The 62,533-nt window shown below is 45.7% G+C and overlaps 1 long non-coding RNA gene across 1 annotated transcript; it reads right to left on the reverse strand.

Moving 5' to 3' along the window:
- Positions 1–23,438: 23,438 nt before the first annotated feature.
- On the reverse strand, positions 23,439–56,684 carry LOC146857168 (uncharacterized). The gene is made up of 3 exons (XR_014979860.1): positions 56,634–56,684; positions 44,229–44,338; positions 23,439–23,576 (listed from the first exon to the last, which is right to left on the reverse strand). It is a non-coding gene; the product is annotated as an uncharacterized LOC146857168 (long non-coding RNA).
- Between the last annotated feature and the right edge of the window lie 5,849 nt (positions 56,685–62,533).

Genomic DNA, 62,533 nt, shown 5'->3' on the forward strand with positions numbered 1-62,533 from the left:
GGGAAAAAGACAGTGGTGAGTTTAGGGACAATTGGCAGAGAAGGAGGTCCTTTCACAAGAATGCAGATTGATTTCATTGAAATGCCCCAAGTGAACAGACTGAGGTATGTCCTAGTGGTAGTCTGTTTGTTTTCAAGGTGGGTGGAAGCTTACCCGACAAGGAGGAATGATGGATTAACAGTGGCAAAATTACTGTTGAGGGAGTTGATTCCTAGGTTTGGGTTTCCAGTTACAGTTGAATCTGACAGAGGTAGACACTTTCAAAATGAACTCATTAGTTTGATTTGTGAAGCATTAAAAATACAGCAGAAGCTACATTGTGCATACCGACCAGAGGCTTCTGGTGTGGTTGAGCAGATTAATGGCACAATCAAAAACAGAATTGGAAAAATGTGCTTAGCCACTGGCATGAAATGGCCAGATGTTCTGCCTCTAGTCTTGATGACTATGAGATCTACTCCAGACAGAACTACAGGATTGAGTCCGCATGAAATCATTATGGGACGTGCAATGCGCCATGCATTCGTGCCTGTGAATAAATTGATGACAATAACTGATGACATGATTTTGGATTACTGCAAAGGCCTGGCTGACGCAGTTCATTCTGTGTTTCACCAGGTTGGAGAAGAAGCTACCACACTTGAGAAGAAGCAAGCCCATGATCTAAGTCCAGGAGACTGGGTGAGGATTAAGGTCCACAGAAGAAGAAATTGCTTGATTCCAAGGTGGGGAAGGCCGAGACAAGTTATTCTGACTACAACGACTGCAGTAAAGTGTGCTGGAGTAAGACACTGGGTACATGCAAGTCATACTCTGAGAATTCCAAGTCCGAGAGAGGGAACTGGTAAAGAGTATTATGAAGAGTCAGATTCCAGTGATGGTGAAGATCCTGAAGATACGGAATCAGTGAGAAAAGGAGCAGAGAGAGCTTCAAGAGATTCACTGCGAGTATCAGAAGGAAGATCAGATTCTGATTCTGTGAAAGAGCCTGAAGTTTCGAGTAGCAGTGGAGGAAAAAGAAAAGAAAAGAGAAAACACACAGAGACTACTCCTGAATCGGAAGAGGAGGAAATTGAAGAACCACTTGAGATTATTCTTGAAGAAACAGGGTCAGAAGAAGATAGAGAGGGACAGATTGCGGAAGACCCCCGAGGAGGTGTAGGGAACATTGATGAGGAGCTAGGTAAAGGGACAAATAGACAGCAAGAAGATTGCGTGTTGGAGACCCGAGGAGGGACAGAAGTAGGGAAGTCTCAAATAGTGGTGAAAGAATCTGTGAAAGAAAAGAAAACTGCTAAGAAACGAAAGCAAAGGGCAATTGAAACAGAATCGGATGATGAGAATGAACAAACAGAAGGTCGAGTTCTGAGAAAGAAAACTTCGATTGGAGAAAGGAATGTTAAGGAAAAGCCAAAAAAGGTTGTGAAAGGAGATCGTTGGCCTAACAACAGAGTGAAAAGACTGAGATACAGGATAATAAGAGCAAATACATCGGGAGCTGAACAAGTGAATGAGGTATCCAGTCAAACTTCAAAGGCTGAAGAAGAAGAATCAAGAAGAACAAAAGAACCAGTAGAAATAAAAAGAGTTAAAAGACCCAACCAAAAGTACAGATCACCGGAATGGTCTTATGTGACACTGTCTGAAGAAGGAAAAGAAGAAACAGTGACTCAAGATAATCCGGAAGTGGTCTTGAGAGAAGTGGTTGAGGAAAATACTGGTGAAATTCTGAAAGTACTCTTGACTGACATCAGAGAAGAGTCAGATACTGAGGATTCGAGTGTTGGAGATCTGATACAATTTGATGTTGAAAAAATTGGAGTGAAAAACGATGAGTATCCAAACTGAGTAAAAGAAGGATTCACTTGGACTGAGTGAACAGAAAGATCTTTGAAGAAGCTGAAGAGTTTGGAATAAACGTTGGAGATTTGAAGAGTTCTAATTTCAGTAGTGGAGTAGTAGAAGTTAAAGCAGAATGGCTAACATAGAGGATAATCAAAATAGATGTGCCTTCTTAAAAAGGTGGTGCAAGATGTGCTGGTGTTGTACTGGAATATTAATGCTTCTATGGGGTGTTTTAGTTTTATTAGTTACTTTTAAGGTTGAATTTGGGATGGACACAGAAAATATGACTAATATAGAGAAGAATTCACAAAAAGAAATTCCAATTAGAAATAGTTACTTACACAAAGATAGGTCAATTAACAATTTTTCTAGTAATGTTTTTTCTAGACTGTTATATGAATATGTGAAGACAATGGAAGTGAGGGATTGCTATGTCTGCATGCAGTTACCTGCATCCGTTTCAGAGGGTGTTACTTATCACCATTTACCAGCTACATATGGTATTTCTTGTAGTATTTTAAGTAGTGTTTTTTATTTGTTAGGGAAAATAGATTATAAGATGTCTAACAGAGATAGTATTTTTGGGCATTTGCCAATGAACAAAGAACTGAATCCAGCTAAAGAAGCTAACACTTTTGGTGAGATTTTTATTGAAGAAAAAGGACTAACATTAGATTACATTTTTAAGAATAATTTAACTTGCAGTTTGAAAGAAGAAGAGAAAGCTTTCCTGGATATGGTAGAGGAAAGGAGAGTGAACATGCATGAGAAAGCAGGGAAATATGAAGTGAGTGAGACAATTTGGGACATTGAAATGGGAAAAGAGTTGAGAAATGGGGCTAGTCCAACTTTGGCTCTAGATGCACCGCAGAAGGGTAAACTATGCATTACCAGAAGGAAATCCCAATATGATACATATTTTGTGGGGACTAGTGAGTGCCATGATACATACTTCGTTGCGACTGGTTGGGGTTTCAGAGGTGGAGAAGATACAATTTTTCCAGGAGTGTACTATGTGTGTGGGAACAAGGCTTATTACAAGTTGCCTGACCATTGGTATGGCACATGTTATGTGGGTTTGGTTTTTCCTAAGATTTTTCATACAGATAAAATAAGTGATGTAGAAGATATTAACCTATTAAAACGTTTTAAAAGAGAGACTTGGTCTGAAATTGTGGGTGATATTTTTGGGGTTTTGATTCCAGCAGTGGGAATTTCGTTAAATGCTTATGGAATTCGGAAATTGTCCACAGTGGTTGATCGTTTATCGACAAATACCGCAGGAGGATTTCTTTTGGTAAATACGGAGTTAAGTGCCGTACGTGCCATGTCTATGCAAAATCGACTTGCCCTTGATATTCTTTTGGCTAAGGAGGGTGGAGTTTGTGGAATTTTGAAAGTTCAACATTGTTGCACTTACATTCCTGATGAAAGTAAAGACCTAAAGGTCTATATCAAAAATATTACTGATTTGCATGAAGATTTAGTACCACTTGAAACTGGGAGTTTATGGACTAAACTAGCTAATAAAATGATAGCTGTTAAGGATTTTATTGCAAAAATAGGTAGTACTATTATAGGTAGAATATTGTTTCCCTTGTCTTGTATAATTGTTGCTTTGCTGATACTGAGATTAGTGTGTGTGTGTTGTAAAAACAGGAGAGGGAAATTAGAGAAATTGAAAAATGAAAAGAAAAGTAAGAATTCGAAAAATTCGAAAAGAGAACCAGAAGAGATTGAATTAGAAGAATTGAGGGAGAGTGTTTATTTAGAGACTAAGAGAGATGATGAAATAGTGACTGGTGTTTAATGTTGTGTAAGGGGAAAAGACATTTCTGATTTCTCCTAAAATGGGACTAAATTTTCACTAATTTTTTTTTTGGGTTTATTTGGTGATAAAATCACCAAAGGGGGGATTGCTGGAGCAGAGTTTTCTGTTAGAAAATTCTGGGGCTTTTGAAGCTCTGGCATGTCTATGCGTTTTATTATTTTATTAATAATTAACAACTAATTATTTGTCTTGTGCAAGTGTGTTTCACTAATCAACCTGTTTGTCCTAACACAAGAGAAGGTTACACGAGGGTTAGCATGCGTGTGCTGTTTATGTATTCACAATAACGTGCAAGTTTTCATGTTTAAACGTTGCTGTGTGCTATTTATTTTAAGCACAAAACGCTGTCTGAATTAATGCTCTATATGTCGCAAAGCTAGATAAATGCATACACATAAGGGTGTTAGTGGGGTTAACACTGTTTAATCATTATGATGTAGTAATCTTTATTTTGTCTCTTTAATTAAAGATGGTCTATTGTGGCCTATGGAGGCCTTCATGAAAATAACTGAGAATAATTTGAAGCCTGGCTGAGCTCTGGTACAGGCGAAATCTGTGATGTGACAAGGGAGACCCCTGCTGGAATTCGGTTACAGACAACTGACCGTAGTCCTTATATGGAAATTTCCGGGAGGACATCAGCAAGTTTGGAGGATCTCCAAGAGAAATGATTTGTCCTTGGTAAACAAAGAGCCTCAGAAAGAACTCTGTGCTAAAGCCGGTTTGCCGAGGGAAATGAACTTTAATAGTTTCAAATCTTTGGTTCCTGTTCCGAAGTTTGCGTATTATGACTTTTCCTGAGCGGAGATTTCAAGATGTTGCAAAGTTACATCCCTTCCTTCTCGTTCCGCTCAGTGCTACAATTTTACTTGTTGAATTCATGTGGGTTTTCATTGTATTTTGCATTATAAAATGTTAGCTTAGGGAGGGCTCTCCCCACTCTTTTCCGTCGCCTTTGCCACGTGAACTTGCGTTGCTGAGGACTGATGCTGAGGACCTTATCCTGAAAAGACTTTTGAGAGACTGGTCCTGACCCGTTCTGACACTAGTTAGAATAGGTAACTATGAGAAATGATTTATTCTGATCTACTTTGACTAATTTCAGATAAAGCAATATAACTTTTAAACATGGTGTTGAATATTTCTTTTCTTGTCAATTATTGAGTATTTCTGATCATTGTTTATAGATTGTTTATATTATGTTAGATAACCACTAAACTGGTCCTATCGCCTAGATATAGATGCAGGGTGTTTTAGAAGTTTTCTTCCCACAGGTTTGCTGCTGGTAGAGTATTTGAGTGTATGTTAGTGAAATGGGCCCTAGCGTATGATGAATATATGTGCGTGTAACTGTGTGATTACTCTATCCGTGGTAGTGGGCATATTTTAGGTACCCTGATCTGTATCACTAGCAATGCCTCAAAGAGCCTGCAACGAGCCTCGCTGCCCCCGTTATCCTGCAGCTAATGTACAACCCCCTCGCATCCTCCGTATCACCACAGAGGGTCTAATCCGCCAGCAAGACTCTCGGGTCAGGTAAGCAAAATTGCTCAGCCCGCGCCGCTGCCAAAGAGCGCTGAGCCGGGTCCGTCACCACTTCTGCATGCTGCCCTGAGAGGGTTTGGGGTGTTGGGGATCATCTCCCGGCTGCGTTCCTTCTTCGGCAGCGAGCAGGAGCAAAGAGGCATGCTCGCCGCTGTGCTGCAGCTTATATTGGGGCAGGGCTGACCTTGCGGGACCCCATAAGCGCTTTAGTCCTTCCAGGTTAGCAACCGACCTGGGCCATTTCATGCCCCGGCTCAAACCCAGCCCCAGGGTGACAAAAGCCCCATTCCTGCTGCTGGCCCTTGACTCCTCACCATGTTAATGGCTCTCCCAAGTGGGAGAGCCTCTGGAATAGCCAGTGTTAACTGATGGTGCTTTTGGGCACAAGTTGCAGAATGAAATCACTGAAGATAATGTTGTATTTAGATATACAAAGAGTGTCCAGTTGAGAGATGGGAAGCCTGAGGCTGTATGGTGGTATGCCAGGTATGGCCTTCTGAGGAATCTCTCCTGACGAAAGAGGGGCAGTGGCAAGTTTTGTTATGAACAGCGGAGCCAGGGTTGGTAGGGCTCTCTCCCTCCTCCATGCCACCAGCCAGCAGTATCCTCAGCTCTATCCCTGGGTACAGAAGGATACAATTGAGAAAGATCATTGTGCATATATGTGACCCACTCCCCTCAGAGATGTCCTAAACAGATTGCTAGTGCTATTCTTTGAACCAAAAGACACACAGATGATGGATGGAATGCTGACCAAATCAAACATTTATGCCCTGAAACCGGTCCCAGGATGCATGCTTCTGGTCTAGGGAGGACCTGGCTTGGTAGTTCGAGCTGGACTGTTCCCATGAGGCACAGGGTCAAGACTGATTTGCATATGGCTGGGTCTAAACTGGGGTGGCATGGTGAGCAAAAAAAGATGGATTTAACCCAGATCTCTTGACTGGGGGTGAATGTTTGATTTGCTCTGCATTCCGTCCATCATCTGTGTGTCTTATTCTTTGAACCAAAGCGTGTGGTCTGGCACACAGTGCTAACTCAGCATTTTCCCAATATTCAGGTGCTGTGATGCTGATTTTTTTATCCTACACAGAAGGGTTTAGCCAAAGCCAGGGTTGCAATTGGTAAATTGGTACGCAAGTACAGAATTTACTTAATAAGAAATCTTTAAAAAGAATATTCCTAGAATACAACATGGCCGAGTCCAGCGTTAAGAAAATTCTCACAGGGGGGCGTGTCCAATATGACGACGGAGTAGGACGTGTTTTCTGTCCCTCCGCCGCCGTGACTGCTTAGCCTTGTCCAGCACCTTCCCTGGACCCTGCCGGCCGACCCAGAGTTAGCGCCGTCCCTCCGGCTGCCCTAGAGGAGATCCGGTCTCGTTGACGGACCCGGTGGCGGAGCGGTGGCCTCGCGTTGAGACGCGGCTAGGGGCGGTGCCATCTGCAGCGCCGCGGTGACGGAGCCGCTGGATGCGGACCGGAGAACAGCCCCCGCGGAGAGAGACCCGGCACTCCCGCTGGTGGGGAGTGCTTTGTTGGGCCTGCAGAAGTGCGCACAGTAGGAAAGGAGCCTGGAAGCGGCAGACGGATGGCCAGCTGCACCGCATTGAAAGCCAGAGGCTTGGGCCTAAGTCGGGACCGCGGCCTTTACGGAGCGGTGCCCGGGGGGCTGCTGGCCGGGTCGGCGACGTGGACATTGTGGTGTGCCTGCCTCTGCCCCAGCGGCGGACAGTGTGGAGACTATATTAAGCCTTCCCCCTGTTCTGGAGTGGAGTGACCCGGAGGCCTGAGGCAGACGGGCTGCGCAGGGGCGAAGAGCAGCGGAGTTGCGTCGACCGGACCGGGGACTGAGACCGGAGGTGCAGCGCCCTTGGTCCGGCCGGGTCCACGGGGAGCTGTCGCTGGTGGCCTGTTGGGAGCTCCCCCTGCGCTCTGCCCCTGTATTCATTGTCCTCCTCCGGGCGGCTGGTGACGTGGGGGGTGTCCTTAGGACAGATGGCCTGGTCTGGTCCCGAGCTCCGTAGCTGGAAGGAGGTGGTGGCTGGAGACGAGCGGAGGGGGTGAAGGCGCCCTGGACAGTAGTTGCGCACGCCTGGGGCCACCCGTGGAGTGCACCAACGTTCTTGTGGAGTGCCAGGCCGAGTGGTGGTGGACTCCGGGGGATCGTGCCCAGTGGCGGGACCTGCGGGCATTCTCTGCACCCGATCTGGGACAGTGTGGCCTAGTGGAGAGGCCTTGGAGCTTGTGGCGGCCTGGAGTGGCAAAGCGGGGGCGCTGCAAAGGTGGATACCTGAGTGGACACTCCCGTCCCTGGTTAGAGGGCGGACGTGAGCGTCCGAGGAGGAGGATCTGAGGTGCGGTGAGCAGTGCAGCCACTGGACCGGGGCTCTTGGCTCGCAACTGCGCCGGTGGAGGTGTAGAGGAAGGCCAACTCAGCGCGAAGGCATCAGGCCGAGAGTGGTGCTAGCTGCCTGCGGTCTTACACGGACTATAGCCGCCGTACCGGACACGATGTCTAACAAGCCCCGCAAGGGAAAGTCGGGCAGGGAGGGGCCTCCGAGGGGTGCGCGAATGACGACGCCGCCGGGTGCCAGCGCTTCCCCCCGGCAGCGGGATGATAAGGTGCCAGCCACCAAGGCCTTTATGTTGGAGCTCTTCTCTGCCATCAAGGAGGACATCTCGGAGCTCCGCTCCCAGCTCACCTCGGATCTCAGGGAAGTGAGAAGAGAGGTAGATGACATCGGCGAGCAGGTGGCGACGCTGGAGGAGCATGATCTGGGTCTAGCGGGCGACGTGCATCAGCTCCAACAGGATGTACTTAGATTGACAGAGCAGAACCTGGATCTCGAGGCCCATGCGGAGGACCTAGAAAACCGGTCTCGCCGGAACAACATCCGCATTTGCGCGGTGCCCTGGGATGGAGAGGCGGGAGACCTGCGTGGCTATGTGGAAGCTCTCTTTCTGCAGATCCTTGGCGACGACGATCTCCACGAAGTCAGGATGGACAGGGTCCATAGAGTGGGTCTGCCGAGGGGTACGGGGGCTCCTCCTCCGGACATCCTGGTCTGCGTACAGGACTTTCAGCTCAAGGAGCGTATACTTCGGAAGGCGAGGGGTATCACCGATTTGCTATTCAGAGAGCATCATCCCCAACTTTTTCAGGACCTGGCGGCATCTACGCTCCAGAAGAGGCGCGCCTTTAAGCCAGTGACGACCTTCCTGCGCGACCATAATGTGGTGTACTCCTGGGGCCATCCCTTTCGCCTCATCTTCAGATGGCAGAATAGACTGGTCCAACTTAGATCCCTGCAGACTGCTAAGGACCTCCTTGGGTTGGACGACGCGGCCCCTTCTCCGAGGGATGGTCGCTCACCATCGCGGCGACGAAGGCGCTCCTCCTCCTGGCAAAGAGTGAGGCGACCCGCGGCGCAGAATAGGCCCGATCCCACGGTCAGCCAGCAAGAAAGAAGTGGGGCAGTGGCCTCCGTGGTTAGTGTGACGGTGGCGCTGCCACAGGACAGCTCGTCGGCTGCTTGAGTGAAGAGGGAAGGCTGTTGGGCGTCGGAGGGACACCCCCCATCCATTCAGGTACCATGGGTGACGATGTACTTTTGGGGAAGATGCCCCGGACCGGAGAGCGAATGGGACACTGACTGTTACCTGGGATCCCGCTCTCAGAGGGACTCAACACTGGCCCTCTCTGTGGAACTGTTGGTTCTATTGTTGTTTTTTCTTTGGGGTTTGTTTGTTCTCATACCCTTTGCGTTTGGTCCCGCTTTGGGTCCTTGTTGGGGCGGTATTGGGAGAGGGACGGGGGGGAGGGGGGGTTGGGGAGGGGCAGGGTGGGGAGGGGTCAGTGGTGGTAGCCAGATGTTGCCTGGGGGTGTTGTGTGTGAGTCGCGACTTGCGGGGGGTTTGAGGGGGGGGCTGGGGAGGGAGGATGTGGGCTGTCTAGTGACGCGGGGGGATTCGTGCCCTGCTCGGAGGGGGCTTCAGTTCTGGGCGATGCGGAGGGGTGAGGGGCTGCTGCTGGGTGGCGACACGACTGCTGTACTTTGTATGGGGGGGCCTGGAGGAGATGGGGGACGTGATGTGTGAATCATGCCTGTTACCCTAGGAACTTGGAATGTGCAGGGGCTGAACTCTCCCCAGAAACGCCAAAAGGTATGGAAGTACATCCTGGATCACCACCTTGATGTGGTTGGCCTTCAGGAGACCCACCTAGCCTGGAAGGATGAGTCCCGATTGAAACATAAGCAATTCCCCCTTATTTACAGGTCCTCAGCGGCTTCCAAGCATAGGGGAGTGGCCCTTTTGATCCGCTCGACGCTTCACTTTCAGCCTCTGGGGGTCCGGAGCGACAGGGAGGGTAGGTGGCTTATTGTCAAGGGTGTGCTACTCGGTAAGACGTGCTCGTTCCTTGTGTTATATGCTCCCAATGTGTGGCAAAATAGGTTCCTCCTGGAGCTGTTACGCACCGTGGAGGACTTTTTGGAGGGGGCACTCTTCATGATGGGAGACTTCAACTTGGTATGGGATAAGGACTTAGACAGCTCTCACCAGCAGAGAGCTGAGGCCGGTCTCTTCTCCGATGAGACGCGCCGGAGGTTTGACGAACTGGGCTTGTTAGATGGATGGCGCTCTCTGCACCCCCTATCCCGGGATTACACTTTCTTCTCTCATGTACATCACTCTTATTCCCGATTGGATCATATTTTTTATAGTCAATCCCTCCGGGGGTCCCTGAGAGAGGCCAAAATCTTTCCTCTTTCTGTCTCTGACCATAGCCTCTTCGCGCTGGGCCTGCAGTGGGCGCCAGAGGGGACTGCCCCGCGCAAGTGGTACTTTCCGGCTTCCCTGGTGAGAGACGAGTCCTCATGCAAAGAACTCTGTAAGGCGATTCGGGACTTCTTCGAGCTCAACCCTGTGCAGGACACCTCGGTTTTCAATACCTGGGACGCCTTCAAGGCGTCAGTGAGGGGTAGCTGCTTGGCCCTTAAGGCGGCTCTCAATAGATTGAGGAGGACGGAGCGAGAGGCGTTGGAGAAGGAACTCTCTGCGCTGGAGCAAGCCCATAAGGCCAAGCCTTCCAGACAAACGTTAAGGCCGCTGACTGCCCTTAGGGGCAAACTCCGGGCTCACTACAACAACAGGGCGGAGTTCACTCTCTTGAAGCTCCGCCATCTCTCCTACTCTCAGGGGAACAAGGTGGGGAGGCACTTGGCCCGCCAACTTCGCCATAAGCGGGAGAGGGATTACATAGGGGGAGTGCGCAATGCGACCGGCTCGTTGCGGCACTGTGATGCTGCCAAGGCTGAGCTCTTCGGGGAGTACTATGCGAAGTTGTACTCGGGAGATACCCTGGACCCCGTCGCCCAAAAGGACTATCTGAGCGCGCTCCCGCTCCCTCGTGTCTCTAGGGAATGGAATGAACTGCTCTCCGCCCCTATTTCTAGGGAGAAGGTGCTAGGTGCCATCAGGTCCCTGAAACCCCATAAGGCGCCTGGGGCGGACGGGTTCACGGCCCTCTTCTACCAATCCTTTGCCGCTGACATTAGTGGCTTCTTGGTTCAGCTGTTCAATACTATGGCCGACTCGGGGGCCTCCTCGGTCTCCATGGTGGAGGCGGTCATTTCGATCATCCCCAAGCCTGGTAAGGACCCCTCTGCGTGCTCGTTGTATAGGCCGATAGCCCTGCTTAACATCGACGCCAAACTTTACTCTTCCATTCTTGCGACTCGTTTGCAGGATCTGATGCCGGCTCTTATCCACCCTGATCAATCGGGTTTTATCAAGGGGCGTCAAACCCATGATAACACTAGGAGGGTGAGCCACCTTATCGAGAAGGCCAATCGCTTTAACATCCCGGCAGTATTGATCGATCTAGACGCCGAGAAGGCGTTCGATCGGGTGGACTGGCAATTTCTATTCCGAACCTTGGAAGCATTTGGATTTTCAGACAGATTCTTGACCATGCTTAAGGCCAATTATAGCGACCCCCGCTCTCGAGTCACGGTTAACGGATATTTATCATCTTTCTTTTCGCACACGCGGGGCACGCGGCAGGGGTGTCCCCTCTCCCCCTTGCTATTTGCTTTGAGTATTGAACCCCCCGGCGTTGGCGATCCGAGAGCACCCGGACATACGAGGTTTGCCCTTCACGGGCGAACAACACAAGATCTCCCTGTTTGCGGATGACGTCTTGCTCTCTCTCACAGACCCTGCGCACTCCCTCCCCCATGTCCAGGTGGCTCTGGCGTGTTTAGAGGCGGTGGCGGGTTTCAAGGTGAACTACGACAAGTCTTATATTCGTAACCTCACGCTTTCTGCGGCGGAGGTGGACCGCCTCCGACCGCTTTCGCCCCTGCCATGGACCCATTCCTCATTACTTTATCTGGGGGTCCGCTTGACCCCCACGGTGGGGAAACTGTAATCGGCCAATTTCCCCCCTCTACTATCTACAATCCAGGCTGATTTGCACCGCTGGAAGCCGTTATTTATCTCCTGGTTGGGTAGAATCCATGCGATTAAAATGACGCTCCTCCCGAAGCTTTTATATTTATTCCAGGCTCTCCCTATTGTCTTGGACAGTGATTTCTTTCGTCGCATAAAGACTCTTATGCTCCGTTTCGTTTGGCAAGGGGGACGGGCTAGATTTTCCTTTGCCGCTCTCCGGCGCCCTCGGGGGGAGGCTGGAGTGGGCCTTCCGGACCTGTGCCTCTATTACAAGGCGGCACAATTGAGGATCTTGGTGGAATGGACCCAACCCCTCTCGGAGAAACACTGGCTGCACATGGATAGAAGTGTGGCGGGGCGAACGATATGGGACTTGGTGTGGAGGCCCAAAGGGGATAGGCCCAAGAATGCGTACATCAGCACGCCTACCAGTACCACCCTTAAGGTCTGGGACTCGGTGTCTGGAGATGAGCGGTGGACTACGTTCCCGTCGCCTTTTACTCCCATACACTTCAACCCGGCCTTCCCGCCTGCACTGCAGGAGGGGCCCTTTGATGCCTGGAGGGAGGGGGGCTGCCTCGCCCTCACGCATCTGTTTCATGGCTATGCCCCGCTGACGTTTGCCAATTGTAGGCGGGACTACGGGGTCCCCCAGTCGGAACAGTTCCGCCACACTCAAATGCTGCATTGGGCACTGTCCTCGTCCGTTCGAGAAGCGGCGACTAGGCCGCCCACCCCCTCTGAGGTCTTTCTGTCTCGATCCTCGACCATGCGCGGTGCCATTTCCTTTATTTACAGCCACCTCTTAGCCACGGCTATCTCCCCGAGACCGCAATACATGGGCCTCTGGGAGGACATCTTTGGTCGCACCATCACGAGTGAGGAGTGGTCCCATTTGTGGAAGGACATGGCCAAGCATAATCACTCGGTGGAACTGCGGGAGGCGCATCTCAAGACCATGATGGACTGGTACCTCTCACCCGCCAAGTTACACCGCATCTTCCCTAACTCTTCGGACAGGTGTTGGAGGGGCTGTGGTCTACTGGGGGATTTTCGCCATATCTGGTGGGACTGTCCGATCATCCGCCCCTACTGGGAAGAGATCTTGTCCCACATTAAAGAGATCCTGGGGTACCCGATCGTGGATTCCTTGGCTCACGTGTTGTTGGGCCTTCGGGATCCACTCCTCGAACATCAAACACGAGCGGACAAAAAGATTCTCTGGCTTTGTGTGGGAGCGGCCAAGATAACCCTGGCGGCGGCCTGGAAGAAAAGAGAGGCCCCGGCGATCTCCTTGTGGCATGCGAGGTTGTGGAAGTTGTTGAGCATGGAGCGGATGGCGGACATTTTTCTGGGGAATTTTAAGAATTTCATTTTCCGTTGGGGACCATTGGTTCGCTTTCTTTCCACGGGATTACCGGCAGCGGTGTGTCCACCATCGATTCGAGCCCTCCATCTGTTTCAGGTGTGATTGTTAGTTGAGGATTGTAGTAAGTATGTCTGAGAGCTACCACCACTGGGGGGGAGGGTAGGGGGGTGGGGGCAGTTGGGGTGTGGGGGGTTTCCTTTTCGGTTTTTGGTTCATTGTGGCATCCATGGACGGCGAGGGGGGAGGCTGATTGCGCTGGGTTTGGAGTGAACGGCCCCAGTAGCTAGAACTCTGCCGAGCCTTAAAGATGAGCGGGAGCTGGGCTCCTCTACTAGCTTTGTGCTTACGGCCTGGCTTTGGTCCCTCTGTATTTGTAAGGCTTGTTGATTGGCAGGACCGAAGGACTGAACACTCTTTACTCTATGTGGCCTCCCCTCATATTTTGCGTACCCCCTGCGAGGGAAGTTGTGCGGGACTGGCGCAGTTTTTTTCTTTGTTTTCCTTTTGTTTGATTATCAATAAAAACACACTTTTGAAAAAAAAAAAAACAAGGTAAAAGAAAATTCTCACAAAAAACTGGCACATTCTGAAGAATGATGAACATCTCGGAGCAGTTTTTGAAAAAGGACCACAGCTTACATCCCAAACAGTGGGATCCCTGGGAGATATTTTTACTTCGAGTCATTATATAGACAAACGAGAACAACAAGGACAAAGGTCATGGTTATCTAGAAATTTGGAGAACTTCACAAAGTGTAACTCATGCAAAGCGTGTAAATATGGACTGAGTAGCAAGAGTTATCACACACTGGAAGTTCATACAGTACCGATCACAGAGAGAATAACATGCAACACAGAATTTGTCATCTGCCTTCTAAAATGTGGTTGTGATAAATTATATATCGGTAGCACTAAGAATAAACTGAAACTAAGAATCCTCCAACACATGAGAGAGATCAAAAATAGGGCTAAGAACTACCCAGTGGCTTGCCATTTTGACCAAATGCATGACCAATCACTATTAACATTCACGTATTGTATTGTATTGTATTGTATGCGGTATTTGTAAAGCGCAACAATCACCCAACGGGTATCTCGGCGCTACGGTACATGATACATTAACAGGTGGCTTGGAGGAACCGGAAATAGAACAAAATAGAGCAATACGAAAGGTTAGTAAGCTCTAGGAAACAGCCATTGTATTATTGGGGCATAAAACTTGTGAGGGCACACCCGGTAGGGGGTGACCATAAGAATGAACTAAGGAAACAAGAATCAATCTTAATACTCTCGATTGGGACAGAGATACCACGGGGCCACAATCAGGATGCAGAACTGTTTGTCCATTTATAACATCAGAAGAGATGGCACCCACTGGCACCGTGCACTTTAAAAAGACTAATTGTATACTGGAGTATGTAGGGAATGGACTGAAATCTGTAGTTTTTTATGAAACATTGGCAAAACATTATGTACTTGGATAATGAGCCAAAGACTTTTTATAATAGTAATGAATATGGAGAACCTTAACTGATTAGATATTGATATATGAATATAAGCTAATGTGGACTGAAGGGGTGATGATTATGAAACACATATTGCACTTTGCACTTTAATTAATTTGCACTTCTCTTACTATGCTCCTATCTTCAGACGTTGAACGCCAGGAAAATGAACAGGGAATGGTCTAAACGTGGGGAAAAACAACCAGCCCGCACTTTGCACTTTAATCAATTTGCACTTTCCTTTTTATGCTGCTATTGTAAAATCATGAACCCCTAGAAAAAGAACAAGAAATGGTCGGAATGTGGGGAAGAATAATTTTGAGGGGAATGAATTAGAGTACCTGGATGAGAAACGTAGCGTTTAAAATGTAAAAGCATAAATCATGAAATTAGTGCTACACCAGGAACCACTATCACCTTGCACTTTAAATTACTTTGCACTTTCATTGAAGGAGGTATTGGTACAAGATTATCATGAGGAAATGAAACATTCCAAATGTATTTTTGAATAATAGAATTAAGCTCCCAAAAAATATGATAAAAGTACCGGCACTGAAATGAACTTAGATACAAATATTATATAAGGTATATAGAAGAAAACATAACAAAAAGATATAAAAAAAGATAACGGCAAATAACAAAAAAGGAAAAAAACATATGAATGCACTTTAGAGACATGGTGTTTTTGATCATAAAAACGGTGGATGACTATGCCCATTATACTGAATATAATGTGTTGCTCTTGTTGTTTTTAAGGGTCAATTACACAGAGAAGGGACATAGTATTAAATGAGCCACAATGCAGAACCCATGGTGACCCAGTAGAAGGCATACCGCCGAAACGCGTCGGTCCGTTTCAGTATGGAGCGAGAAAATGTGTAACGCCTTGCACATGGAGAACATGAAAAATAAAGATCTGGAAACTTAACTTGGACGCAGGTGTTGTCGTCATTTGACTGTGTGCCTCTGCATTAGGTGCTCATTGAACAGGACGCCCAGGGAGATAGAAGGAGTCTCCAGCTCCCTTGAGAGTATGAAGGCTCACGGGAAAAACAGGCCTCGCGACCAATCAAAGGCCTCTATTTTTGACTGTTGCGTTCGCAAGACTTTTGCGAGTCAAACTGTCAAAATATACAATTCTTTTTTAGCCTTAATTTTTCAAAAACTACTGAACGGATTTACACCAAATCACATAAAGCACAATCTGTCGACCAAGATCTAGCTTCCTGCCACATTTGGTGTAATTCCGTTAAGCAGTTTTTGCTGTAGCCATGCCTAAAGAAGTCTATGGAAAATGCATGGGGGTTTTATGTTTTAGGACCCCTTTTTTTCTCGACACATGCTTGATGGATCACCCCGAAGCTTTCCAGGTAAAGGTTGAGGTGGATGAATTTTTTTGAGGCGAAAGTTTCGTAGAGATGCGTCAAATGGAGCCAAAGTTATTAGTAAACCACAAAATGCTCCATCTATGGAAAAGTAGACTATAGCTACCTACTGGAGACTGGCACTATGTAATATATATATAATCTACTGGCGGTAGCCAGTAGGTAGTTATAGTCTACTTTTCCATAGATGGAGAATTTTGTGGTTTACTAATAATTTTGGCCCCATTTGACGCATCTCTATGAAACTTTCCCCCCAAAAAAATTCATTCCAGGTAACAGTTGAGGTGGATGAATTATTTTGGGGGGAAAGTTTCGTAGAGATGTGTCAAATGGAGCCAAAGTTATTAGTACACCACAAAATGCTTCATCTATGGAATAGTAGACTATAGCTACCTACTGGAGACTGCCACTATGTAATATATATATACATATATATTACCTACTGGCGGTCGCCAGTAGGTAGTTATAATTAGGACCTAGTTTCCATAGGGTAAGTGTTTATTGATGTGCCAATATCTTTGGCGTCGTTTGAAGAATCTTCGTGAAATATTCAAAACTAATGGGGCGGACCGGTCAGCTCTGGTCTTGAAAGTTTCGGGGTGATTCGTCAAGCAGGGGCCGAGAAAAAAGGGGGGTCCCAAAACGTGTTTTCCCCATGTTAATTTCCATAGGAATTTTGAAACAGGTTACAGCCCGAACTGTGGAACAGAATTACACCAAATTTGGCAAAAAAGTAGGTCTTGGTCTAGTAAGCGTGCTTTTTAAAATGGTGTAAATCCGTTTAGTAGTTCCTGAGAAATTTAAAAAAGAAAAATATCGATATCTGAGCACCGAGGAGGAGTCGCGACTTCTCCCGAGCACAAGCTGGCTTCTGATTGGCTGCCAACACTCCAAACCAGGAAGTGTTGGCAGCCATCTTGTGACTCGGTAACCGAGTCACAAGAAAACGGGTGAAAAGAAGATGAAAAACAAGAAAAGGGGGCAGCGTAGAAACACCCTGCCCCCTAGGCCTGCTCAGGGCCAAAAAAAGCATTTAAAAAAAGAAAAATCGGCAGAATTCGGCTGGGTGTGCGAATCCTGCTGGTAAAATTAAAAAACAATGAAGCGTGGGCTCCCGCGCTTCATTTTAATGAGCCCCTGGGTGAGCCAGGTCCCAGGGCAATGCCAAAATTACATAGCGGGGACCCGTGGGGCCCCCCGCAGCCAGTGGACCGCATGTCTCCGGGGCTATGCTAATTATATGCAGGGGCACGTGGCCCCCCCGCAGCGCCGGGGACCGCCACCAACCCGGGGCTCCTTTAATTGGATGTGAGGGGGGCTCCCAGGCCCCCCAAAGCCCCAGTGACCACCACCTCCCCAGGTCTTTATTTAATTGTGCGCGGAGGCACATGGCCCCCCGCAGCCCTGGGGACCGCCAACTCCCCAGGGCTTAAATCAATATAAAATAGGTGTGGGGGAGCCCCTGCTCCCCCCACACTGCCCTGGGGACCACCCCCCCCCCCCCAGGGCCAGCTCCTGCAATGTACCGGGGTGCCCACCCCAGGGACATTGCTGTTTACTATGGCAGGGCAGGAGCACAGCTCCCGCCCTGTCATAGAAAACTGCTGCTTCGCTTTTTGGAAGCAAGAGCAGGAAACCTGCTTTTGCTTCCAAAAAGCAAAAAAAAGCAAAGCAGATTTGCTTTTGGGCAAGGGAGCTGCATGTCAGTAGCTCCCCTTGCCCAAAAGCAGTGCCCGCTCCCGCAGGAGGCAGAGAGCCAGTGAGACCATGGGGCATTGGGGCTCCCCCCACGGTCCACAACGTTAAGGGCTGGCACCGGAGGATGGGGTACCCGGGGCCAGAAGTGGCCCGGGAGGGGGGCCACTAGGCCCCCTCAAAATTTAAATTAAAAAAAAAACAGCAGAGCCAATAGTGGCCTAGGGAAGGGGAGCTGCGCGGCTCCCCTTCCCAATAATTACATTTTGAAAAGGAGGCCATGCCCTGGTGGATGGGGTCCCCGGGGCCAAAACTGGCCTTGGGAGGGGGGCTGCATGGCTCTCTTCCCATTTTTTTGTTTTTTTAAATAAAAGAGGTGTTAGGCCCTGGGGGATGGGGTCCCCAGGGTTCCAAAAATGGTAAAAGAATGGGGGCCACACAGCCACCCTTCTAAAAAAAAATATTACAAAAAAAAGACGGCATCTCGCCAGAGGCCCCGCCCCCTCCCTGCACCACTCTGCATACACGCCCCCTGTCGCGTTGGAAGTTGGGGAATTAAGTCCCCTTGAATACTGAGGGTCCCTGGGGGCCAACTAGCCCACCAGGTACCTACAGTAAGTGCCACAGAGCTGGATTGCAGAGAGGTGGTCCAAGGCCACGCCCCTTTTTACACTCTTCAAACACGCCTCGTGGTGCACTTCTGGTAGGGCGATGAGGTACTCTTGTGTCCTGAGGACCTCAGGACACAAGTGGACTTCATCCTCTGAGCAGCAGTGCGCCAGGAGGCGTGTTTGCAGAGTGGTGTAAAAAGGGGGCGTGGCCTCGGACCACCTATCTGCATCCAGCTGTGTGGCGCTTACTGGAGGCACCTAGTAGGCTAGTTGGCCCCCAGGGACCCTCAGTATTCAAGAGGACGCAATCCCCCAACTTAGAACGCGCCAGGAGGCGCGTTTGCAGAGTGGTGTGGAAAGGGGGTGTGGCCTGTGTCTACCTCTCAGCAATCCCACTGTGTGGGGCTTACTGGAGGTAAGAGGTAGGCCAGTTGGCCCCTAAGGACCCCCAGCAGTGAAGAGACTTCAATCCCCATCGAAGAGCGTGCCAGGGAGCACGTTGGCAGAGTGGTGGGCACAGGGGGCGTGGCCTGTTATGAGAACTTAACAATACTGTTGTCTGGTACTTATTGGAGGTAATAGGAGGGGTAGTTGGCCCCCAAGGATGTCCTTGGGGGCCAACTACCCCTTTTGTTACCTCAAGTAAGTCCCACACAGTGGGATTGCTAAAATGCGTTCGGAGGTCATTACTCCCCTTTCTCCACCACTCTGCAAACCCACCTCCTGGCAGACTACGGGATGGGGGATGAAGTCCAATTTACTCCTGAGGGACTTTGGGGGCCAAGAAGCCCCCCTGGTACCTCCTGTAAGTCCTAGGCAGCAAAACTCCTGAGCGCTGGTCGGAGGACAAGCACCCTTTCTCCACCACTCTGCAAACGTGACTACTAGTTAAAGAAGTGTTTGCAATGTAATAGGTTTTGCATTTGCGAGAGATAGAGCTATTGGCATTGTAAATGTAAAATATTTTTACTAATGTTTTGGGAGTGGAGTGGAGTGAATGTACATTGTGTGTAGTGGAAGTATGTGGTAAGTTGTGCAGTGAAATTATGTGGATAGAAAGTATGTGGTATTTAGTGTATAGGAATTATGTAGAGTGGGATTATGTGTTATGGAGAGTAATTATGTGGTATGGTAGTCTGTGTTGTGGAGTGGTAACCTCAGGTTTAGTCTTCATCGTTTCCATAGAAGCTCAACTATGAAGTTAGTGAGACAAAAAACAGAAGGAATCATTGAGGAGCACTTGTGGACCTAGTCAGAGGTATGAGCAGGGCCACTGGAATTATGCGACTGTTTGGCTGCACCGATTTACGCAAAAATATACATTTTCCGTATTAGCTACATAATTCATCATCTGCAGATTTGAATAAATAAGCCTTGTTTCTAGCTCAAACGGCTCAAATGTTACCAAAAATGCAACGACAAGTGTTACAGCGTGGTGGAAGGCCCTTTGCAAACCTAGAATGTTCACCTGTTACTTATTGCTTAATGTGGGTGTTAATTTGGTACTAATGGTGTGCAAGCCACTGTTGCTTCCTTCTGCGCCTCTCTTGCCTCTTTCTTCATTTCTGTTGCTTCTTTCTGCACATTTCTTTTTCTGCACTTCTCTTTCTGCAAATCTCTTCTACTTTCTGCACCTCTTGTCACTTTTTCTGCACGTCAGGTTGCCTCTTTCTGCACCTCTTTTACTTCTTTCTGAACCCCTCTTGCCTCTTTCTGCACCCTTCTTCCCTCTTTCTGCACCTCTCTTGCCTTCTTCTGTACCCCTCTTACATCTTTCTGTACCCTTTTTGCCTCTGTCTGCACCTGTTACTTCTTTCTGCACTTCTGTTCCTTCTTTCTGCACCTCTCTTGCTTCTTTCTGCACCTCACTTGCCTCTTTCAGCACCTCTCTTGCTTCTTTCTGCACTGCTCTTGCTTTTTTCTGCACCTCACTTGCCTCTTTCTGCACTTCTCTTGCTTCTTTTTACACCTCTGTTGCTTCTTCCAGCAATTCTTTTGCCTCTTTCTGCACTTTTCTTCCTTCTTTCTGCACCCCTCCTGCCTCTTTCTGTACCTCTCTTGCCTCTTTGTGCACCCGTCCTACCTCTTTCTGCACCCCTCTTGCCTCTTTTTGCACCTCTGTTGGTTTTTTCTGCACTGCTCTTGCTTCTTTCAGCAATTCTCTTGCCTCTTTCTGCACTTCTCTTGCTTGTTTTTGCACCTCTCTTGCATCTTTATGCACCCCTGTTGCCTCCTTCTGCACTCCACTTGCTTCTTTCTGCACCTCTCTTGCCTCTTTCGGCACCTCTGTTAATTCTTTCTGCACCCCTCCTGCCTCTTTCTAAACCCCTCTTCCCTATTTGTGTAACTCTCTTGTTGCCTCTTTCTACACCACTCTTCCCTCTTTCTACACCACTCTTGTGTCTTTCTGTACCTCTGTTGCTTCTTTTTGCACTTCTCTTGCCTCTTTCTGCACCCTTCGTGCCTCTTTCAACACCTCTGTTGCTTCTTCTACACTTCTCTTCCTTCTTTCTACACCCCTAGTGCCTCTTTCAGCACCTCGGTTGCTTCTTTCTGCACTTCTCTTCCTTCTTTCTGCACCCCTCCTGCCTTTCTGTACCTCTTTTGCCTCTTTGTGCACCCCTCCTACCTTTTTCTGCACTCCTCTTGCCTCTTTTTCCACCTTTGTTGGTTCTTTCTGCACTGCTCTTACTTCTTTATGTACCTCACTTGCCTCTTTCTGCACCCCTGTTCCCTGTTTCTTCACCTTTCCTGCCTGTTTATGCACCTCTCTTGCCTCTTTCTGTACCTCTGAGTTAAAGGTAGTTTTAATCCCCCTGCCTTTTAATGTACTAGGGCCTTACAGGGCAGGTCATGCCAATCACTAGTGTACCCTAGTGTATGTAGGTGTTTTCACTGTATTTTAAGTGTCTTTCAGCATAGCACTGGCTCCGGGCCTGGTTAGTCAGAGTCAGTTACCACCAGTACCAGTCAGTAAAAAGTTGGGGGCACAGGATGACTTTGTAACAAGGCCTTTTTCTGCACCTCTGTTGGTTCTTTCTGCATAACTCTTGCTTCTTTCTGCACTTTTCTTCATCTTTCTGGACTTCTGTTGCCCCTTTCTTCATTTTTCTTGCTTCGTTCTGCGCCTTTCTTCCTCTGTCTTCACATGTCCTACCTCTGTAGGCATAGTTAGAAATTATTTTAAAAACCTTTGAAATTCGCTGAAAAAAACATAGGTTTCAGGGACGTTATAGTTAGTTGGACATTTCACTCGTACAAAACCAGAGAAATTCAACTGTTATAGTTAGTTGAGCTAACTATAACTCGCGCCCCCGCAATGCACTGCTGATGACGTCACATATTACATCATTCATGACATGGTCAGTGACATCACTGATGACATCACTGATGACATCTCAAATGACACACCATGATAAGTTTGAAGGTCCATCCGTTACTCTGGTATGCCAAATATCGCAACCTGACACTCTGCCAGGCTCATAAATTGGAAAGCCCCAGACCCGCCATTTCAGATATAGGCACAGTTGTGCTTCCTTGGCCGGACCGCCGTGATATGTACCATTCCACATTTGTCCAAAAAACGACGCACACTTGTATCAGGTAAATTAAGTGCAGCAAACCCGAGCCAGCATGTTGCTTCTTTTAATAGATCAGCACAACACGTTTCAAATTCAACATCCTTGATCACGGGCTGATCTATTAAATGAAGCAACATGCTGGCTCTGGTTTGCTGCGCATAATTTACCTGGCACGAGTGTCCAAGTCCCAGAACACAATAACGTACGCTCTCAGGAAGACATGGCAATCACCAAGTATGGAGGTCCAAGTATTTAATTCACACAACGCGTTTCGGCAGAAGCCTTGATCACATGTAAATGTGCATGATACAGCAGTCACTAAATAAAGTTTTCACCTAGACCATGAGCACAATGAAAATAGACATAGGACTTAAAATAAATTGAAAATAAATTCAACAAAAATCTAAGCGGCCATCTTAGAATGGAGAGCCAAATTAGATAAAAGCAGCATATTATGCATGATTAAACAATGATGTAAAATACAATATGCCCAAATGAGTTGGAGGTTCATGTTAAGAATCCTAATAACATATTCATGCGTGCAAATACATGTCTAAATTACATTGCTAAGCACAACAAATATATTGCAGTAAGTCTAGAGCGTGTCTAAACAAACGAACATAAGACCAACATTACAATGGTCTCGGCGGCCATCTTAAGAAGGTAAACATAAATAGAGAAAAACACACTTAGTTCATGATTAAAAGTAAAATACTTCTTATGATATGGCCCATTAATGTTAAATGCTCATTAATAAAATCCAAAATGAATATAAAGATAGAGTTGCTCAATTGTAGCGTGACAAAGTAGCAGCGCTACGCCCCACTGTAATAATGTGCTTATGCTAAGATGTTAAGAATCCTAATAACATATTAATTCGTGCAATTTCATGTCTAAATTACATTGCTAAGCACAGCAAATATATTACAGTAAGTCTAGAGCGTGTCTAAACAAATGAACATAGGACCAACATTACAATGGTCTCAGTGGTCATCTAAGGTGGTAAACGTTAATAGAGAAAAACACCCTCAGTACATGATTCAATGTAAAGTACTTCTCATGGTATGGCCCATTGTTGTTAAATACACATTAATAAAATCCAAAATGAATATAAAGATAGAGTTGCACAATTATAGCGTGACAAAGTAGCAGCGCTACGCCCCACTGTAATGATGCGCTTAGGCTAAAGGTCTAGATGTATCAAATACATAAACATATCATAATGAATGAAGAAAGTAGCCTAATCCAAGATAACAGTTAGTAAGTCTCCAAGTGGGCTCCTCACAGAAGCGGAGCGTTACAAAGGCAAATAACAAGTAAGCGCCATATAAATATGGTGTAGCTATGAGTAATGCGCCTAATGCCCAAAACATAAAATTAAAAATGCAAAGGTGCAGTCAGGTTGGGGCAAGTGCCTATACCCAACTGAAAGGCAACTAAAAAGCTATCAATGTTAGTGAGCTTATCTCCATCAGTGTAATTCAAGGGAATCCGATGCAGTGCCAACCGATGAAATCTGAGGGTACAAAAAGGCCCAACAAGGCCACTGTCCCTCCTAATGAGCTAACAAAATCGGGTCTTATTTATAAAAAAATAATATATATCAACAACATGGCAGGTGCATTTATAAGTGAACTGCTGGCGAACGGATACTATAGCAATACCGTTTGAAGATGTGCAGAATAAATCGGAGGAAAAGGGTAGAATGCCCATGCCGGTGAATACATGTGAAGGGGCCCCTTCCTTCTCTCCTGTAAAAAAACATAAAACACAAATATAATACATAATATCAAAAGCACATCCTCGATGGGGTGAAAGCAGAAAGACCTGAAAGGTTAAAATATGTAAGTTGCAAACACAGCCGTATCTGTAAACCCACACATGTTGTCTAAACAGTACCCAACAGTGGCTTTATGATCCCACTTTCAGGTGTATGGACAATTCCTATTTAATCCTCCCGGGCTTTTAGTTTGAAAATCTATAATGTATCTAGACTCTCGCTGCCTGAGAGCAAGTATCCTATCCCCACCTCTGGGATTTCTAGGGATATGTTCAAGTATCAGATAACTCAAGTTGGAAACATTAGAAAAATGGCGTTCATTGAAGTGTCGGGCGACAGGATATTCGGGGTAATTGTGAGTTATGGCCCTAAGATGTTCCAAGACCCTCTTCTTTGCCGAGCATGTTGTACTACCAATATACCAAAGTTTACATGTACACTCGATGGCATAAATAACAAAACTAGTACTACAGGTCAAGAACTGAGTGATTTTTTTTAATATTCCCCGTATATTCAAGAGTACCTTTGAATTTGCTATGTCTGCACGCTTTACAGTGGCCACATGGAAAAAATCCTATGAGGCCATGACCAGCAGTGGTGGGGTAGTTGGTGATATCATTTTTGACCACCAGATCACATATGTTCCTGTCCCTCCTGTATGTTATAGTGGGTCTCTCAGTTATGCATGGTCCCAAGACACCATCAGTTTTCAGGATATCCCAGTGTCTTGCAAATATGCGTTTGATCTTGTGTGACTCAGAGTTATAAGTGAGAATCATCCGTGTACCTGCCCTGTCCTCATCATCTTCGCCATCAGATTTGTCCCGTAGAGTGTAGGTTCTCTCTACTCTTTCTGCACGATACTTCACTTTATTGAGGACCCAGTTAGGGTAGCCTCTGGTGCGAAACCTACTGATGATATCTCTCTCACCCGAATACGCCTCAAGATTGTTATAGTTCCTTTTGGCCCTTAGCAGCTCACCGTATGGTATACTCCATTTGAGTGCCTCAGGGTGGCTACCGAGGACATGTAGGACACTATTGCCAGCTGTGGCTTTCCGGAAGAGAGAGGTACACACCTTGCCCTGTTTAACTTCTAGACATACATCCAGATAGTCAGTTTTAATGGCATTGATGTTTCCTGTGAGGAGGATGTTGTAGCTGTTGCTGTTCAATTTGTCAATGAAATCCTCAGCATCCCCTCTAGAGCCACTCCAGACGATGAATAAGTCGTCTATGTAGCGCAGCCACATGACTACTTTCTGGAGGTCCTCTTTGAGGGTGGTACTGGCAAAGATTTCTTGCTCTCAGTAGCCCATAAACAAATTAGCAAAACTGGGAGCAAAGCAAGAGCCCATCGCAGTACCGTTAACCTGTTTGTAGAGGGCGCCATTGAAGGAAACATTTTAATTTTTCAGACAAAATTCAGTCATCTCTATTATCATCTGGCTATGGTCACGATATCTAAGAGGTATGTGCTTCAAAAAGTGTTCACATGCCTCTAGACCTTGTTGGTGATCTATTATCGTGTACAAAGACTGTACATCCAGGACAATAAAGAGATAGTTTGGGTTCCATACAAGATTCTCAATTTTACAGAGGAAATCTTTGGTATCTCTTAAATAGCTAGGTAGTTGTATCACAAAATCTCTCAAAAAGTGGTCTACATATTTCGAAATATGTTCACTGATGCTCCCTATATATATATATTTGTGATCCCCCAATCCTCTAGTGAGATTCACATGGAAAATTACTAGGCCTGCCCAGTGGTGTAGCGAAGGTTGAGGGGGCCTCCCTGCAAGGTACACGGAGGGGCCCCTGCTCTGGATGTAATCGTATTGGGAGAAGTAAAAAAAAATTCAAAACAAGGCTCAACCAATAGTTACCATTCTTATTACGATGTTGAGGAAATGCTGTGATGTATTTGGGTGGAGAACCAGAGATAGCTCAGTTTGTCTTTGGTGCTTTGTAGGAGAAGGAAGTCTGTTTGAAGTGTACTCAGCAGAAGTGAATGTATTTGGAGTTGAAAGAGACTGGTATGTTTATCTGCATTTACGAAAGAACAACAAGTACAGGTATTCAATATGTTTTATAAACTTTGTTGTGAAGTGTCAGTAAGTGTACTAATGTTGGTAAACTTGTTCTTCACTATGTTTACCGAGTGAAAAGCCGTTTGGGGAGTTGTAGATGTGTAATATAGCTTTTGAGGGGTACACATTACAATGTAGAGAAATGTGAGCAAGGTTTGCAGATTGTGTTAAAAAACTAAAGTTTTTCAACTGTGTATACTTGTCAGTAAAGGAAGTACTGTTTCTTACATTGTAAAACAACAAATGTAATTATACAAGCTCTACTCATCTTTTGAACCTCATTGTATATATATTTTAGCACTATGAGATGCTTGAATTGTGAATTCGCTATTTCTAGAGTGAACATTGTGGTGAGTGTTAGCACAGGTGTGTCAAGGTGATTATGTTACTTTAGAAACTGTTATGGAAGCAGAGTTCATGGCATGTTATATTTAATTTGCAAATATATTAAAAACGACTAGTTGATTTTGCAGTATTTTTCAGGAGAAAGGAATAACAAGTTACTGGTGCATTAGATGTAAATATGTGACTGTGGGTGAAAATTGTAGAAAGGTTTAGAAAATATACTGATGTATCACTGTTATCAATTATTGACCAGTGGGTAACTTTGATCTTTTTGGTTATTTTGTCTATTTTTGGGAGGAAAATGGAAACTTGTCTCTGAGGAAATAATTATCTGCTTACATAAGCAGCAAAAAGAGCCTTGTTAACAAAAGCAGGATTATTGTGATGTACAGCAATAATTACCTCTTGAAGCAGTGTTTTCAAGTTGGAAGGATGTGACAGTTACTGAACAATTGTGAAGTTCAGCAGCACGAGCTAACTCTGCAAGAGCTAGGTTTTGTGAACTTTAATTTATAGATATGCTGCTTTGCTGAAACTTTATTGCCACCTAGCCTGCTATTATATAGCAGGAAAGTAAAGACTCTTTGGCAGACTACGGTGGCTAAAAGACTGGAAAAGAAGAGCTACCTATGCTAAAATTCAGTAGGTAAATAAAGCAAAAAAGGGGACACATTAGCATCTGTTGATGAGCATGAGAGAAAAAGTTATAGATTTCTAAAGTTGTGGTTGTGTGTATACTATAGTTGTTCGTACAGTTTAATATAGTTGTTGTAGTTTTGATTTGTTGTTATAGTGTGTTGTTGTCATAAAAAAGTTTAAAGTTAGTTTTGATTTTTTTGCTTAATATTTATTAAAAATTTCAATTTCATTTACTATTGCAATATTCACCAAAATTGTCAGTTCTGTCTTTAGGGGCTGTAAATATGCTGATGCATGTATACGTATCGCTATGGTAGTATGCACACCTATTTTTCTATAGTCAGAGAAGGCACTTATTTTGTTATGCAACTATGGTGATTTGTCATGCAACAGTGAGGTGTCAGTGAAGTGATCAGTCCTTGTCCACGCTGTGTTATAGGGACCTCGGATAGAAGAGAGAGGTACTGGCAAAGAGAGCAGTGCATCTTCATGCTCTAATACAAACTGCTATCACCTGCTGTGCACACAGTATTACGTAGACTGTCACCATTGGTAGTTGTCTAACAGAGATGTGAGTATGTTCCTACAATCAAGTATGGACACCAGTTGTGCAAGACACAGTTTTGAACAGAGAGGATCCTCTATTTTATACTCTACTATGGACGTTCATTACTATGAAGACAGGTATGCTCAGAGAGAACAGTCTCTACCCACAGTCTACTTTGCATATATGTTACTCTGGGGAGATGTGTCAGCTGACAGGGAAGTGTCCTTCCATATCATAGTCTGTATAGTTGTTATGCAAGTGAGACTACTCAGCAGCATAGAGGTAAATTCATCTTTACAACTTACTTGTACATTTATCATCTTGGGGAGACGTGTGACCAGAGAGGTAAGCCCCTTTTCACAATCAAATTTGCGCACCCGTCATGCAAGAAGACAGGTCACAGGAGAGGGGCCAGTCTCTCCCTATACTGTAGTATGCAGACTTATCATGCAAGACAGATGCACCAGCAAACAGGGCATTACCTCCCCACAGCCTACAATTTATACCTGTCAGCATGGGAAGAGGTATGAGCAGAGAGATACATTAATAAATAACAATAAAACGTACCTAGTGACATGTAATTTTAATATGGTGCATAAAGGAGATGAGAAGTTACTCCAATACTTTGTAATTGATTCTATCCGCATAGCTCTTAGAGGAGGTAATAGAGAGAAAAAGTTACATAAACTAGAATCAAGGTGCTAGATAGTAAAAATCCCATTGGCCTGAATATGTAAGAGGATCTATTTACATTTCTCTAACACTCTTCAAGATATGAGAAAGAAACACTGCAATGTTTGAATGTTGCTTTGTTTGTTTATTTACGTTTATTCTTATAACATGGCATAACTTTTTAATTCTTGGTATAGAAAAACGAAGAATGATCAAATATGATACTGTTGCCCACTTGAGAAAAGTGCAATTTTGATTTATTTATTTCACGGTTGTAGCACAAATGAGGTATAGGGAAGGACTACTAAGCGTTTTAGTGGTATGCAATGTTACGGTTTTGATTCACTCCACTTGGAGCCGTGCCATGAGATCCCAAGCTAAATAGTTGATTATGAATTAATTCCCAACTTTGGGTATGATGCATTGTGAACTCAGACCTTGTATGGCTTGTGTGTTGCTACTAGTGGAATGGCACTCTATGAGCCAATGAAATTTGTATTTAGATCGTTTTTAAACTTAGGCTATTCTGTTTTATGTAATTTATAAAATATGATTATTTCAATTTGATGAATGCATGTGTTATTTAATGGCATGAAGAAATGCATTAATATGTATTTTGCACTTCTATGTCTATGGTTAGACATAAGTCATGTGTGTACATATAACAGACACAGACAGTGCAAGACACAGAGAGAGACAGCCCACAGAACCTGAAAGACCGACCTTGGGGGATGCAGACACATTGGAGATGAACATGGGAGAGGCAGACACATGGGAATCACAAACACTGGGAGACACAACGCTAGGACAGAGCAGCACAGTGATGGACAACATAATCCACAGACACTGAGAATGACAGACCTTGGGAGATGCAGACACTGTGTATCAGAGACACTGGGAGACACAGACACAGAGAGACACATTGATAGACCACAGAACCAGCCAGGGCCGGACTGGTAACTCAAAGCAGCCCTCGCAATTTTGTAGGATCAGCCCCCACTCCACCACGGGCGGGGGCTGGGGGTGCAAGAGTAAAGCACTGCTACTTTTGTTACTGGGGGCCGAAATTGCTGCACCGCTGAAAAAACAGCCCCTAGTAACAAAAAAACGGCCCCCACTGCTGCAAAACTGGCCCCCAACCTTCCGGCCTCCTGTGAAAAAGCCCGATGCCCGCTACGGCCAGTCCGGCCCTGGAATCCGCAGACACTGAGAGAGAGAGACTTTGGGAGAGACAGACCTTGGGAAATGGAGACATGGGAGAAGAAGACAGATAGAATCAGAGACACTGGGAGACACAGACACCAAGACACAAGCGACATAGTGATAGACCACAGAACCCACAGAGACTGAGAGAGAGAGACTTTGGGAGAGACAGACCTTGGGAGCTGGAGACACATGGGCGAGGAAGACAAATAGAATCAGAGACACTGGGGGACACAGACACCAAGACAAAGAGAGAAACAGCGATGGACCACAGAACCCACAGACACTGGGAGAGACGGACCTTGGGGGATGCAAATGTGAGATACAGGTACATAGAAGAGACAGAAACATGGGAATCACAGACATTGGCAGACACAGGCCCTAAGGCATGTAGACAGAGAGATGGGCCACAGAACCTGCAGACAGTGGGTGGTTCAAACCTTGGGAGATGCAACACATGGATAAACAGACTCATAGGAGAGGCAGACAGAGTGACTCACAGACACTGAATGCGACAGACACTAAGACACAGACACAGACACAGAGCTGGACCAAAGAACCTGCAGACACTGGAAGAGGCAGACCTTGGGAGATGCAGACGGAGGGAGAAACAGACACAGGACACCACAGACACTGGGAGACACAGACACTAAGAGACAGACGGACCACAGAACCTGCAGACACTAGACGAGACAGACCTTGAGGGATGCTGACACAGGGAGAAACAGACACTGGGAGACAAACTTCAGCTGCAAGGACACGGACAAGAGATGCACACCTAGAATGACGGACTCAGAGAGACTAAGACTTCGGGTCTTAGTTTGAGTTTGGCGGTGCAAGAGTGGGACCGCCCCACTCCTGCACCCCCCTAACCATGTTTAACCCACCTGCCAGATCAGGAGTTTTCTCCTGCCTGGCAGGTGGTTCCTTGGTGTTCCCAGGGTAGTGCCTATGAACTAGGCACCGTAATGGGAATATCAAAGGTAGTACATACACTACATTGACTGCTGCAGTCCATGTTGTACAGGTACTGGTGTGCATGCACACCCTGTGTGCACCTACATGGCATGAAGCACTAGGGGGCCCTGTAGGCCCCCTTTGTTTCCTCTTGCCACATTTTTCATGGCAATTGCGCCGCCCTGTGTGTCGTTGAGGATCTCGTAATATGCATAGAAGGGCTGCAGCTGCCCCGCCAAGCATATTGCGGCCTCAAGACCGCCATGCAATCGCCAGGGAATGGCAGTTGCCTGGTGGTTGCGGTGCTCCCAGTGTGGCCCGACCGTCCTAGTCGTAATAGGGTGGTAGGGAGACCACCACAGTGAACCGCCAGACTCAGAATAAGGCCCATAGTCAGTAGGAGACAGAGAAACTGAGAGACAGCAGCAGAGATACGGACCGCATATCCTGCAGACACTGGGAGAGAGAGAGAGAGAGAGAGAGACAGAGATAAGCCCTAGCAGTAGTGGCGTAACACAGGTCTCCGCAGCCCCTGCAAAGCAGAGGCTCCTGAGCTGCAGGGAGCCCCCCTCAGCACAGTACTCTGGCCTAGGAGCTCCAGATTAGATCCGGACCGGTGGGCCCTCCATGTACCTTGCAGGGGGGCCCCTGAAATTTCGTTACGCACGTGCCCAGCAGCTATGGGACCCTGAGACACAAGCAACACACCTAGAGTGATGGACTCTGAGAGCCTAAGCCATGGACACTAAGAGGCAGGGGCACTGGGAGACAATAAGTATTCAGAGACATTTGTGAGACACTAACAATGGAAGACACAGACACAGGGAGATAAGGAGATGGACAGCAATGGACCCCAAGAGATGCAGCTCGGATGACAATGGAGAGTCATGGACATCGGGGTGATGTGCACCCTGGGGGGTGCATAATTAATGGGGGGGTAAGCATATGGAGTGACACAGAAAGACAATGGGGAGTCTGGGACACTGGGAGACAGAGCCGGACACAAGGGAGTTTTAGACACTAGGAAATGTGGAGTCGTCACAGAAACTGGCATGTCACAGACACCAATGAGTCCTGGTCACTGGGAGACTCAGAAAAGACACTGGCATGAAACCAAAGACAAAGGAACCTGAAAAGACACATGAAGCTGTGGGCAAAGTGTCTAAGCTGAGCGCACATCGCTAACAAACAAAAACTTTACATCACATGTTGCATTTTGCGTACATAAAAGCAGAGACACAGAAGAAGGTCAAAACAGGTAGCTAACCTACCAACAGTTTCTGTCCTTTGACCAAGATTGTCACGTGAAGGAATGAGCAAGCACAGCTGCTAACTCCACCTGCTTCTGAAAGCTGTCGTTGAGTAAGAGAGCGAGAGGGCCAGAACAAAGTCACACGTGTCAGTAATGATGATATTGAAACATTAGGTGCTGGTGTCACAGTAAAGAAAGCTTTGCGAGGTCTGCCCTCCTCGTAGCAGCGGGGTGCAGAATTAAATGCTTTTATTATTAGAAAAAGTACATTTCAGGGGCTGATTCTGAAACACCACGAACACCTTATGACGGAAACCTTTAAAAATAATTGGAAAAAAAAATCCCAGCAGTAGCATAAGCAATAAAAGAAAAAAACACAAAGCAGGGAAAGAGTGCCATACCACAGGCTGTTACTAGGGTTGCCTCTGGTATTCTCAAGGGACCCTATCTGCCACATAAGGTACTGCACCCTTATTGCAGCCTACTAAAAGGATGTTGTTGCCACACTTTTTAGGTCTCGCCTGGCGAAGGCTGCGCACAAGCGCAGTCTCGCTGGCGAGAATTAATGACTTTGGTTATTTTCTGTAAGGGGCATTAAGCCCCGCCCCTCTTTTCCATTGGTCTGCGTCACCGTTTATGCTAAACGGTGGCCAGCCATTGGAAAAGAAGTGTTTGTGACGTTTTTGCTCGACTTTCTGAGCCGTCCCATTTGGACGGGCTTGTCTGCCTTCCTTGCGTCGCAAAAGGTTTCTTATCTTTATGGGGCCAAACACATGGCCCCATAAAGATTAGAAACCTTTTGGCAGGCGAGGCCATCCAAGTGGGACGGCAGAAAAAGCGAAACGAAAACGTCATGGCGAGCGCTTGGTTGAGCTTCTTTCGCCTCTCCCCAAAAGTGCTGAAGTCAGCCTGGGCTGCCTCCTCTGTGTGGCTCCCTGCTATATCCAGGAGTGAGTTCGGCGTGACAGGCGTGTGTGTCAGCCAATGTGCAGACAGCGGTGGGGGCGCCTGAGGGCGGGACGGCGGCTCAGGGTGGGCAGCCCCCTCGCCAAATGCGATCTGTCTGTGTGTGACTGCGTGTGTCCATGTGTAATGAGAGGAGAGCCCCTCTCCTCTCTCTCTTCCATTCATTCAGCCCACCCCTGCCGCCAGGGGGCTTCCGCCTCGGCTCGCGCCTGTGACGGAGGTTGCACGGCGACCCAAAATAGAAATTAGAAAACAATCGCAGCCCGTGCGCCCAAAAGTCATCCGGCGCACCTCCCGTGTCACTTCCTGTTCTGGGAGGTTCCTGTTTTTTTACCCCCGATGTTTTGCTTTCGAGTTATTATATTACTTTTTGCGAAGCGGCAACGAGAAAAAGAAGGAGAAAAAAGGAGAAAACGTTCGCAGACGTAATCAAAGTGTGGGCGTTCTTGCTTCTCTGAGACTGTTTTTAAAACATTTTTTTCTGTCTTGGGACCGAGAGAGGGTGAGAAAGATGTCCAATCCGGCCGTCAACGCGCACTTGGAGGGCATCATCTCCGACTTTGAAGGTTTGTGAACATTTCCTTTATCGATCTGCTGTCTACTGTTGAGGAAGTGGGGGAAAGTGGCGAGTGGGTGTGGGAGAGCGCTGCAGCCCTGTGGAGGGGAGTTCAACATCTGGCGCTGCCATATGCTTTATCCAGGAGACAGGGCAGGGTGATAAAGGGGCACACCAGAAGCGCTTACTGGGGAGATGGGCACGTGAAAGAGGGAACGTGTGGACAGGGGACGTGGTATGGGTCAGAGAGATGGGGCAGTGCATTCGGGAGAGAACATTGGAAAACAATGGCAGAGAACAGGGTAAATGTGATGAGGGAACGGTAAAGAGATGCCAGGGATAATGTGGGAGCTTCGCGTGGGTGAGAAGGCAAGGAAGGCATTGGGGAGAACACAAAAGAGAAGGGGTGGGAGAAGCGCGAGACAGGAGAAGATGGGGTGTCATGACGTAGTCTCACCCGTGTAAGCACAGGGTCGCCTCTCCTGTGCCGCTGTTATAGTGCAGGCCGCGAGGGTGGACACCCTGACAGAAGCGGGCAGCGAGTGAGCCTGGCAGGAGAGAGAGAGCGAGAGAGAGAGACCCTGAGAGGAGGGAGGCGAGAGAAAGAAAGCAAGCGTGCGGCACAGGCGTGGAGAGTGGCATAAAGGCCCCAGTCATGCCTGGTCAGCCCCACTTGGCTGCGGTAACTCTTGAGACCCTGCCTGGTCTCCAGCTCGTTGTTTTCAAGGGCTGCCCAGGAAAAGGGACAATGACAGAGCAGTATATAGATAGCCACAGGCTGTGTGAGAAACACGTTTCCGTGTCTTCCTCTTCAGTTAGGAGGGAGGGAAGAGTGCCTCTTCCCATTCGCCACCTTCTACCCGCTGGCCCAGCCGGTCCATCTCTTGCCAGCCTCGTCTTTCTCCCCCTCGCTGTCCAGTACATTATTAAAAGTTGGTGTTAACTTTAGAAGTGAGAGAGCCGAGTGAAGGGTAACAGGGACCAGGCCTGTGTGTGGTGCATGAGTTTCTGTCTAAGGCAGTTTTTCTGACCTTGCGTTTAGGGTTACCAGACCATGACTATAAGCGGACTATACCCGGTGAGCCGGTGCATAGAGCTACCAGGCCAGCATATATGATATGGCGACCAGGCCCTTCTCATATGAAGACCAGGCCATATAATATAGAGAAACCAGTTTCTTTATCATAGGAGGTCTGGGCACTGAATACATAGCTCTCACATCCCCTGTCATGAGGGTGATTTTCAGACAGTCCAAACCTTTTACTCACACCACTGAGCATGCTGGTACTTTAAATCTTACCTTTGTAAGTATGAGCCTGCTATTCCTGGCATGCTTAGTTTTGTTGTTTGGATTTGGTATACAAGGACTTGCTCAGTGTCACTTATGACATCGCCTTTGGGACCTTATAAGTGTTTCGTTATCCAGCACAATATCCTTGGTGCAACAACATTAACTGTTGCATGGCTAAACACTTATAAGGTCCCAAAGGCGAGACCTATTGGCTATGCCAATGCTTGTTTCTGTTGAATGCAGTATCACATGCTTGGCAACAACTGAACTCACCCGCTATTTGATTCCCTTTGAAATCCTTTGCCCCGCCTGCTTCTGTACTCGTGCAATTCGCCCCATAAATGTGCGTCAGCATTTGCTGAAATGTCATCATTTCCTTATAATAAACTCAATTTTGGTTTTAGAAGCGACACTATGGGCCATATTATTAAGGAATGGCGATAACATTATTGCCGCTTTAGCGGCAGGAAACTGCTGCTAAAGTGGCGATATTGGGCTTGATAATATGCCTTTTTGAATTCCCATAGCAGCCCAGGTTCACACCAGAACATGGACTTCTATGGGAATTCACAAGGGCATATTATCAAGCCCATTATCGCCGCTTTAGCGGCAGTTTCCTGCCGCTAAAGCGGCGATAATGGTATCGCCATTCCTTGATAATATGGCCCTAGGTTTCTAAACCCAAAAATAAAAATCCTGAAGAATCTGACCAGTAGCACCTCGGTGAGTAAAAAAAAAAAAAAACATAAAATTGCAAACCTCCTCAAATGCAAAATAATGTAACGTATCCACATGCATCACAGAAAACCTCAAATGGGTGTTTTTGGTGTGGCACACAATGCTCCTGATGGTCTCCCTAGGGTCACATGTGCCTTACCTAACCAGAACCTGGAGTTTAGCGATTTAAAGCACTCTCTGCCAAACATGGCCCATCTGGTTTAAACGAGATATCGATACTGTTTGAGCATTCAGGGGCATATTATCAAGGGCCTATCGTCGCTTTAGCTGCACTTTTTTGCCGCTAACGCGGCAATAATTTTATCGCCCTATTAGCAAGCTGCAGCTAACGGGCCTTAGCGTGAGGTTTTCGGCGATAGCGGCCCGTTTTTTTTATCTCAAAGCATGTTAGCTATATTTATCGCTAATGACGTGCAAAATAGGCGCTCCTGTGCAAAAAGGCACACAAACACCACTACTCCATATTATCAAGGAGCTCCTTGAAATTCTGAAGAGCCAAAAAACTTTCTCTGACTGAAGTAAGAGCCAGTTACTTAAGACCAGAAAATAGCTGGTCTTAAAAATGGTGATAAAACTTGGGCCCATATCTCTGCAGGTTTTGGCGCTTGCCAGCGTTGCAAGCAATGTTGCAGTGCTGCCCTGTGACAAAACTACAGTGCAGGAATGTACACAATCAATAAGATAGTGCGCATTCCTGTGCCACAGTCATGAAAAGTGTTGCTGCGCTGCGACAAGACAGAGTTGCAACACTTCTCACTACAACCTTCTTGCGACAGCATGGATGCGCTGTAATCACTGGACAGCGCTCCATGACGCAAGTAATGAAAGATACTTCAGGAATCCTGACGTATCTGCCTGCTCTAAAGTCACGCATTGCTGCAGTCCTGTCACAACCATGACGCAACCCCAGCAATGCATGGGGCCAGCCTATCCCTGTGGCACTGCCTCACCCTCATGCCTGCCATCAGACAGGCGGAAGGTACTGACGCAGTGCTGTTCATGAGGGGTGCCCGAATGTCGGCGCTGTTGGAGATCCCTTGGTGGTGGTTGCGTGCTGTGGTGTCATTGTTTGGAAGCATTGGTGGAGTGTTGGTGCGGAGGGAGTTGGCGAGATGTTCTTCGCTGACCTTGATCCAACTGCAAGGGAGTGCAATGATGGCAGTGGCGTCCAGTGGACAAGGTGAAGACGTGATGTTACCAATGATGGTCGGTCTAGGAGAGTCTGGTGTTTTGGCTGTAGTTGAAGTACCTGCTGGCAGAGGTGATGTGCTCGACCGTGTGTCCTGCAATGTGGCCTGTTGAGGTGACTTGCTCCTTGCGACTGATGTCGGTGACCCTCCCCAGGAAGGGGTGGTGCTCTGGTCACTGGGGTTGTCCAGGTGGAACTTGAGTTCACCGAGTTGAATGCTGTCGGTGGATGGGAGACCCTTGGGTGCAATGAGGTCTACAATGGTATTTGAGAATGGGGGGGCGATGGCCCGGGGGTCCTCCACATGAGGTTGCCGCAGAGGATCTTCTTGTGCTTGGTCCGGATCTGGAAGTTGACGTGGTCCATGGTCACCCTTGGCACATTTGAGTGCGTTGCCAGTCGGAGTGTTCCTCTGTAGGTGGAAAAAATCTGGTATTTTTGGGGGTAAAATATGAAAAATGGGGTGTTTGTTGGGGTAAAATATAAAAAATGGTGTGTTTTCTGGGGTAAAATATGAAAATTCTGTCTGGTATTTTTTGGGGTAAAATATGAAACATGGGGTGTTTTGGGGGGTACAATATGAAAAATGGGGTGTTTGTTGGGGTAAAATTTGAAAAATGGGGTGTGCATTTGTCATAAATGTGATTTATGTGTTTGTATTGGGGGCTTAAAAAAGGAATTCCAGGGTTCATGGTTGGGTTTGTGGTGCAAAGGTTAGTTTTGGGTTGCACTCACTGAAGTGGGGACAGTGGGGGATATTATCAACGCTTCACGTTAAACATGGCAAATCACGCTTAGCGCGATTTTGAATATCGCCACCTATCGCTGGTTTACATCGTCGTGTTAGCGGCGTATTTACAACGTCTAGCTCACAGGCGATGTACAAACCTGCGATAGACGGCGATCTTCATAATTAGCGTGTGAAATCAAGACATGACTTCACACGCAAATGAAAAGCTTGATAATAGGGGAGTGTGGACGTAACCAAACAATCCACCTCCCATTCAAAACATGCCTAAGTCAAGTTTTGACCAGGCATTAAGGATCCTGCGAAAACAGCGGTTAACGCGGCTTTCATCATCGCTTTGTGGTTCCGGGGCCGCGTTGTAAATAACGCGATGTCCTGTTCGCGACTTTTTGTCCTGGTGTTACAGGAAGGTACGCCTACTTTCCATCTCATTAGCAATGTATATCGCTAAGATGCGTGGCGTTACAAAAACAGCAGCTAACATGCTCTAATGCATGTTAGCGCCGCCTTGCTAATAAGGCGATGAAATTATTGCCGCTTCAGCGGCAAAAAGTGCCGCTAAAGCGGCGATAATGCCCTTGTAATATGCCCCAGTGATCTTTATGTCTCCGCTATGCAACACCTACTCTACTGTTGCAATCTGCCAAGTATTAGTATGCATTGAAATGGAATGCGAGGTGATGGCATGCGTCGCAACTACATATGTGCCTTTAGCACACGAGTGGTACGCCCGCTGTGCATGAGTGCACAGCGGCCACCATTGAGAAGTGCGGGTGTGCTGGACAACTGTGAGGTGGTAAACGCCGTAAATAACACAGGAGGGTGCATAGACGCGGTGAGTTGTTTATGAGCGTATGTTGTTAAAAATGTATTGAGGGAAGATTAACCTCGAAGCTGTGTCCTATGTCTTTGTAGCTCCTGCTCTCCTGCATATGCTTCCAGGAAAAGGAAGTAGGCAGCCAGGCTCCCTCCCCTGAGTCAATCACAATGCTGCAATGCAGCGTTGGGATTGGTAATCGGCAATGGAACAAGTCATGCAGCCAGGGGCTGGAGGGGTGGCCATGTCCTCCATGCAGGCTATAATGCAGCCTGCATTGCGAACAGGGAAGTGCGCATGACTGCTTTGGATGGCCTGAGTGGGCCGACCAAACAGTCACTGCGCACTTGAGTGGGCATGCCAATCCGCCCATGCCCTGCTCTGTGTTTGGAGCCGTCCTACCCACCCTCCCACCCCCTTAGGATACATAGCATGATTACATCAGTTAGTTATCCCTTTTTTTTAACTTGTGATATGTTTTTTGGGCTTCTCGGAGCCTGCACTTATCGCTTCCTGCCGCTGCTGCACCTATGGCCCCGCACCCCTGTCCTCGCCCATTGCCGCCTCCCAGCTGATCGTTCCTCCCCCTCCTAAATGGCGGACGCTATGTGGTTGCGCAGCGGAAATGCACCGCTGGCGCGCAGAAGGCGCACCTAAGCCAAGCCCGTCTGCATCCGTCCGTGACCTGACCGCGACCAGCGCCAGGAACCCTGGAAACCTGGATCTCGAGCCAGCCACTGCTACAGCTCAGCCACCCTCCACGCACTCAACCACGGAAAACTCAGAGACTGGCAACAGGCCTCCCCAAACATGACCCACGGCTAGTTCTCCTGCCTACACTACCGCCAGACCTTAACCACCACCGCGGCCTCCAACACATCCGACGCCAGCGTCGCAGCCAGAGAACTCTACACATGGATCTCCAACGGCGCATACAAGCTCTAAATAAAAAAATACTTCTTCAAAGAAGTGCTCATGTTCAAAATGATTTAAAAAGTTCAGAAGACACGACATTTAGTATTTACATTGACATCTAGGTATTTAGTAGTAGTAAAGTTAGGACTACTAACTTTACTACTACTAAACTGAGATAAAACTTAAACTTACTTCTTTTGTTATTCACAGAAGGCATTTAGTAGTAGTAAAGTTAAGACTACTAACTTTACTACTACTAAGCTGAGATAAAATCCTAAACTTACTACTTTTGGTATTCACAGAAGGCATTTAGTAGTAGTAAAGTTAGGACTACTAACTTTACTACTACTAAACTGAGATAAAATCCTAAACTTACAACTTTTGGTATTCACAGAAGGCATTTAGTAGTAGTAAAGTTAGGACTACTAATTCTGCCTTTATCGGGGTTCGGATATTTCTGTGTCGATGCCTGTAGCTGCTGTTGGTGTTCCGACGCGCTTAGGTGACTTTTAGCATTTTTTTTGTTCGGAGCATCTCTTGGGATCGATACTCTTTCTCCTCGATCTGACGGAGCAGCAGACTCAGGCAGCCATCCTCGGTGCCGTCGAAGCCACGCCCCATAATTTTTAAACCTTATGATATTTTAATAAAAAAATAAGAAAAACCGGTGTTTGGGAAAATAGTTTATTAAACATTAGCAACTGGCACTTAAGGGAAAAGTTACTGTACATTAAGAAAAAATAGGCTGCAAGACACATTTGTTTCAATCAATCAATGTTCTAATAAAGCGTGACTACTCACCCGTGAGGGTCTCAAGGCGCTAGGTGGGGAAAGGGGCTAGGTCTGCGGTTTAGTCAAAGAGCCAGGTCTTGAGGTCCTTCCTGAATTGCAGCAGCGGTGATGATTGCCTAAGATGCAGAGGCAGGGAGTTCCAGCTCTTCTCAGCGATGTAGGAGAAGGATCTTCCTCCAACCGTGGTCTTGCGGATTCGTGGGATGGTGGTCAGGGTAGTTGGAAGAGCGGAGATGTCTGGTGGGAGTGTAGAAGGAGAGTAAACCTATGGCTCCCCATATTTTCCACTTCACTTTCTACTAGAGGTGGTTAACCAACAAATTAACCTTGGAGAGCCGAGTTGAGCCAGAGCCGCATCAAGGGTTCGAATTGGCTCTAAGAACCTATGCACGAGCCGAGCCATTAAAATGTTTGGCATGTATGTTGTACTATAGGCATCATGTAAAAATAAGATAAACTTCTTCAAAATTCAAAAAAGTGGATTTGTCTAACAAGTGTAAGCGTTGTACCTTGGTACAGCAGAATATGCCTCTGCATTCAAAAGCATTTATTAAAAGTGATAGTTTTACACATGAATTTAGGAACATTCATTCCCCCACACCTTTACGACAATACCATTAGTGAAATAAATAAGAGGCAAGTCAGTTGTAATATGCATCCTATATTTGGCCTAGATTCTTACTATTCCTGGCGCCATATTATAGTCTAGTAAGTCAATCAAAAAAGCTGCTTGGTACCAGGCACATCTTGAACTCGTGTAGTTCTAGATGCTCTCATGTGCCATAATGATTTTAAAGGAGCCACGGTGAAATAAAATATTTGCCTAGGAACACACAATTTGGTCAAACATGGAAGATGGGGTTGAAGCAGGTTTAGAAGGGTATTTCTTTCTCTCTCCTGTTTTACATAAAAGTTAATGTTTGTCTTTAATTCTCAGCGCATGAGGTTAGAGCGTGGGTGGGTGACAGAAGCCACATGAAAGATCGGTTTGTTTTGAGCTCGAGGGTCCAACAGTCTCTCGAGCTGAGCCAGCCATCTGGCTCAAGTGTTCAGTGGCTCGCCCACCTCCACTTTGTACATATGTGCTCAGGGATGTTTTCTGCCCAAGTCTTGAAGTCTTTTAGAATCAATAAGGGCTCTGAAGTGGACAATAGGTACAGCTATGCCAAGACAATGTGATAGTTTTGGCTAGGTCCTTGATCTGTCGGTGGTTTTCCCCTCACAGAAAGAATCAAGATGAACCAGTTCATTAATCATGCCATCTAACACGTGACAATGAGCTCATTCAATGTGTCTGTGAATAAAGGGCCAGGTGTGTTTATACTCTGCACACTGTGATTACAATCACACTACTCTGTGCCCTGGCTCTGTTGTCAGTCGTACTCGTTGTTGCGACTTTGATCCAGGCTATCCTAGTCTTTCACACCTCATTTCCCATTGCCTAGCACTTGGAAAGCCACACACATATTGTGTTGTATTGTACTGTAATATAGCGTTTCTACAGCACTTTCTGCACGGCTTGTCAAGTCTTCAAAAGCCCTCTCAAAGGGGGTGGCCATTTAGAATCCAACCTTCCAGTGCATGGAGTAGGAAAGGTGTTGGTTGTGGTGCCAGTGATAGTATAGAGTTTTCATGTCATACATGAAGTCCGAAGAGTGTGGTCCAGACTTGCCAGAGCAGCTTATAACAGCCCGCGACGCACATAACGCAGTCATCCCTTGCTTTGAAACTTTGTGTTCAATCCCTACAGCAGGCAGGGTTAGGGTGGTACACAAATTAGGCCCAGGCACCAAATTTAAAGTGACCCCCATTAACACAACACAAAGTGGACCATATTTGCAAGTAAGGGCATTTTTAAACTTGTAAATACAAGCTGTATGTGTGTTTTGCAAGGGATGGGACACTGCAAGCATTTGTGCTTGGTGCAGTCAATATTTGTGGCAATATTAGAGAAATCAACAGTAGTAAAACCACCCCACCAGACCGTAAAACAGTCCCACAAGCAGCCAAACAAACGCCCATGCACTGAACTATGAGACCAGGCCTTCTGACACTGCCATATTGCACTATAGGCCAATCCAACACTGACTGAATACGCTGCAAGTTCAGGTGGGTCCAGATAAGCTAACCGTGCACAAGATATTGGCATGCGATCCTCTCGCACAGATCCACCACTGTTCACACTTTTATCCTTAGTCACCTCTCTACTTGGAGATTCAGCTTATTTTAGGCTTTTGCAGAGAAATTCAGGAATACATGGAGCCCAGTGCTTCAGGGTAGGCACTTGAGTACCTCTACCCTGCCCAGGTGAGTGAGATCACTTATATATTTCACACTGTTGAAGACGTATAGGAAACCACTCCACTTCTTCCCTCTACTAAACTGTAGTGTACAGACCTTGGCTGCCAGGGGCCGTATTACAGATGACTGCGCCAGCGCTAATTGTCGCTGTGCGCCCGAGTATGCGCCTGAAGGCATTACAGAGAATCGGTCTGTAATGTGCCGTGATGTTGGCGCAGTCTTTGAACTCTGTGTTTATGTGCATTTGCGTCTGTGCGCATATTGTATTAGCACACAGACGCACATAAACACAGACATACTCGGGCGCACAGCGACAACTAGAGCTGGCGCAGTCATCTGTAATACGGCCCCAGGTGAACCTCTTCTACGTGTCACGCTTTCAGTCAAGGCTAGTGCTTAGGTAAGGCCATTACAAGCGACTGTCTTACACTTACACCACAAATAGCCACAAGAGGGTGCCAAATTGCTACAAACAGTCTTGTTGCTGGGGCAAAGGGGGCATCCAATCTGCAAAATGCTATTTTGCAGGGAACACTGGAGCTGTCTTCATCTAGTAGTGTCTTTTTTAGCCAATAGCATTTTGCAGACTGGGAGGTAAATACTAAAAAAGTGGAAACACTACACGTCGGAACCCAAAATGTACACTGCTTCTGGCTAAAAAGCATGAACTATCAAAAAGAGTCACATGATGCTGGAGAACTTGGCAAAGGACCACTTGGCAGTACTCGCTGACAGCCTTTAAGGCGTATTTATCAGCTGCATGGACTTTGCCTAGGGTGACGGCGCCTTACCTTGTTTTATTTTCGTTCTTCTGGGTGAATCGTTAACCACCAGTTTTCAGATCCTCTTCCAGGAAAAGCAGGACCAGGTAATCCGGAATTTCTCGTTCTTGCAAAACACAGCGCGTAAGCATTAGGTAGACGGCAAAGGCATGGGATTTTGTGCTGACGTTGAAACTTCACCACCTTAGCTTGGGTGGCAGCTGTGAGTAATGCTACTTGTTGTTTTGTGTCACCAGGGACATCTCCTCCAGAATAGGGTTTTCATTGTATAACCCATGGTATTTCAATGGATTACAATGAGGTGAATTTAGCATGTAACTACCAGAATGCAGTAGACTGTTGACATGGACCATCTGGCAACCCTAATTCTTGGTCAGTGTCAATATCAAAACTCCAGGGTTTCTCAAACAAACCAATCAGCTACATAGAGGGTGCTAAGGTGACCACCTCCCTCCAGGTCACAAAGGACAACATTCCCAGACCTGGGCTTTTATCTCTCTAATCATAACTATTAGCTGTGTTAGCCCATTTGCCTCAATGGAAGCCAACCAAGGCGTCACCACACAGAATGCAGTAGGTTTTCACATGAAAGCCAGGACTGGAAACAGTGCCCGTGATGGCATGGAGTGAGGTGGTTACCGTATGTGGCACACATTCTGCCACTGGCGGTGCATCTTACTGCAAATAGAGGTTTGTTCTTTGGGGCTCAGGTAGCGAGGGTTCCATTGCAGACAGGGGTGTAGCTTGTTCAGTAAGATTGGGGGTAGGAGGGGGAAGCATCAGTTTTCCCGACCATCAAGCTGGCAGATAATGTTAAAGTACAATATATGACAAGCAGGGCCCATGAGAGGGGCTTAAGAAGCAGTGGAAAGGGAGAGGAATACGGATTAATAGGAGAAATACATGAGAGAAACACAATATTTTGTCAAATAAACTTTTTTAGGCCTTTCAAAACGGAGATGAGTGTGCGTGTAATTTTGTCAGTGTATATATGCAAAAATCACAGGTGAAATCCGACAGACACCTCACCATACCCAACTAAAAGCACCTTAAACCAACTATTCATCTGAAAATACATTTATTGGTGGGGGTTAATTCTCCAAGCACACCCCCTGAAGTTAAGCCCCCGAGTGCAGACTGTAGTCCTCTTTTTTTGTCAGCTGTGTAGTAAGCAGGGTAAGGCTATTTGACGTTTTCTAGTTGATTGGTAGATGTGTCAGAAGATAAAGGGCGTGAAAGGCGTCATGGTATAGGGGTGGAAGTTACGATCAATTTTTGCCCCCCCGGAAGTAGTATGACACATAAACTTGAATCTCCCATAGGGCCGCAGCGGAGGGGTGTAGGTACCCCCTTGGGGAGTGCACCAACCCTTCTCAAGACTGTCGGCAGATCCCACTTTGGGATGAAGCCTCGGGTGGAATTAAATAATTGAACCTAAGTGACTCCTCTGTGTGTATTTTACATCGAGCTCCATAATTTGTGTTACTTCCCTGCCCTGAAAGGCCAGAAAAGAGAAAACACAAGGCTCATGGCATCTCCGGAATTGACATCACAGCGGTGTCACGCGAAGCGTATCAGCGAAAAGAAATATACTTGTATAAACAATATAAAATCAATACATAAAGTTCTCATCGAAAACAAATACACTGCCACACCCGCACATAAATCATTTTTAAACCTTCCAGTGAACACAATAGTGCGGAAAATGTGTGTGGAAAATATATCGCTCCCACCAGTCCTGGAAGAGACAAAGCTTTACTGACAACATGTAATTTATATAATGCAGTTATCCCACCCTCGGCAGTCACACCGGCCCCACCTACTTTCAAGCCGCAGGCTGATGTGGCTCCATTGGTCTCTCTTTGGTGTGCAATGCAGTCCATGCTGTATGGCTGGCATGTTTCAGTGTGTAGCACACAAAGGGCAGCTGTTCCTAATGAAGTGACATAATACAGGAGGAAAGATCAGTGGCGGCCGGTAAGATTAGGAGTGAGGGGGCGGACGGGAAAGACAATGCACACGCACACATACACACACACTCACAGCCACGCATTCACACGCACGCATGCACACACAAACAAATGCATTAACAACACTCATTACCAAACATTCATACATACACGCACCTATGCACGCATCAAACATTAATTAAAAAAACACATGTACCTGCAGCTCTGCCTCTGAGGTCCCAGGGGGCTTGGGACTGCTGCCTTTTTAGGTCAGCCAATGAGAGAAGGCAACAGTCCCAACCTCATCACAGAGTGGGATGGGGTCAGTGAGACTGCTGAACCCACCCCACTCTGTGATGAAGTGTCACTGATTGATACTTGACTGTGGGCGCTTCAGGGCTTAAAACTGAAGCGCCCAGGTGCGAGGCAATCAGTGACACTACCCCTCGTCACTGAGGGGAGGGCCTCAGGGACCTTTGCTGAGCTGAGGAGCCCTGACTTCCTCAGCCCAGCAAAGTTCAGGTCAGGCAGCCAGGAGGCTGCGCTTGTAGTGCATGTCTGGCTCCTGGTTGCCTGACCTGAAAATGAACAGTGTCTATCAGGCCGACCTTTGCTCAGTCTGACAGACACTGCTCGTGAGGGACAAAAGGTGGAGGGGCGTGGCCCCTCAGCCCCAATGGACCGACAGTGGCTGAAGTTGATACTGAGTAGAGGATCTTCCTTATTAGGAAGCTGTGCCCTCACACACCTGTGAAGCTGTCATGCTTCAGCATTGAGCATTGTGCTCCTTGTAGGGTTGATGCTGTAATACCCCACATGCCCCACGAGAGGTCTCTTTGGCAGAGATCTTTTAGTAGAACGTTGTAATGGTGAGTGCTCTGGTCCTGATGAAACGCCATGGATCCCTCCTGGACCATTAGGTTGTGAAACATGTCGCTCCACACCACTTGCCACTAAATGATTTTCCTCATTGTTGGGAATTTACAATGTAGATATTGCTTTTAACCTAACCAGGGAGACCCAGGAATAAAACTCACCCTCAGGGTATCTCCGTGGTATTTTTAACCCGCCGACTCACTTGTGCCACACACATGCACTCACCATTATGGTGTTCTACTAAATGATCTCTGCCAAAGAGCCCTCTCACGGGGCCCATGGGATATTGAAAAGCCGACCCCACGATGAGCAAAACAACCAATGATGAAGCATGACACCTTCACAGGTGTGGGAGGGCACAGCTTCCTAATAAGGAAGATCCTCCCCCCAGTATCAACTTTCCTCCTGTATTATGTCACTTATTTAGGAACAACTACCCCCTTGTGTGCTACATGCTTATTCTTGGGAACAAGGGTACTGGACCTTTATCGGCTTCCCCTCACCCTCTATAGTGGTTTCGGCATGTTTCAGTGACACAAATTCAACCTTTACCCTCTTTCTTCATCATAACTTTCATATCCCTATAGGCCTCCTTTCATTTGTTCTACCCTTTATTCTTCGCTCATCTTCCCTTCAACTATTTCCTCTCCTCATGCTCAACAGCCCAGCACTTCTGCCACACTTCCTCCCAGTCTGTCCTTTCTCAATCCTCTCTCCCTGTGTCATTCTCTCTCTTTCACTCCCTTCCGTTTTTCCTCTCTCCATCCTCCATTCATTTCTTCCCTTCAGATCCTCCCTTTTCTTTTCTTACCAGTGTTCTCCTTTTGCTCCGTTTAGTCCTACCTCCCTTTCCTTCCATTAGTCCTTCAATGATCAATTCATACTTTTAATGTTTCTCTTTGTTTTCAACACTCACCCATTCCCTCTCATTTGCCCCCATTCTGGCAGCGTTCCGCACCCCCACCCCTCGTTGTTTTCCCTCCCATCTGCTCTCTCCCTCCTTTTAGCCCTCTTCGTCATTCCCCTTAGTATTCTCTTGGTGACCTCCTCCTCCATTTGTCCATTTGCCCTTAAACTCTTTCAGCATCCCATTCTCTACTTTCCTATTTTCCCTCCTTTCAGTCCTTCGTGTCCTGCCCCTCTGCCTCTCCCCCCCCCCCCCCCCATTTGATCTCCTCTGCCATTCACCTCTTTCCTCCTTTCATTCCTCTTTTCACAGTACTTAATTAGAACATATATTTGCTGGGGCTCAGCCCTTGCACTCCTTCTACAGCATGCCTCTTAATGAAGCTGCCGCCATTCATGACTGCACTGCTTGGTTCATGGCTAAATAGCTGTCTTTTTCTCGAAGGAAGGGAGGCTCTTGAGCATCTTTACTAATTGTGAGAGACACATTCCCATTTTAATTTCAAGATGGCACCGTTACCACAACATAGAGGCAGATTCCCAAAGGGCAAACAAGGCCTATCCAATGCTCTGCCTCACTCCCAAGAAGGGAAATCCACCAGCTCACCTCTCACGGGACCATTAGAACCAAAGTGCACCACCAGGTCCACACAATCAGTGCAGCTCACGCGTAACCATACAGAAATGTAGGGCTGCCTGGCCTGACACTGGCATAGTCAGAATTATATTTAGAGTTAGAACTGTCAGATCACATTTTTCTGGGGGGTGGGCGGGGGGCACATGGCAAATAGGGGCTCCTTGGTTCCACCTGTGGTTGTTTCTAACTGGTGTCCTTAGCATCCTTCCAATTACTATGGCTCTTCAGATCCTAGAATGTTTTCAATTCACTTCCCTGTCTGAGGAAACTGAATCTACCCTGCATTTTGTGCCATGGTAAAGAAGGGACATCCTAAATGGAAACCGCTAGTCCCAGAACTCAGACCCTTACCATCCGCAGAGTCTTACTACCATATATGTCACATACATACTGCACATACACAGACTTGACATACACGTGGGATATCACTACAAGGATCTTTGATTTCACATAACAGATACACCTTACATGAGAGGGGTCAGGCGACCTCACTATCTGTGACACAGAGAAGAAATTTAGTCCAGAGTAATAATTCACAAAACCAGGGTATACTCCGACCACCACATTGTCTCACCTACAAAGTAAATAGAAAGCCTTTAGGTTTCATTAAAGCCTCATGTGGTGCGTAGGAGAGGGATTATTGTTCGAACTCTGCACTGCATTTGTGCAAAAGACAGAAATCGGCAGACTATAGATATCCCATGAGAACCGATACAGAGGCTTGAATTGTACTGCTGGTGTTACAGTAGTACGATAATACAACATGACCAGTTGTGACGCAGTCATAACCATGGCAAAAGATAAAAAGCTACAGACTTCTCAATTTAACAACATGTATGAATCCACTAGAGCGGTGGAAGAGGAGCAACCTTTAGCACAAATACAAAATCTAGGAACATCAGAGAACATGCCTATGCATAACCTAGAAGAAATATTGGCAGCTGTATAGCAGACTAGTAGGTTACTCAAACACAAGATAGATGCAACGGCAAGAAACCTTAACTTGGTGCACAGGGATTGGAGGAAGGTAAAAGAAAGAATTATCATGGAGTAGACTGCCACAAAGAAGGTTTTCGATGAAGTTACAATGATGAAGGGATTTGTTGCCAAAGTAAAACGAAAAAAAGAAATTCTCGAGGCAAAAACCGAAGACACTGAGGGACGGTCTAGAATAAACAATATAAAGATGGCAGGGCTCACAGACAGTGGGATGAGAAAATATGGAACTATTTCTGGAGCATAGGATCATGACAGAATTGAAGCAAAGGGACTACTGAACTGCTTTACAATCAAGAGAGCGCGCATAGGGCACCAGTTCCCCCACCAAGGGGCAACTCCAAGAGCAATCACTTTTTATCTGTTGAATTATAGAACGTGTGACAATATCTTCAGACTTCAAGGCGCAGAGGGGAGTTCAAATTTGTCAAAACTACTCCCATGTTGTTTCCTAATTATACACAAGCTGTTGCGAAACAGAGGCACATCTTTCAGGATGTTAACATGAGCTGCAGGGAAGTAATGTTGTAGTATATGGTATTTGTCCCAGTGAACCTGACAATTATACTGGGAGGTGTAAAACTAGAATAGGCTTGGAATTAGCAAGATGGTCAAAAACATAGGAATAAGACATCCTTTTCTCACAGGAGAACACTAATTTGCCTGAAGAAAAGGATTGAGTACTTATGTTGTTAGACTCTTGCACCAACTTATTCAAGTATGTCAAGGTCCAACCTGATGAAATGCCGATTGGTACATGCATATTGACCAATACGGACGCACTGAGTAAAACAATAGTAGTACAATAGTAGAACCGGAAGGGGCACTGAAAAAATAGTATACTGAGCAATGAGGGAGGTACGTTTCATTTGGTGGTGAGGCCTATGTGACCTCCCAGACTAGTCTGGGAACTGGTGTGTGAACTGAAACTAGATTTAAGTTCAGTTTCGAGAATTTTGTTTGTTCTTTTGGGGCAGGCCCACTGCAGGCTAAATTCATAAAGTGTGTGGCATGTATGAGAAAATGCATACTATAGTGATCTCAAGGAGTGTAACAGGGGTTTAATTAATTCAACAAAGGGTATTAGCATTACAACAATTAAATGGGTGGTTGTAAAAAGTACAGTTTTTGAATATGGAATACAAGTTATGACTCCATTATTTCCATGAAGTGGGATGTCAGGGGATTGAACCATTTTTTTTAAGTATAGGAGAGTGGGGGCACATTTGAAAATAAGGTCATTACACATGCCGGAATTCAGGAAACACACTTTTCACAAGAGGAGAGCAGAGAGGTGGAAAGTAAGTTCCATCAAGCAGCATACTTACTCCACATGTGGCAGAGGGGTGGGAATATGGGTAGCCCCTGGGTTAAGGTAGTGGCAAAGAAAAGAGTTTCAGATCTTGAAGACATATATATGGTATTTCTGGGTTTGTAAAATGGAGTGGATGTATTCCTCACCAACCTCTATGCCCCATATTCAGATGACAGTGGCTTTTACACGGGCTTGGGAAAAAAGAATATTTGACAACACAGTGATATTTATCATGTAGTTTGGTGATTCAATTGTATGTTGAATGGTGGTGAGGCTAGAGACCCATTTGGCCACCCACCCAGGATGATACACAAGAAGGTAACGCAGAATTTCCCCCTTAAAGAGTAAAGTGTTTGATCTTCATATCCTAAATGTATAGAAAATCCCACACCCTGAAAATTGAGAACATTCTTTCTACTCAGCAGTGCAGGACACATTGACCAAAACTTGATTATTTATTGGTATCTAGTGAAAACTGTATGCAATGTTAGTGCCAAATGTAATCAGATCATTCGCTTTTGGTGATTACATATACCTGTGGAGTGATGCATCCCAGGGTACCAATGTGGCATTTAAAGGCACTGACTTTGCTTGATGAGGGATTTGCAGTGGCAATGAGGTAAGAAACAGTAAACTACTTTCATAATAATAGTAATATGGGTTCCACAGGCTGTGTCAAGTGGGAAGCACATAAAGTAGTGCTAAGAGGTCTTGAATTGGCTACAGTTTTATCCGCTTGTAAAACATTAGAGAATAATACGTGAAAAAGAGGGCTTGCCACAATGACACAAAAGGGGCCCCGAGCTGGGGAGTGGCTTTCAGAAAAGAAGTGCTTTCATCTGTATAACTACTTGAAAAATATGTATACAGATGTTTCAGGCACGGTTTTCAAAGAGGGAGTGACAAGGCAGCAAGATTGCTATCATGGCTAGTCAAGAGATAGATTTAATCCTCACATATGGTGATAATCATAAATGCAGATGTTTTTGTGGCGTGCACTCAGGTTGTTTCTAATCATCTTTTTCATTATTATCTCAAAGAGTTATATGGTTGTGTCTGGGGGACGTACCCGGTGTAAGCAGTAAGAGAATGTTCACTGATGTTACTGTCCCTAGACTAAATTGGAAACAGTGTGAAGCATTAGAGAGGGCACTGGGTCTTGAAGAAATTAAATTGGCCAGTAGTCATTTAAACTGAGGTAGAACTGAAGCAGGAGATGGCATCCTGAACATACTTTATAAAATATATTCAAATGTTTTGCTACTGGAGGTACATAACGAGTCCCTGGAAGTGGCATACTATGCAGGCTGCTGAGTAAAGCACTCGTTATTGTAATAGTCAAACCAGATAAGGACCCCTGTGACTTTAAATTATTCAAATCATTATCAATTACCTACACAGATACACAATTGTTGGGAATGAATTGGTTGACAAGTTCTAGGCGCTGGTGAACTCTCTGATTTATGAGGGTCAATGATTTATTCCGACGAAGTACACCCTTGACTATTAGGTGACTAGTGCATGTGATGGGGAAGATGTGGCAGAGTTAGAATTGCCATCATTAGACACGGCTAAAGCATTGGACACAATTTCATGGCAATATCTATTCTGTGGGCTGATGTAGGATTGTGGTGTAAGAGAATACCCATGTGATATCATTATATGCTGATGATATATTGGGTTTTTTAAAGACCCAGTGAGGCCGGTAGAACACCTGCTTTAATTGTTTGATGACTTCAGGGACTGAGAATCAATAAAGAAAAGTCAACCCTTTTTCCACTGGGTTTGTGGACACACATTGGTGTAATTGGGCTTTCTGGGTTGACCAAGCAATGGGAAAGTGACTCCTTCGGTTATTTGAGAACTAAAATCACACATAATGCTACACACCTCACATAAGCTGGGTACTCTGCGGATCAGTGATGGATAAGTGAAGTCAGAGGAATTTGGAAAACACTGCCACTTTCTATTGCAGGGAGAACGGCATTGGCAAAAGTGACCGCTCTGCTGCTTTATTCGTCTCTTTTTAATGCCTCATGCTTCATGTGCCAATCCAAAGAGTCAAAGAATTTCGTGATCTGGACGGGTAAGAGAAGTAGAATTCACTTGATTTGCTTTATCATAACTACTTAGCGAGAAGTCGACAAATTCCTGATCTGGAGGGCCACTATTTGGTTATATGAGCTCATTTGATAGCTGATTATCCATTTATAGTTGATTCTGACAAGATCAGAGCATTGATACTAGGGAGGCTATTCACCAAAGTAAACTTACACACCACTTACACACAATATACACTTTTGAATAACTTTACTATGTACGTATGTATAATGCATTTATAAAGCGCACTATGACCAGACTGGTATACTGGCACTGGAAACGCTACACTCATGGTAAGAGGCGGAAGGGGAAAATTGGGGGGAGGGGAGGAGAGGAGTGGCTGTCGTCACTACTTTTGGTTAATCCCCATTTACAAGTGTAACATTACTCAAAAGTGTAGACTTACATGTCCACAGCCCCTAGAGTCTGCACCATGAGTGACTTTACAATCGCATCTGATGTTCCACACACTTGGCAGATACCTCCACAATCCCTCTCTCTCTACCCCTTCTGTCTCTACGTCATGCTTCTAGCTATACTTTATGTTCTACCCTTCTCCTGTATCTTGCCCCCATCTAATTTCTCTTACTCAGCAGGGTCACATGCATCTATGTAGCCACATAAGTGCACACAGAGGAGAAGAGGGGCATGGTAGGGGAAGAGAAGTTTGGAGAAAATTGTCAGATTTCAATCAATGGAATGGTGGAAGTCCTCAAAGCAGCACTCTGAGTTTTACAGTTTTCAGCAAGAACGCCTGTAATGAAGGGGGATATATATGAGATTACTAATGTCTGGCAGGTAAAGCTACACCTTCAAGCGCTATGCACATGTGTCTTATTTTAACATTATGCACTAGTCCTCTAAACATCTTTCAAGCCACCCTGAGCAGCAATGTTTCCTACAGTGGAAGTCACAAGCTGCTAAACACAGAACTAAGCATAAACTGTTACTGTTAATTCAAGTAACGTCAATCTGGATCCACGCTTAAAAAGACTTTATCAATGCTTGTTTAAGCTTTCTTTTCGTACTATTGGGCTGACAGAAACCGGGAAACTTGAGCTTCCTTCTGTTCGTGGGTGCCTCCATTTCTGAAGACTTGACATTTAATTCAATATTGCTTAGCATCACAAGGGCTTGAATGAGCCAAAGGGGATATTAATTTCAAAGTTATTCCAAACAAGGGCCCACCAAAAGATATCTTGGCCGGGGCCCAGAGAACCCTTAAGATGTCCCTGAACCTAACTAAGCCTTTCATTTTAAAAGCAGACATCTGAAATATAGCAGAAGCGGCAACTCTCTCGCAAAATAAGTAACGGGGAACACTTTTCCTTATGCAGAGCTGAAATACAGAATATACGATAAAAAAGACTTCACCAGGAAACACACAATGCACTGCTAAGAAAACAATGATTATTCCAGGCACGTTATTAGGGTTATAAAAACCCATGACTTCATCCGCAATAGTTACGGAACAGAACACACGTCATGGATTTGCTCAGCAGACTTACTCGAGTGTTCCGAGAAAATTTCTGATTTACCTGACCCACAAACAATGCTTTTGCGCATTTATTTGGTTTCTGGTTTGGTGTTTAATTTGTAAATACATAAATGCCAGGGCCCTCGCCAGGAGGCCTCTGCAGTTTGCACAACCCATTCACCCGGCCAGCGCTGCTGGTGGCAAGACACACATACGAACATCAAACTCCTTCAAGTGCGGCACTTTAGACTATTCCATGCCCCCAAAGCTATAACGATGGATTGGGCAGCCCGTATTAGTTATTTTAATGTGTATTAAGTTAATTAGCGACTGTTGTGCTAAGTTCTTAAATACACAAACAGCGCCACCAGGTGACAAACTGTCATGAGACCCAGTGTTGGCAATTAAGTGCCGGTGCTGAGCACCAGAAACCACCTGCTCAATTTAAGCACTGGGTTTCTCAACAGTGAAAATAGTTTCCCGTTGGATAAACCCTACACCATCATTAGATGGGGTTGTCCCTCTCGTTTGCCATTCTGGAAGGCAGCTTACTTTTGACCATGGTAAGAGAAATTGGGCGCTCATTGCCAGTGTGGGGGACACAACGAGGAAGGAGGATGTAGATACCCACATGTGTACTAGTGATAGATGTTTACGTACTTTTGCAGAAAAATTTTCTGCTGAATGCCCACCAACATTGGCAGCTTCAGGGCAGAGCAACCGGTGCAGCCGCACCTGGCGCTGAGCTCGGGTGGGCGGGTGCTGTGTTTAGAATTAACTCATGGGTTCAAAAGCACCTGCTGCAGAGTTCCTTTGTGTCCAGCAGTTTTTGAGGCAACAATAAAAATGTCAGGATAACTCTGTTGATTAATGTTCCTGCAGAAGAGAGATGCAATTTTGTCTTGGGGCAGTCTTTGGGCAGCATTTACTTGACATAAAGTAGTACAGAGGGTAAATATGCCTGCCGCAAAGAACATGTGTTATGTGGATCACAGAACTATATTTTATATGGCTAGCTCGGTGGGTTACTGCTTTTGTCACAGAGATCCTTTTGTTACTTGCAGTTCTGAGTCACCGCCCTAATATAGCACAGTGAGCTATGGACTATCATATAAGAGATGCATGCAACCTGCATGGAACACGTTCGAATATGATGTTTTTCCGCAGCATTTAATCGACCTAATTTTGCTAGAAAGGGTTTGTTTGGGAAGAAATACATTTGTGTTAGTAAAGCCAACGCCAAACACTGTGGTACGTTTTATCCTGAGTCTGTGCTTCTCCAGCCCAAACACACTTAAAATATACTGCCCACTAATATGGATGTAATGTGAGTCCTACACCTTGTAGCCCTCGTCTTATGCATCATTTCCTACTGACTGATTTACACACGTCTGATTCGTTATCACTGTATAATGTGTGTGTGATGTAAAGTGCTCTGTCACCTTACACTGCTATTAGTAGTGCCATAAAACAAATTAAATACATGTGAGAGAGGGGCTATAGAGAGATGAAGGGCACCCTTGCAGGGTGTTCGTAAGGGACTCCATGAAGAAGGAGGTCTTTAGGGGGTGGGATGGCAAAAAAAGATTTTCGCACCAGGTGTCATCAGGGCTAAAGCCGGCCCTGCCCACCATCCCAGTTCCTGGTCTCAAACATGCTAATAAGGACATTCCACCACAATGCATGCATAGGCACGAATTCTCTTTGCTGTAGTAAAATTCGGAGAATCTTGATTTCCTCAGTAAGGATTGGAAGTTTGCCTTGGCTAATAGATGTTAACTGTGCAAATATGCTCTTCAAACACTGCACACTGCATAATTAACAGCATACACTTTGGACTCTGTTCTTTACAGTCAAAGATTTGTGTCACAGCCTGCCCATGTTAGAATCATGACAATCCAGTCAAGAGCATTATGCAGCCCTCCAGTGTTCAGTATCCAGCTAGACTGCATAATCTCCCCCCAGTCCTTCTACCGGGGACTAGCAGCATAAGACAGAAGCGCAAGGTTCCTACAGACACAGCACCACCACCCTTGTTGCAAAATAATATCTCGATAATAATTTTTTTTTTATGCCTACCTCAGAAATGCAACAAGATTTATTACACTCATGCCACAGCAATCGGTTAGGATTGACAGAAAATGCGAAAATACAATCAACGATACATCAGTGGTTTGTTGGAGTTAGAATGTTGGAGAACGTGTGCATGTTTCTGTATCTGCATTCAGTCCATAGGGTGCTGTATCAATGTTAGCCCTAAATGTCTCTTGTTTGTAATAATACTGACTGTTCATGTAGGGGCCCTGAATGTCATTAGAGATGCCTGGTCAAGATATGTTGCTATACCCTGACGGTTCGGGAGCGCTCCATGGGTATATGGCCTTTTTTTGTCACACTGCATGAGTGGCTTACAGGGTTGTACGATGGAACAACGCAGGGAAATACATCGCATGCCTTAACAGCACATTTTTGACTCTGCTTTTTTTACAACGCATATGCTTTTACAACGCATGCCATTACCACGCATTGTTTCTATATATAAAAACAATGGTTTGTGGGGGGGAGACCCCCCCACATCCCCTACTTACCTTAAATGCATGGTAAAGGCATGCATTGTGAAGAAATACGCGTGGTAAAAAATGCGTGGTAAAGTGACAACGTGGTGAAAACCTTGCTGTAGAGTCTGTTTCCTGCTTATAGTAGCAGGACAATGCCAAGTCCTTGTGTGAGGTATTTACACTTGCAACTGGGGCAGTCACGGATTAGTGTACAGTGGGTCTTGGTTTTACCACTGGTCCTCCTGCACTAATGCAGGACAACTGGGTAATCAACTTACTCTCGTTGCATTGCACACTTGATTTGTGAAGGATAGGAACAGGGGGTAGGCAAGACCTACTGCTGGAGACAGTGGATAGTGTTTGAATTCAGACTTGCATTCACAATAAAAAATAAAAAATAATTTCCTTATGGCGATTTATCTTTTACAGCCTGGATTTAGGGTTGGTTTAAAAAAATACTACAGTCCAAGAAACAGAAGGCCTTGGGGTCTTGGGCAGATATACAGTGGCAAACACAATTGTAGTGTTTGCTAGGTAACAAACAACATGGGACCCTACTGCCAATGCTATTCTTTTATGCGTTGAACATTTTTATTAGCATTTCATAAAATACAGTAGAGCACAAAGAATACTGTCCATAACAAAGTACATGAACTAAACAATGATAGAAACACAAAATAATAAATAAAGCAGCACATTGAAGTAGAAAAAATATTATGTCTGAAAAACGCAATAAAAAGGAAACAAGTAGTTCATCTTAATGGAGAATACGGTATAGAACGGCATAAAATATGTACAAAACATTACTTGGTATATTATGAGACATAGATCTGTTCTACTCCTCATTGCATACTGAAACAGTAGACGGATGAGCAGAACCAGTGTTTAAAATGATATTAATAAGTTATTAAATAAGGTAATCATGAAATGTAGAATCATGGAAACACTGCAGGAGGGTTCATTGACTTTCAGTTTTACCTCAGGCTGTGTTTACTTAAGCCTGTCAGTGGGGCAGAGGGGCCCAACGAGGTGACACAATGCATATCATTGACTGGATGTGCTTGTCCTCTGCCCTAGATTCTGAGCAATAAAACAAAGGACTCTCAAGGTTGACAATTTTTTTTTTAATCGAAAATAAATAATGACTTCAAATATCCCCATAAAGAAGCAGGACTCTCATCTTTATGTGACTTAATCAGTATTTTTAGGCTATACGACTTGGTTGGACTGTACTGTCCCAAATTAGTTTGTATCTATGTACAATTCTGTCCTAGCGAGTGAAACAGTATAGAACACAAAAGCCTGGTGCGTGACATTGGTGAGAAATGTTTTGCTACTCAAATATACACCCTCAAGGTTAACATTTCCTGAAATAAAAGCTGTGCATGTTAAAATAACCAATCAAAAGGCTGACCTTTCGATCCCAGTTAAGTACAATGACGTGGCGGGTTATCGTCAGGACCGATGGTTGTACATTTTATCCAACGTTCTGTAAAAGACCAAATGTAAACATCAGTGTCGAGCTAAAGTACAGTTTTAGCATCTACAAGATAAACAGGTTAATTAATTGCCCTATATAATGTGTTGATACAGGGACAGCTTAGGAATGTTGGGGGGCAGTGCTATACATATTTGGGGGGCTCCTACCTGGCCGCAGGCAGCAGACCGGTTGCTGGAGCTCAGGCAGCCATTCTACCTCTTAGGCTACAACTCTCTTTCAAGCTTAGACATCTGACAGCATCAGCATTCTTCAAATGACACAAGTCTTACACGCTCAGGGGCTGCTCTCAGGTAACGTCGATCATACTTGCTGAAGCGTCTCAAAGGAAAATGTTCCCTCAGGTGACTCAGTTCTTAAAGAATCAGTTAAATAACAAAAAACATCCCTTATGTGAAAGAAAGCATGTTACAGCCTCGTGCTTCTGGCACCTGTCTGTCCTATTCCCCAGGTTACATAAATCTTTCCAGCTAAGGTCTCTGAGGGAACTGCACAATCTCTCAACTCAGACTTTGTATAGGAGGAGGATACAAGAGGGCGCAATTGTCTTGCAGATAGTCGGGTATAGTTGGGTCTGGTTTGCCTAGTGGACTAATGCGTTCACTGTGGGTGCCCGTGTTCGACCTCAGGGTCACAGGTTCAAATCCCCGCGGGTCCACTCAGCATTTCATTCTTCTGAGGTTGAGAAAATGAGTACCATTAAGTTAAGTAAAAATTAACATCTGTTATTCAGTGCCAGATACCCACAGGTAAACGTGCACTTTACAAAAGCTTATGTCATGTTACACAGTATCAAAATTAAAGCATGAGAACGGTCCTACACCGATATCAGGGTTCTGAAATGGAATCAGTACTTTGGTTACCCATATCTATCAGGAAGTGCACTGTTCCACAGGTTACAGAGATACATTTGACAGCACAGCTATCCTTTCAGTACAGATATGAGAAAAGCACAAGGATCATCAGACATTGCCTCTGCGGCCCCCTCCCGTTACTCATGAGTGTGATGCTGTTTGGCTCTATGCAAAGCTTTTTATGGATGTTGTGTGGGGAAGCGCCGGACTGGCCATAGCGGGCACCGGTCGTTTCCCCTGTAGGCCGCTAGGGTGGGGGCCGTTTTGGTTACCGGGGGTCGGCAATAACAAAATCAGCTGAAGCCGGCCCTTGCAAACTGCTCAGCTGAACTTCCCCTCAACCCAGGGGGGGGGGCAGCTGAGCTGTTTGCCATGGCTGGTTTCTGTTCCCAGTCCAGCCCTGGTGTGGGGCTAAAATGCATATGTGCAGCAACTCTCTGCAAATCCTCAGTAACAGATTTCCACATCACCCAGTCTCCACTTGCTCAATAATACATTTTAAAAAAATTGTATTTAAAGCAATCTGTGTTTGAGAAGCATTCCAGGGCGAATATATGATGATACAACGCGTTCCATTACAACACGGTATGTTACATCGCAGTTTTTACAACGCAAGTTGTTACAACAACTTGCGCTGGTGGCGCTGGACTTTGGAATAGTATGATTTACCATTCCAACTCCAGTCTGTGCGGACAGTAGGGAAGGTGTTTGAATAGTATATCATACTATTCCTTAGTAAACAGCGCCATCCAGTGCAAGTCGTTGTAGCCACTTGCATTGTGAAAACCGCAATGTAAAAGTATCGCGTTGTAAAGGTTGTGTAGTAAAGGATGTCTCCCTTCCAGGGCAGGGCTGTCTGCAGAAAACAGATGGTTCAGACAGAGGGTTTGAAAGACTCTGTTAGGAGGTCCCTCTGAAAGGCTGGGCCTGGGCCAGAACCCTCTTTGCCTATGCTTCAAAATATCTCTATATAGATAAAGGAACCATAGCTCACTCAATCCACAGTAATGAATAATTATCAGAGGCCCATGCTAGTGCAGCAATGAGGAGACAAGGTACCAAGTTGGGGTGATAAAACAGAGAACATACCCATCTGTTGAAACTAGCACAGAAAGTAGAAAATTTGTCAAGCACAAAAATTGATATAATTAAAAAGCACTATAAGGCTCAATTGAATAAGAAGACCTACAAATGTCTTCTTGCTCGATGGTGTGAAACAGATAAGTGTGTATATTTTCAGTTTCAAAACAAAAGATTGTCATTTATAGAGAAGAATAACTGTGATATTGCATCATTCAAGAAAAAACAATCAGTATTTTCAGTTAAAAATGGACAGCAATAGTGGAATCCTAGTGTCTATGAGTGGTAGAGAGGACACACAAGTCAGTTAGATCTACGGGAAAATTAAGGTTAAAGATTTGCGCCAGTATGCCATTGTGCCATTGGACAAGAGCCGCACGTATACATGTCTGATGGGTGTCTCAAAGGAGATGGAACCATTTAGAAACTCTGTGAGAAGAGTAGCACATGGTTTGAGGAAATGAAAGTGTGCATTATACGTACAAATTAGATAAGAGGAGGAATCTTCACTTCTATTTATAATCGGGTGAAGAGTCAAACATTTACTTAAAGTTTCTAAAACAAGAAATGCTGAATATGATCAGAAACACAATATTAATGATGTCACTGGTTTACAAAAGACAAAACAAATGTTATACTCAAACAAGAACTCAGGGTTAAAAAATGTTGTGGTGATCTCATCAGATGATAAATCAATTCATTAGTGGGAATTAGAAAAGGGTCAAAGAATTTTCCGTCTATAAAATCACGATCAATGCATTCAGTTTGGTGTCACATCAAAGCAATTTTTTTATTTGATATCTCAGCAACTCTGTTATAACTCATGTGTACTGAAAGTGACACATTTTGTAGTCTCTTATTACAAAAGAGAAAAACAGCAAACGAGTTCATACCTAAATAAACCAAACGAGAAGTGCCATAGGAGTTCCATAGGATGCGCTCTCTCGTTTTGATGACTATGAATATAAATTGATCCACACAGTTATGATCACTTGAGAGCCCTAGAGCGTCACCCCATGCGAAGTTATGAATTACCCTCGGCAGACAACTACGCTACGCTAGCGACGTTTGCATAGTTTGTGCTACTTCGCGCTACGCGAATTGCATGTAGCACAGTGCAAAATCGCGTAGCGTAGCAGGCATTTTTTGCTTCCTCACGGTCCTCAACGTCAAGTTGGCGACCGCGAGCAAGCAAAATGACATCCCGGCGAGACTCTTTCCTCGGTCGCGATCAGCAACATCAAGTTGCCGATTGCGAGCGTGGAAAATAAACCTTCCGGCAAGATTCTCAACGCGGGGAGGTCAGGTTTCTCATTGCGCGCGGTTGCGTTTGCTCGTGACCGCTCCCGATGTGAAACTACCAGTCTGCGTTGAGAAAGCTGCCGCTCGAGTATAAATCTACTCGAGTGGCAGAAAACAACCGCTTGCACTGTGCAAGATGCCGTTTGCAATGATTGCACAGTGCGGACAAGCATCCGACACTGTGCAATCATAGCGAACAGCGTACTACGGAGTTCGCGTAGTGCTACGCATATCTCGCGTAGTGCAAAGTGTACTTCGCGTAGCTACGTGTGGCGCTACTACGCGAACTACGCCCAGGGTTAGTTATGAAATAACCAAAACGGTCAACCACCTAGAATTGTCATGAAACTACACACATGGCTGAGTACTCACTTAGTGCTACAAGCAAAGTTTATTTCTGGACCACTTGACAAACAATCTATCCATTCAGTAAGTCCTTTGCAAACTGTATCTAATCAATAAACCAGTTGATTTTCTTTGTAACTTAATGAAAACTCTGGGTTATTGCAATGTTTTCTCATCACTATTGCCTCAAGAACAAGCCATTGCATTTGTTCAAGCTAATATTTTTCTTTCACAAAATGTACCACAAGTGGGGCTTTCTTTGTGGACTTGGAAAGCATAAATGTGTGTTGAGTGCTACATTATCTACTATCCTGTGTGTTTTTCCGTATATAAAAACACATTGATACTTTGTACAGTAAACCAGAGTGGGATTCACATTTTGTATGGCATTTTAACTCCTTTTTGAAAATTGTATATTCGAAGATGTTGGTATTCATTGTGTGCTGGACACTACTAGTATCACTATCAGCATTTAAGATGTCTAACAACAGCTTGCAATTCTCACGCGTGTGTGAGGTAGTTGTGGGTTTGCAGTATGCATGGGCCGAGTCAGTTGTCAGTTTTGTTTGCTTTTTTAAATGAGAATAATGGTTTGCCAAATTGCATTTTGTAGTCACTAAGCAAATTACAGTTTTTTTAGAGTGATTTTTAAGCAAATTGCTTGATTTCCCAAAGGTTCTGACACACACAAGTTTATTTAGTACAATTTTGGGGGACAGTTAGAAGGATAACTTGATTGGAGAACCAAACCTTTTTCTTGTATTGCTTCTATAACCTGCGCGGGTATCCTCTCTCAGAAAGTTTGCCCATAAGTCTATTAACACCAAGGAAAAAGTAATTGTCCAATTTGCAGTTTCTCCTCAAACGGCAAAACTGTCTGAGCAGTAGGCAATGGTTAACTTGTAAAGTGCCGGGGCTCTCATCAGGAGGCAGCTTGCACCAGCCCATTTATCCTGTTAGCACCGTCTAAAACAGAACTAGGAAAGTGGGGAGAGATTGTGGCTTAATGGCCAGAGCTGCTGACTTCACAGCTGGGGAACTAGCTTTGCGTCTCGGCTTTGGCTCAACATACTGTGATTCTGGGCAAATCACTTCATCTCCGCGTAAATTAATATGTCCTTAACTGGTGCTTGTGAAAAGCACCGGTGTTGATGATTAAGTGCCAGTGCTGAGCACTGGAAACTACTGGCTCAAATTAAGCACTGGTAGTAGGTTATCTTTTGAACTATGACGTCGATGTGTATCACAGCATAAAAGTGAGTTGCATTCCTTGGGCCTCCAATAGCGTAAAGTAGGCAATCTTAATGTGTTAGTCATAGATCAAGGAAATTAATCAAGCATTTGTCTAATTTCAAAGAGAATATTAAGTCTTTGATGTTGACATCTAACCTGAGGCTCACCAGATCATAACAAGCATTTATATCTTGAAAGCCAACAGCACTGGCTCTAATGTGTTCGCCTATGAAATGCAGGTATGCACGTGTGCTTTCGGGATGGGAGCTCCCTGTGTAGCTCAGGGGAGAGAGGCTCTACCTCCGCCTCAAGTTCACCAAACAGTCTCTGTAGACTTTTGACTCCCACCTCAGCGCACCTGACGATCATGTATGTGTGCTGAATCCCTTAATGGTGACATGGATTGCAACCCAGACCAAGGGCCGGACAGGGAAACCAAAATCAGCCCTGACAGGAATGCTCAAACGAGCCCTGCTCCCTTCTTCTTGCTCTGTCTTTTTCCATCCATCCACTCTCTCTCTTTCCTTTTCTCTCTCCTTTCCCTCTCTGATCTCTCACTCTGTTTATCCTTCTATTACCTATCTTTTACTTCTCTCTTCAAGCCCCGTATGTCTTCTGCGATTGATATTGAGCAGCAGGGAAAAATGAAAGTCGCATCAGCAGTTTCCCTGAGCTTTTAAAACCAGCCTCCAATGGCTCCAGCTCACCAGGGAAACACCCGATGGAATAAAAGGCAAGTTAAATCCTGCCCAGAGCAGGGCTCTGTGGTCTGAGAGGCATACAATGTAAAAATAGTCCCCGCGGTGCAGGGGGCCCCAGCTCCATGTCTCCCCCTCCCCACACAGTGCAGGCCGGCGGCGGAGAAATCCTGAGTGGGTCCGGAGCATGGGGGGCCACCCTATGTACTTTATAGGGGGCCTACTCAAGTTTTGTTACACCACTGATGTACACCCTCCTTACTAAGAGTGACTACCTTTGGCTCAACAGGCTGCAGAGGACAGA

Source organism: Triturus cristatus, chromosome 3_2, assembly GCF_964204655.1.
Source record: "Triturus cristatus chromosome 3_2, aTriCri1.1, whole genome shotgun sequence".
Classification (NCBI taxonomy): Eukaryota; Metazoa; Chordata; class Amphibia; order Caudata; family Salamandridae; genus Triturus; species Triturus cristatus.